General features: G+C 31.7%; 1 protein-coding gene across 1 annotated transcript; it reads left to right on the forward strand.

Moving 5' to 3' along the window:
- Nucleotides 1-2,809: 2,809 nt before the first annotated feature.
- Nucleotides 2,810-31,302, forward strand: LOC124357068 (neuropeptide F receptor-like). The gene is made up of 6 exons (XM_046808474.1): nucleotides 2,810-3,101; nucleotides 11,873-12,081; nucleotides 15,783-16,032; nucleotides 22,188-22,354; nucleotides 25,297-25,549; nucleotides 30,130-31,302. Exons 2-6 carry the CDS (start codon nucleotides 11,941-11,943, stop codon nucleotides 30,480-30,482), a joined length of 1,164 nt encoding a protein of 387 aa, XP_046664430.1. The 5' UTR covers nucleotides 2,810-3,101; nucleotides 11,873-11,940; the 3' UTR covers nucleotides 30,483-31,302.
- Nucleotides 31,303-72,089: the final 40,787 nt, after the last annotated feature.

A 72,089-nucleotide genomic window follows, 5' to 3' on the forward strand; every position in this document is an offset into this window, starting at 1 on the left:
TCAATTTTTTATTGCGGAGACAAAATACATTTGTATAGCAAACGTCAAATAGGTTTAAAATTTGGACATACATACCACATCGAGCTCTCATTCAGACATACATTTGATCACTCATTCCACGTTCATCCATCGCCAATAATTCCCACTTCGTTCTAGAGTCAGTCTTGTTATTGTGTGGTCTCCCAGTCATACTCCAGAAACTCTTTTATATTGTAAAATGCATTTGACGCTAAACAGCGTTTTAAACGAGTTTTTAACGCCTTGAGCGTCGAGGCTTTTCTTAATTCATTAGGCAATCTGTTAATAAAATGAACCCTGCCTGTGAAGGCAAGCGTTCATAAACCACCGTCCTGTGTCTCCCAGTTCGGTAGTTGTCTCTGCCTCTAGTCCCGTACGAGTGAATGTCTCGGCCCGTAATCAAGGCACATTTAGACATACAATACAACGTTGTTTGTAAAATGTAGAGGCTAGGCAGAGTTAACAGTTGCAACCTTTTGAAAGTTGACCTGCAACGACTCTCTAAACTTTAATTTTGCAATGGTGCGGATCGCTCGCTTCTGTAATTTAAAACACTCTTGAAAATTGGTTCCTTGCACAGGCACCCCATAGTACCAATCCGTAAGTGAGGTGTGGATAAATCAAGCCATAATACGCCGTTATCAGAACTTGACTTGGGCAGTATTTGGGCTAGAGAGACCTCAGAACATAAATGCCTGAGGCTAATTTTGAGCAAACGTGATCGATGTGAACATTTCCATGTCAAACCTTGATCAAGGTAAATTCCAAGGAATTTTGAGGAATAGACTTCTTCTAGTATTGTATCCGCTAACATAACGCTAGGTCCATACTCAAAGTCTACTGGGTTTAAAGTGAAATTTAAAACGTTAGATTTAGATGAATTTGTATTTAGATTGAGGCTATGAAAAATGTTGGACACAATTGTTCATTCCAACAAATGCGTTTTGTTCCAAATCTGATTTCGAAGATTCGTTAAAACAAAGAGTCGTATCATCAGCATACTGCACGATTTTCCCGTGTGGTAGTGATGATTTTATGTCATTAACATAAAGCAGGAAGAGAATTGGACTGAGAATGGATCCTTGAGGAACTCCATAACTCATATTTACAGAATTTGAAATATGATTAGAAATTTGGACAACTTGAGTTCTATGGCTTAGGAATGAACTAAGCCATGTGAGAGGCACGCCTCGAATGCCATGCGATTCCAGTCTGTCAAGCAGTGTAATATGGTCAACACAATCGAAAGCTTTAGATAAATCGAGAAAACACACTTAGAGTGTGATTTTCGACTTTCCAATCCCTCTACAATCATATCGACAAGAACCACCAATTGCATCTATTGTCGATTTGCCCTTTCTGAAGCATAAAATTGGTCATTTGAGAGCTGATTGTGTTTATTCAGAAACTGAAGCATTCGCACTAAAAAACAACTTTTCAAATAGTTTGCTTAAAATAGGCAAAATAGAGACAGGCCGACCGATAGTTATTCATGAGTGTAGGGTCGTCTTTTTTAAAGATAGGGGTTACTTTTGACATCTTCAGGAAGTGAGGGAAAAACTCCCAAATGAAATGAGGAATTTATCAAGGCGGTCAGAGGCCTCACAATATGCTTCGAGCATTTTTTTATGAGCCACATTGAGTTTGAATTAGGATCATTCGATTTTTTATATCGATCCTGAATAATACTGAACGAGTTCTTTCTCGTCGACCGGTGCCAAGCACATAGAGGCTGATGGAATTTGTCTTCTCGTGGAGTTTGCTACAGGAGCCGATGGCCGAGGGCCTTGGTCACAAGCCACAGTTGCAAAAAAACTTGTTAAACTCGTTAGCCACCTCAGTTTCATCATCCAAAAGCCGATCCCCAATTTTGATCTGTGCTATTTTTGAGATATAAAAATTTCCATGAGAAACCATGTAAAGGTATATGTAATTTAGCAAAGTTTATGTATTTTATTAACAAAACTGAAACATAGTAGTTGGTTGATGCGATCATTGCTGATACATGTGTAGGACGATATTGAAGCATATAATATTAATTTTTTAGCATATAATAAGCTCTTATCAGATTATAGCTATAAAAAACGCAGCACTTTGTAATTTTTAAAAGTCTTTCTTAAAAATTTACAAACTGTATTAGGCAATATAATATATTTCTCTAATAAACCTACAGGATTGAGTTTTAAATCTTCCCAATAAAGAAATGTTGAAAATTATCACACACTTGTTTATAATAACCAAAACATATAGTCACAGGGTCGCTTTTGCACTAATCTTAAAATGCCCTTCATGAACCCAAAATGTAATACATTTTTCCGAGGTAAGCGATTTCGATGGCTCCCTCTCCCTCTAAATAAAACCAACAATTACTATTTATTTGTTAATGCCAATATCTATAAAATTTGAATGAATATAAGGCTTACATTTAATGCAAGTCAAAATCGGATAGATGCTTAATGCAAGATACATTTATTATCGGACAGTGTTAACAGTAATGATTTTATCTTCTTGTACACCCAAAACGTGCAGATGTTCGCTTTTAAAAAAACGCATAAGAAGTAGAAGATTATTTGTAAATAATTATAACTACGAAGGTTAATTAAACATAGAGACATAATACACTTCTGTGTTGTATGTTTGAACAACACTTTTGAAATGGTAAATATCAAAAGCCCACATCTAACTGTGAGGGAGGTAGAGCGCATGGGTCAACCGGTACAGCGTGTGGGATGCGCAACAGCGCCGACTCGATTCTCAGCTACGCTCCTCAGTGCGTCGCGACGCCCGGGCACGTTCACACCTTGTACTCCGTGAGTGTGTCGTCAGACGTCAGAACAAAAGATACGTGATAGTTCAATACTTTTAATTCTGATTAATCTGATTCTCGTGATTAAACTTCAGAAACGTTTTGTAGAAAATACAAAGTTTGTTTTGCAAAAATGTAAAAGCTTTATACTACGGCCTTTCTGGTTTAAAGGATTGTATTATAATTGATAAAAAGACAAAAATTAATTTATAGATACAAAAAATATTTGTTAAGGATATTAAGTTAGTGCACTACTAGAATTATTTATATAAATCATGTAAGTACTTAATTAAGTTATTTTGACAAATGTGTCCTCGTTTCAGCTTACATATCTAACCTTATTCATTCATCGATTTAAAATATATCTTCATTTCATAAACTTTTTATATTTGTGTCGTAAACGTTTGCAATAGCTAATTGAAAATAATTTCGAACCATTTATATTAAATATTATATCTGATAATGTGTCTGTAGTTTGTATCTAATTATCATATTATACAGATTATACAGTTTTTAATACGTTAACGATAATTACCGTTACGATGACACTCTTACCTAAATAATATTTTACGAGTATCGTAGTACTAACTATTTTAATAACTAAATCAGCATTTTAATTTTTTTATTGTGATTCAGTTTTACAGAAATATTAAACATATTCCTGGTTGACTGTTATTGTGCACAAACATCCACTTTCAATCGTATATTTTAAATTTATTTACTCCCTATTTATCAACAAAAAAAAACTATTATGGACCAGACGTTACCTATTGCGCTATTTTAAAGTCATAACAACACTTAAACGTTATTTATTACATTAGTTTTCGTGAGTTCATGTAAAATGTTCGAAACGGTTTCCATTTTGCAAGTGATACTATAGTATATTTGATCTTTAAATTCAATAAATTTGTATCTTGAAAAGGCACATGACCATAAAAATTATAAATTTTAATGCTTAATCTTTCATAATTTTTCATTGAAATATATAATCCAAAACAAAACAAGAAAGAAATATGTATGTTATTGAACAGATTTGCTCATTTCAATATTATTCACTTATTTCTCTAATAATGTACAGCGGTTTAAACATACCCTCCCAAATATATTTATATAGTTAATTAACGGTTTTATACTTATGTTTATGATCATCTTTCACATCTAGATATTAATATTTTCAGTATAATTATTAGTTAATCTTAATATCTTTAGCACTAATAATAGCAAAAGAACTTTAAATTAGCTTCGTTTTATATATATTTATATATATATATATATATATATATATATATATATATATATATATATATAATGACTTTATTTGGAGGTCTTAATAATAACTGAACAATAAACGTTACTATTGAAATCTGTGATAATGGTTTTAGGCTTTTATTTATTTTTTTCACAATATATTAAACGAACGTAATTGTTCCTACAGTTTACCAAAAGCAAAGAAAAAAGAGAGTGATGTATTTAATTCATGGAGTAAAATTGTACCTGTGCTCCTTATATTAAGAAAATTTAGCAAGAAACTAAATAAAAAAAGTGCAATGTACAGATAAAATATTTTATCAAGTATTATAAAATATTTGAAAATGTATTATTCTCCATTAAATCTGGGGTTTCTTAAAAATTGTCTTATTGACTGAAATCTTATTTTATACAAAAATATCCTATACACCAAAAGAAATGGAATTATAGGTATTTATAAACATTTAAAAATCCAGCAGCATCTATTTTTAAGGGAAATATAAGTAACACAGAGAATTTTGGAGTCATTTCGCGTTTGATTATAATTTGTATATAGTTTTTATCATATCAAAGATCTATTTAACAAACCTCTATTTAGGAAAACATCAGGAAACGAGTGCATTATTGTACCGTACGGTGTATGATACTTCTATCTAAACTATAAACAGAGTAGACTACAAATAGACTACAAACGTACTATACGTATTAAACAGCGTTAAATGACAGCGCGTGCATGACAAAGTTAAACATCCGGTCAAGTCACATTCGAAAAACGTGTAAGCGTATGTCCTTTTCCGCTTGCACACGGTAGTTAAATTTCAGATGTGTTTATTAAATACTTTACCTATTAATGATATAATTTATTGTATTCTTAAACGGTGTTTTAATTTTATCGTGATGAAGGCTTTAATATTAGGTGAAAACTGATTTTTAATATTGGCTGGATATAACTATGTAAAAATTGGGGTTCTAAAACTAACAGTCCCTGATATCAGGAACTATTTCATTGAAATAACTGTAGCTCTCTTAGAGATAGCTACGAAATATCTAACTTTAGATACATGCAGAACTCATAAATGTTTAATTAAATATGGGTATTAGAAAAATAGGACACTATTTTAAAGCACCATGAAGAACATTTGTAATAACCAAAGATCCTTTAGTGATAATGTTCATACTTCCAGGTCCCAATTCATGTAGATGCATAAAGATCTAGTGAAGTCTTTCAAAGTAGAATAATCGGTACACTTAAAGAGTATATCCACTATCAATGCAGTCTTTTAAGGTTGTAATCAACTACATTACCTTCGTGTTATCAATTACACATTTAATCTATCCAAGTATACAATACTATTCAGATAAAGTGAATAAGTGATTTATTGTATTCCTGTAGTAATGGGCTAAACCTCTAAATACATTTCTTTATTATTAGCTTTATTTCTTAATGTATACTTTTATTTTTGCTAAACAATGGTCTGTTCCAGTAGAAATGTATTTATCAACATTCTGATAGTACGAAACAACTTTCTAAACATATTGTCTGTTATATGTTTTACCGATATAAAATATTTTAATTAGCTAAACATTATTTAAATTATATGTATAATTTATAACGGATTTACTTATGCCTTTATACTTATGTATCCAATTATTATTATTCACAAAGTTAAACGAATCACCTTTTCCAGGCTAAGTTGAATGAGTTCGTAATTAAAGATTGCCAAAGTAATATTTTGAGGCTCTCACTGTGATAACGCTCCAGTAGTTGAGCTGGTTACAATGTAAAGATTGTTTTACTTATATTTGAGGTGCATGAGTTAATAAATCCCAATGTACCACCAATAAATTTTCATTTGTATAAAACATACCAATGATCTGTTTGGGCTTATATTTTTTCTAACAATCCATTTAGTAATATATCCAATTTAATCCTGCAGTGGGTATAGTATCTTTTTTCAAAGAATTAAATTATTTCTAAGGATTCATACAAAGTACATTTATGGTTAACCCAGTTAGATTGTAATTCTATTATAACTCTACTGCACTCTTTTTTAGGTACGAAGAAAAGGTCAAAAGAAAGACGTAAGACATATTATTAAGGCAGTCTAAATTTTTGTAAGAGATGTTGTCATTAAGTTGAAAATACATCTCTTTTAGTAATCCTTACACTGCCGTTTTTCTCTCAAAGCCAACGCGACACAATGTGAAGTCACGTGACCTTTTCATTATTCATATCACCGTTACGAAGTTCACACATAAAACACTCTGCAGTTATTCCTCTTATGGGACATTTCGAAAGCTACATCTGTACAGTAATACACGAATATTTCGTAATATCTGTGTCGTTAATACATTAAATGTTTACCTGTTAGTTTAATCCTATTTAAGTCATAGATAAGACTAAACAATATAAATATGTGTTATGAATTAATATTATGCCAAAGCACAATAAAAATTGTAAATGTAAAAATACATAGAGTACTATATTTTAATAAAGTAACGTTTTGTGTTTAAACTTGAATTACAGTAAGGAAATAAAAGTTGTTATTGTTAGCAATTGATTTTCTAAATTTGTTTCATTATTGTACACTGGTATAATCTATAAACATAAATGCTGCAGAAAATGTCTTAACTATATATCTAATATGGAGGCTGTGGCTTTACGTTATGTAGAACAGCATGCGGCTGAGGAACAGATGTTAACACTAATGGTAACGCAGTAAACATGACATGATCTCCAAATCATGACCACCTGTTTGTCACTGTCCCTTAGTGAACGCAGATCTTGCATTGAATGCTTATTTTTTTGGTTTGTTGCTCTAAACATCCTTCAACTGAAGCGTAATTAAAATTTGTCAAAAATTACCTTCCGCCGTTGTGACTAATGGAACTATTAGAAGTTTATTACATTTTATGTAGTTTTACTGTGAATCCGGAAACAATATTCGTGTATGAACACGAAATCTGTGTCTCAAAGAACAAAGCCTTTGTTAACAGTAGGTACAATAACTTGGCTGCTTGCTAGCAGCATAACCAGAATATTTGGGACAAACTTAAGATATTTTGCAGCTGCATGAGCTGCACCATAGTTTATGGGAGTATCGGGGTGAATATCAAGATCTCAATAATGGGTTAGTCCAACTGTTTCTTAATTACACAAGGTAGGAGTAGACCGCACCCTGAGTCGCGTAACAAGCTCAACTGAGATTGAATACACTATTTCAAGTCACAAATAAAGATCAAATCTTTCTCGAGATATCTTGCCACATAATTTACTAAAACATGTGTATATTAACTTCATAAGTTTCAACTACGTTCAGCAGCAGTCCTTGGTTAGATTTGCAACATCATTGAACTCATTAAAAAAATTAGTTTGAAACAAAATGTCGAATATGATGGTGAAATCTGTATAAAGATCTCTTGCCACACGATACAATGAAATTTTTAAAATTAAATTGGGTCCAAAATAACTGTTTAAATAATAAATCTACACACCATGTCACCATACAGTTACATTGTATGCATTGGGACAAGTTAATCTACATGCGTACATATGTCACACGCTTGAACCTCTTATGTACTGAGTTTTTTTTCAAATTCATTTGTTCTGTTATTTTCTCATAAGATTAATGTAAAAATACTTATTTACTTGATACTAGTGTAGGGGTTGGCCCAGTAGTGGGCTTCTGCAGGTCAATCTGCCCCAGGGAAGGGTCAGGATTGGTTTAATTTGGTTAGGAGCTTGATCAATAAGTAAACAAATCGTCCAAACTGAGATAAAACAGTTTTGGAGTTGTGATTTTTCTTATGACCAATACAAGTTACAGCCACTGCACTGTAAAAGAGGTATTAAAGACAGCTCTTTCGAATGGCCCATGAAAGAGCAAGGATATTGTACTTTCTTAAACCATTCTAAACCCCTAAGCTTGTTAGCGCCTATATCTGCCTCTAGTTAATTGAACACTTGAAGATATTGTCAAACTGTAATAGTTAGCCTTTCTATGGTGAAATACTTTCTATAATTACACTTTAACTATAATTTTCGACAAAGAAAACTAAAATCGTTATAATGCAAATATAAGATTGTATTACCATGCTTTTAGTATATACATACATATATATATATTATATATATATACACACATATATATATATATATATATATATATTTATATATTTAAAACTATATTGATAAAAGACAATAAAATTTTGTCTTCAGAATCAAGAAAAATTGGTACGAAACATATTTTAAGAATACAAAAAACGCAATTGCTCCTCCTTAAAAACAAAAAATATATATATATATATATATATAATAATAATAAATTAATGTACTAAAGAGTATTTAGTTTATATCTGTCCCAGATTAGTTTAATATAGCGTTCCTTATATTTACCAAGTATATCCTTTTTAATTGCAACGTGACAACAAATTAAACTCGTTAAAGAAGGCTTTACAAACGAACTCTTTGCATAGATTTGACATCAGAGACACCTAGACTAAAAATTAGCTCTACATCTTCCCCAACAGCTATCCAGTATAATTTGGATGAAGAGGTGCTCTAAATGTATTACCAGGTGCACAACTGAGTGATCTACGATGTTTTAGACACGATCCAAAATCACGGAGGAACAACCGAGTTTCTGTACATTACGTAGCTGCGGTGAAGAATGTTCATTCAATGTGAATGATACGTTTAACAATAAGTTAGATACTGCAAGGCGCGAATGGAGGAAGGAAGGAAATTGAGCTATTATTATTATTATTTGCCTTGTATCAACCCATCGCTCCATAGCTATCTTTATATGGTAAACATCATATTTAATCAAAAATATTTAATGTTTTTGGAATGATTATATATAACAAGTGTTATCAGTTGACCAGGTAATTTACATTGAATATCAAAGTTTGGAAGAATATATTTTAAAATAAAAGGTTAATAGAATTTATGGTTTTATTGATAAATGTATAAAAAAGATTTATAGAACAATGCCTAATTGGTTCTTTTTAACAATGAATATAAAACTAGTGTGTTTGTGGCTTACTACAGCTTGAATACTATAGTATATCTTTTATTTAATTTAGTACCAAACGCGAGTACTTGGAAAGGGCGGGCTGGGTGTGATTTAAATCTCGACTTTTAACACATTCTAGACATTCAGGGCTAAACTATTCCGGACTTTAGCTGTATTACTAAGAAGAGAAAAATTACCGTAGTACAGTGGTCGTTTTTCCTATAATCTTGAACTGTACCAATGTTCAATTTGTGAATGATAGTTTCAAGATAATTTAGACGTGATATATATTGAAATAGATAATTATTTAAAATATAATGAAACGATAGTTGCTTGTAAATAAATTCCACTATAGTTCAAATATCTAGTGCATTACATACTGTGCGTAATGTATCGAGGCATTTCACAAATATTTATATGTTAAGATACATGGTATCTGTATATCGTTTTATGATCATTACCGTGAAAATAAAATTGTGTTTTATGATCTCTCGGTAGCAGTCTTACACACTTGAGCTTAAGTCATCTAAAACGGTATGTAATATTTGTAAGATCAAGAACTCGTTATCCTAGTTTTTTAATTAATGAACCTTCAAAACAATTTAAGCATCAAAACAAAACTAAAAGAAGACGTTTTTTTTTATTCCCGAATCAATCGGAAACTTAATTAGAGTTTGCAGTCCTTTAGCTGGCTGGATTCACTGATCTGATAATGGCTAGCGCCAGACTCTTAGACGTGCCACTGCGATATCGTTACAATTGCGATATATTATCAAACAATTATTACATGTTAATATGAAATGAAAGGCAGGAAGGTTAGGCATCGATTTTATAGATATTATTAAAGCCACTGACTTTATAGTCATATAATAAAAAAACTACCTTTGGAAAATTACTCGAGAGGCTGGGAAAATGTATTTTCTGTCTGGCTGGCCAGTCGATATTACGAGGCCTGTGGTTTTGAACTTTTGAAACAAGCTTTATTTCTGTATAGGCAACACAAAGTTTGATGATAGTGCATGTCAATCCATGATATGAGGCTTTACGTTGGTTTTTTGGATACCATGATGATAACAAGAAATCTACCAATGAAAACCGATCATGATTTCGTAATTCATAGTGGACTAACAGAAAACTCACATATTGTGATCATAGTTCTACAAGTAAATAATATGTCTGGAAAACCTCAGTAGTAGAAAAGTTACTGGAAGCGGAAATAGTACAATGTTATAAACAGATAAGTCTTTGTCTCGTATAAGTGATAGATTGCTTTTGTTATTGGCAGAGCATTATCTGAGCCTATCGCTCGAGGGGCTATGTAATGTAAATGTGTGATTTAGACATTGAACTTTATATGTTAGACGTACACTTGTACGTTGAATAATACTTCGCAATTATGCTAATAATTAAATAACTTCTAGGTGTTTTTTTTTTAACAGGAGAAGCCGATCTCCTTTTCTGTAAGTCGTGAGTGCAGGAAGTTAAACATACTTCGTTGAAACCTGGAATTAAAATATGGTATATTACATTATGACAAAATATTGTGAAAATGGTTTTCAATCGTTTGCAATTTAAATTGTGTTTTCAAAGCCAGGAGAAAATAAATTCAACTGGATTAAAACTGGCACAAACTTCACAAACTTTACGGTGTTAGATATTTCTTCATAAACAACTGCACCTTCCTTATTTCCACTTATCCAGTTCAGAGCTCCATATATTTTTGACCTTTAAAAGTTTTGATTTATTTCTTAAAATCAGAAAATTAAATTATTATAATCGAATAGTGAATAGATTACCTTACTAAAAATAAATAGTTTGAATACCAAATTTTAAAGTAAGTTAGATTAATTTTGGTAGAAAAATGTGTACAGCAATTAACCATAGTGTGTAAATTTTTAATTGAAAATATATTATACTTGGGAGAGTACAGTTTGAAATTCTTTATAGTTTAATAAAGTGTACAACTTTATGTGCTGAATCTGTGTCAACCTCATACCTGTGATATTGTAAAGTACTAACTTATATTTTCTCCATAAATCTTAGTGACTGTAAGGAAGAAGAAATTTAAATTAATATCTATATCAGGTTCAATTAGTCGCACCAATTATCCTCGCAGATATTTTGCGCCTGCACTTTAACATAATTAAAAAAAGTGCAAAATCATAATCATTTATTAATTTACACTTTCATTTTGTCAGCATTTAGAGATCAAACTAAGCCCACATTTAGTAATTTTTATTAGATTTTGAAGTAAATTTAACATTTTTGTAATGCACAGCTTATGGTTAAAATGTATACAAATCTCTCAAACGTTTCTTTGAAAATACAGTTCTTCATCTGAATTCTGGATGCAGGCCATGACATTCTTCTACATACAAATTATTATTGTAAACACATTCACATAAAAGTTAATTAGTGAGCAAATAACTGTTAATGTCTAAATATTGTGTATTTAACTATAAATAATATATTTTTTATCTAATGTGCTCTATCTCTTCCATATTGTAACTTGAAAAAGCAACTTATAGACAATACCTTCAAATCCTAAAAAGTAATCATTTTATTTTTTTAGTATATTTATTAGTATTATTTCTTTAGTATAAATAATAATTACATTAAAGTTTCTATGTTATTGGATTTTGATTGACATTATTGATGGGGATGTTTTCCACTATCCTTTAATTCAGTAATATATAAAAGAGGATGTAAATATAAGTGATATTATATAAAGTGCGCAAACTTAATAGAATATTTATAATAAATTGTAAATTTATTTTTGTTTCAGGTTAGTGACAGATAGTATTGATATACATGGCATGGAAGTATGATTAAGCATGGTGATCCTTGGTACATATGACCCCCAGTGTTGTCTGTATTGAATTGTGTTCAGAATTTCGCTTCTCAATGGAGACCAATGGGACTTTCAACTTCAGCCTAGACGAGGCATACAAAATTCTGGTGGAGCACAGTAGAAGGAACACAAATGTAGACAAGGTAACACCAACTATAAATGTGGACCTCAGTATATTATTGTTGGTTAACCTGTATCAATGTAAAGCTTTTCTTCCTTTTCTAATGAACTAAATTTGGTATGGATATTTCAAAAGACTGCTTTAAATTTGTAAAACCCCCAAGGATTGTTAGTATTTTAACGTTATTTGTTATTTTAACGTTATAATGAATTATTGACATTTGGTTTACAAGATTACTCTATTGTTTATAAAAGTTACTTTAATTTGTTTTATAATTAATTAAAATTTTACTGTGTTAACTAATATGCAAAGTAGCAAGTGATTCGGTCAGTTAAATATGCAATATATTAAGGTCGTTCTATTGCTTTCAAAATAAGTGAGAGAAAAAATTATACTGCCAGTTTAATTGTTAGAGTAGTATTGATGGGTTAGGTTTTCTAACTGTTGTTAAAGTGTATTCTATATACGCATTGTGTATTGTCTTACATTACCTAAAATATCGTAACACTGCTCATAAAAACAATTGAAACTTGTGCCTAATCCACCACTGCTTCTTTTCGAATTGATCCTCAACCTTACCCAAAGTCAGCAAATATATCATTTCTTTATTTAAATCCCTACATATACTTTCCATTCATGCAATTTTTGTATGGTAGGTGCAATGTTTGCCATATTACGCGAAAGTGAGATTTGAAGTGACATATTTAAAGTAAGGGTAAATATATAAAAAAGTATAAATAAAGTTTTAAGTGACTTAAAGTTTATTTTAACATCAAATTCGTTGTACCAATACTATAGTCGCAAACAATTCTAAACAGTTAAGTTTGGAGATTAGTAAAATATTTTATAATAACACATTACATTGTATGTAATTATCTTCAGGAAATGTATTATTAAATAATGAGAAAACAAATATCTTAACCAAGACGAGGTTCACTTAGATAAATATCTATATTTTAATTATTTAAATTACATAAAATAATTTATATATTTAATTTAATTAATTCAATAATTAATTAAATTAAATATTTGATAACGTGCTCGTTAGATGAACAAATGATACCTGTTTTATATATTAATTTATATAGCTTAGTAATGAGCAAAATAATTTAATTATATTTTGTATAAATTCTGTCCATTAACTACTTTGAGTCTAAATGAAGTAAATATAATTAATAAAATATGTCATCTATAATTATTTTTCTATTTTTGCACATATGTCAAAAGTAATGACCATTTTCAAATTATTAAAACAAATATATTAAAAGTCTTTATTTTTATGTTAGTGCATATTGTTGTAGACACGAAAACATACGTTCAGTAGATTTATCCGCTTTGGTGAAACAATAGGTTTTGAAACTAGTAGTGAGGTATTCTGTTCATGGAAGACAATTGAAAATGAGGAACACGTTTCAAACTTGGTGGCCAAACAATCTAAACATGTATAACAGCGATAGTACCGTAGCTTTCCTAAACAGACAATATTGTCTTGTATACTGGACTTACTAGTACCCTTTATAAACACAGATTTGTAATGATGCTTCGGCGTTGTGAAATGTGTGACACATTATATGTGTGTAATATAGTTTTGTATGCATAGACATAATAAAGGGTGGTGCATATGTCAGCTTTCCCATGGACTGGAATATTTTGTTTTGATAGGTTGGTAACAATGTTAAGTTGGTAGCTACACGGAGTAGCTCACTGTTGTCTGTTCCAGTGGCTAGTGTAAAGTGACGCTCTTTGCATCTGTTATTTGTTTATGTGTGTTTTAAAATGTTTACAACACAACAACGAGTTTACATCCTTCAGTTGTGGTGGAAACGTAATAAAAATACTGCTATTATAATTGAAGAACTTAGTGGTAAATATCCAGGTGTCGCGAAACTACTCGACAGTATATGCGGAAGTTAAATCAGAAATTTGAAAACACAGGAAGCGTGTTAAATGCCCCGAAGTGTGGTCGTCCACGATACATTTGATACGAAGAAAACCTGCAGACAGTTGCTTAATATTTTGTAGCCAATCCCGGTAAATCGACTCGTAAGGCATCTGCTGAACTAGAAATATCAAGAAGAAGCGTGCAAAGAATGTTAAAGCAATTAAAATGTAAGCCATACCGTTCATCTTTACTCCAAGCGCTTCATTCCGAAGGTGATTGGACTTATGTGAGAAAATAATTATCCGTTCAGAGGCTGATCAAAATTTCTTGCGAACAATTCTTTGGTATGATGAGGCATGTTTAAAACTAAATGGACGTGTTAATCGGTATAACTGCATGTTCTGCTCTGATGTAACTCCGTATAACGTAATCCAAGCAAAGCTCGATGTGCCTGGTGTTATGGTAAGGGGGGGGGGGTTATTTGGAGTATTGCACAGATTTGTCCTTATTTCCTTCAAGGAAATATTAACTCAGAAAGTTACTAAGGTTGCTGTAAGAAGTAGTAGTTTTCGAGCTCAGAAACAATCCTATTTTCCATATTCACTCAATCATCTGGCAACAAGATGGTGCACCAGCATATTTCGGTATCCAAGTTAGAAATCTTTTAAATAACATATTTAATGAATAGATTGGTCGCCACGATACAATATATTGGCCTCCGCGCTTTCCAGACCTGGCCCCATGTGAATTTTACTGTGAAATATTATAAAGGAGACTGTGTATGCTTCAAAACCGCAAAAACGTGACGAACTCAGAAACCTAATTAGAAATGCATTTGAGCTTGTTATAACAACAAAACTATATTGCTAAAAATTTGTAATTCTGTTCTCAGTTGTTGTATTAAGTGTATACAAAATCAAGGTGGACATTTTGAACAACTGCTATAACATTGTATGGTAATATGTAAGTAATTTCAAATAATGGATGTGTTTTCTTGCTTAAAAGTGTTTTATTTAATTAACCTATAACGCCTGAAACGTCTCTTCTGGGAAAACTGATATATGCGCCACCATGTATGTGCCTTTATGGTTAGGTAGCACATTTAAAAGTTTGAATTTCCTGAAAATATATAATTTTGTAATAATCAAAGTTTGAAAATAAACCACGACTTTTACCAAAATAACTTTATCAAGTTTCAGAGAAATGTATGATAGATACTTAGACATGAGTTTTACGAGAATATTCAATATTAATCATACTGAAAATTACAGTATTAACTTATGTGGAAACATAATTTTTATTTATTTGTCAGAATAGTGAGACACTTTTCTTTAATAATAAAAATATTTAGTTTTACTCCTTTCACATTATTACTTATATATGTCTTGACCTTATGTAACTGAACATGTGCTGATAGCTTTATACTCTCTCCTCATATTCGATACTTGGTGGTGAGCTTCGTGGGTGCCCGGAGACCTTAGATGCACAGAGCTCATAATCTCTTCTTCGTGAACCTCACCCTCCAGGCAAGACAGACATCGACAGACAAGGCTATGTCTAAGGCCTTGCCTGTCATCTTTCAGCCTATGCTTCAACTAAAGATAATTAGCTTTATAACTGTATATAACTTTATAGCTGATAGCCGTCAACTCTCCAGTCATAAAGCTGGGCCTGTTCGCCGACTTGGTGGTGTACTTCTTGGTTGCCCGGAGACCTTTAAATGCAAATAGTCCCGCAATCTGTCCATTGCGAACCTCAAACTCTCAGGCATACCCTTGTGTGTCATTTCATTCTATTCAAGATCATACACCTTGTAACACTTGTTACTGTGCTATATCTAGATAACCGAGAATGTGCTGATAGCCGTCTACTCTCTCCTTATAATGCTGGGCTTGTTCGCTAACCTGGTGGTGAGCTTCGTGGTCGCCCGGAGACCTCAAATGCACACAGCCCGTAATCTGTTCATTGTGAACCTCACCCTCTCAGACATGACCTTGTGTGTGATCTGCATGCCTTTTACACTACTCAAGATCATCCGACGCGAGTGGTCCATGGGTGAACTCTTGTGCAAGCTAGTCCCTGTCTTACAAGGTAATAAACAAGTATTATAAGGAAGAACAATACTATTAGTTAGAAACAAAATTATTCTTCAAATAAGCCAATATTTGCCTTTGCTTTGTAAACAAAAATAATGTATAGGATAAAAATATTTAGTTTTGTAACTAACTTATTTATTTTCCAAGCTGAAATTTTTGACAATTAAAGATATTCAGGAACAACGACATTTTGTTTCAAAATAGTGTAAAACCGGTTAATAAATACTAATATTTATTTTTACAACTTTTTACCTTATATTTATGTTTAAATCCACTAACATTATAAATGCGAAAGTTTGAATGTTTGGATATTTGGATGTTTGTCCTCGAATCACGCTGAAACTGCTATACGGATTGTGCTGAAATTTGGAACAGGTAAATCTTTTGGTCTGAACTAACATTTAGAGTGCTTTTTACCACCCATAACACATTCATTTCACCAAATAAGGTCGAATTGAAATTAAAAAATTAGTTTGTTTAAATTCGAATGTTATGATAAGAACGAAACGTATTTTGACAGCTGCTGACAGCTATAGTTTGAAAAACTTTCTGATACATCTGTTTACATTTGAATTTTATCAATAACAGTAAACAGTGCTTGATCGGTAGTGTAATGCAGATAGTAAATAAAACATTAATATATAAATTTTACTCCAGATTGCACCAGTGACGAATTAAAATCATTTAATGCATTAAATATTGTAATAAAACCAACCTTAATGAACAAAGTTATGAATGTTTTCACATAAGTTACTTTAAACTGGCGGGCTTCCTTGACATTATAATATTACGTTTTAACTATGGCTAATGGAAAAACAGAGAAATGAATACTAACATGCTTCAACGATTCATTCTTTCCCTGGCTACAGTTCAAAAAACAAGTGTAACGCAAAATTAAATAACGATTATTTTGGAAAGTTGCAAAATCTTAATAAGAATTTCCCTCTTATGCCGAAAGTACATAGTAAGTAGGTAGGACACTGTCCCCTAGGTCGTAATAGGCTTTTCAGTCCTACTTATGTGTGTATTTTCTTCATCAGGACAAGGTAAACTCAACTATGTCAAAACGATTTTGACCAAAGTAGATTTCCGAGAACTAGATAATCGAACGTATATAAAATTTGATCGAGGCAATATGGCAAGCTAAACTGTGACATAGTAGGTAAGTGAATTTAAATGGTCTTAAGTAGGCACTATTTAACCGAAGTAGGCATCTCGGCCCTACGTAAGTATATATATATATATATATATATATATATATATATATATATATATATATATATCTTCTTCGTCAGAACAACAAGGCAAACTCTACTATAGTACTGGAAATATCTTAGACCTGAAATATATGACAAGGACTGGAAATATACGCTTTTTGACCGAAGTAAGTTTCCGAGACCTGTGTGATCTGAAATTTGTGTTTTCTTCATCGGGATGACAAGGCAGATTCAGCTGTGACCTTATGTATATAATTAATTAGAACCAGAAATGCTCCTACACGTGCCAAATATGATATAATAATTAAGTTAAACTCTGATACTTTTTACCACGAACTTAAATAATGTCTACCTGATGTATGCCTACTTACGTTTTAAAATTTTTATAGGACTCCCATCATAATTGCTTTTACTAAGTAATATAAGGACTTTTGTTCTAAGATTGCGTGCGAAGCCATGGGTAACAGCTAGTTACAAATATTTAAAAACCTTATTAATTTTTGGTCAATAAATAAAAATATTTGTTTTTGGACTTTCAAGTATTTTGCAAGTTTGAGTAACTTTTACTAAAAAAAAATAAATTACATTCAATATAACACATATTTGATTAGAGAACAACTCAGTAATAAACTGAAGAACATTTTTTTACTTAATTTAAAACTTAACTATACAAAGTATTGGAAAACCCTGCAAATGTAGAAAATGGTATTTACATTTTAGTGTCTTCAAAATGTTATGTTTAACAAGATCGTTAATAAGAATAAGAATAAAAATAATTTATTCACACAATAGAACTCAAAGGTTTTCTGTGCAAGTCAAAACATCAGTATGAAATAATATTAATTATTAGTTCATAGTATGTGTATCATAATCCAATTTTACATGGTTTCAAAATCATAACTATATACCAGGTTGTTTCACCATTTAAGGGATTATCAAAGATGAGAATAATTTTGTTGAGTTCCTTGACGACAAACTGAGGAATATAGAGATTAAACTGTTATAGGTATATAATATATTCATTGTACGTAACGAACGGGTAGTTTGCCTTCTGTATTGTACTACAGTAGCGTTCTATGAAAGCTAAAGTACTATCTGTTTGCCTTCTATTTACCTGAAAGTTAGCAAGTCTATCACTCGATAGCCTGAAAAAATTTAAATTTCATATTTTCTGAATTCTTTTTGTTATAATTAAAACAAAATATGGATTTGAAAGTTTGCATGGAGCATTATTTTTCTATAGGCGACATCAAGCTCAATGAAGTTGTATGTACCTCCATGGGATTTGTTTGTGAGTTAGTTAATATTTTAACGTTAGACTTATTGATAACCGTGATGATTCTGGAGAAAAACTACAGAAAAAATAATTTTGAAACGGAGTACAGTCAAATAACATTTCACATGTAATATAGTAACGCATATAGACATTCAGATTTCCATGTAGTCTCAGCGAAGACACAACACAAGGTGTGGCTTACTACAACCTTCATAGCTCTGTGTTTGTGTCCAGGAACCATCATACTACTGTCCATAGGTACAATTTCAATAATTTTCTAGAACCGATACTTTAGTACAGTAAAAGCCCGCTAATTCGGCACTTTCGGGGATCGAAGTGTTCCGGATTATTGAAAATTCCGGGATTACCGAGCGTCATATGAAAAATGCTGGAAAATTCGGTTTTTAACCGCTAAAATCGTATCACACTAAAGTAAAAGGAGTGAAATCAAGTGATATTAACTCAGAAAAGCTGAAAACCCAGCCAAAATACTTTATATCTTTAAAAATAGTGGCTGGGTTTTTCAGTCCCAAAGAGATAATGTACAGTAGCTTGATTTTACTTTTTCTACATTAGCGATGATAGCGGGCTAAAAATCGTGTCGTCTAAGTTTCAGAGTGTGGCTTTAAAAAAAATAACTCTTTACGTGTAAACAATTTAAAGAATTACTAAGGAGATAAAATAAAATTAAACAAATATTAGTTTGAACACAAAATGAACATTTAATGCCTAGAAAAACATTTCTAAACTTAGGTTAACTTAGATGTAGGCTAACTAGTGCGTACATTATGTAATAAATATTATGGTAAACGTAATTTTTTTTTGTACAGTATTTTATTTGAAAAAAGACCCAATGTCTGTTTTGTTTTATTTTATCATGTTTCTTCTTTAAAAAGTCATTTCTCAGAACATATAAATTTACAAGCTCTGAAGCATTGTAAGGAGCTGCTGCGTTCGGTAAATCGTATAAACGTGTCGATAGTGGCACTTGCTTCACTCCACGTAGGCACGGGTGTTGGATCATCATCTGCTCCCTCTTCATCATCTGATTCGGACTCCACAGGATGAGGCTCTGGACTGAGGTCCAAGTACACTTTTGATGAGCAGTTCATCCGTAATTTCTTCTTCAAACTGGCTCGTCGCAATCAATGTGTATCCACTCCAAGATTTCTTCTTGTGGCACTTTCCTTATTTCGTCTTGGGAAACTGTGGGCCACTAAGTCCAGTATTGCTTCATTGTCGACTGAAACAGCAATGTCCTCTTCTTGGTAGGCAAGCTGGCCATAGTTTTCGCCAAGATTTCTGTAGAGTGGTGGGCTTGACCTTTTTCCATGCCAAGGCGATTCCGAAAAAATTGCATCTTTTATGTTGAATTTTTTCTGAAAATCAACCACCATACACTCTGAGTTTATCAGGCCTTGAAGAAAGGGACGCTCTGTAAAAACATTTAAAGTTCTGAATCACTCCTTGATCCCATTGGCTGAATCAAGGACGTGACATTTGCCGGGAGGTATGCAGTAAAAATATTTCCCGATATCAACTCAGACGCTGCAGGGTGAGCTCTGCAATTGTCTAGGATGAGCACAACCTTGCTGTCTTCAGGTAAGCCACGGTTTTTCAGATTGCCTTTAACAGATGGGACGAAGTGGTGGAAAACCAATTTCTAAATAAATCGGAGTTCATCCACGCATTGGATTGAGCATCGTATATTACGGGTAGGTGGGTAATGCCTTTTAGAGGTCTTGGCTTTTTTTGCTTTTCCGATGACGAAAGGCGTCAACATGTGGTCCCCTGAGGCTGTCCCCTGTTTTTTTTTAAAGCCTTTGGCACATTTCTCATCCCCTGCTGCCAAAGTCGAATTAGGCAAACAACGCCAAAGTAGGCCAGTTTCATCAGCGTTGTAAATCCGGCATGCTGACAAATCGTAGTCTTCAACTAGATTTTCAAATTCAGCTTTATATTCTTCAGCCGCATTTTGGTCGGCTGATTTGAGCTCCCCAGCTACATCAAGCTTCCGTATTTCCGTGTCGATTTTTAAATCGGTGCAGCCAACCATCAGAAAAGGCACATTCTTTCTCATCTATTTTTAATTCCTCACGGAACTGTTTAGCTTTTTCCATGATCATGGGCCCAGTCACAGGCTTCCCTTCAGACCGCTTAGCGCTAAACCATTTGAATAAAATTTCGTCAAGGTCGTCAAGTTTAGGTTTTTTTAAAGTTTGTCGAGACTGCATGTCTTTGACATTTGTAGTTTGAGACTTAAATTTAAGTAACTTTTCTTTATTCTTCTTGATGTCATACATTGTTGATGAACCAATGTTGAATTCTTACATTAGCTTCATTATACTCTCACCTTTTTCTACACGTCTTATAATTTCTAGCTTTTGTTGAATGGTAAGTGTGACATGCTTACGTTTTATTCCAACTTTGCTGGTGGATGAGCCGGGCTTGGAAAAACATAGGGCACAACTTTGAGAAAGTTTAAAACACAATATAAACGAGCACAACACTCACGACTGCACTCGAGTACGAACTGACACGCTAGACGCTAGACAAACACGTAACGGCGGACACTCAGAAAAGTGGCCCTGAACCCCCTCACACACAGCTGCTGCGTCACATACGATCCCTTCTGACTGAGCACAAACCTTTTCCGAGCGCTCTTGCGAACTGTACGTTTCAGAGTGCGGTTAAAATATCTCATTTACGCGATTTTTTTTTTTTTTAAGACGGAGGGTGCCGGATGAATGAAAGTGCCGAACCATTGGATACTCGGATTAGCGGGCTTTTACTGTATATTACTAACTTAGCGGACCCGGCGCGCTTCGCTTGCGCATTTCAATAAGTTACCCACGGCTTCGCACGCAAATCTTAAGAACCGAAGTCCTTATATTACTTAGTAATTTTTTTTTTTTACTATAATAAATTTTAGATTAAATTAGTTATATCTCCGATGCCACGATTGAGCTTGCTTTGTTGTCTCGATCGAGAGAATATGTACACACGGAGTTTTGAGAACCATACTTCTGTCAAAAAAAACAACTAAGGTTGATTTTATAACATTCTTTATATTTGTAGCCAACGTAAGATAGTAATTATGATATCTGCATTGCTCTTCTGATCAAGCATGAGCATGGTTTATATTAAATAAATATTGCAGTTAAAGGTGAATTTTTACGTCAAATTTGAATTGTATTATCTGGATAGTAAAGTCTATGTTTAACAGTGATTGCAGAAAACAGTTTAAACAAAATTTGTCGTTTTCTCTTAAGCTTACTCTATGCTTTAAAACGATAAGTGTAATATATGTTTACAAAGAACAGCTGATTAAAAATTTGAAAAGACTCTCTTTCACTTAATAACATTATGTTTGCTGCAATGCATTTCTTACGGGTATTTCTGTTAACCAGTGGGGCGGAATCCTGAATCGGGAAAGGGATAAAAAGTATCCTATAACCTTCTACAGATCAAGACGAACAAATTAAAAAAAAAAAATTAGGCGAATCCGTCTAGCCGTTTGTGAGTGATGCTGTTACACACGAACAGTTTCATTTTTATATATTAGATTCATGAAAAAAACACCCGTAGTAGAGTGGTTTACTCCTTACATGTTTGGCTGTTATCTCTAGTATAATATAGGTCAATGTTTGTGTTCAGGAACCAACATCCTGGTGTCCGTGGGCACAATTACAATAATAGCCCTGGATAGATACTTCACTATTGTTCATGCACATGATGGAACCAGTCGAACTAGAGTGGTATGCTCCATCGTGTGTGTCTGGCTGCTATCTCTGATAGCGACTCTACCAATATTTTTCTACCAGGTATGGTATTATTTTGTAGCTCTATGTCGGTTAAACTTTAAAATAATAAATTTTCAATTTGAAACATATTTTTTTGAAAATATCTAGATATTTCAGCATAGATTTCAAACCTTCATGAATAGTAACAAAATCAAAGAGCTTGATAGATTTAAATTGATCCAATGAACGAGAGAAAGCGTTATCTAACTATCTGTATAGCCAAGCAAGTAATATTGTCATAACAAATTGTGTTTATATGATAATCTGTTGTAGTTTAACTTTTTTCTATAATTTAAGTTCTTAGTGATAGAAATATTTTCAATTGAGTCTTACCTCAACTCTCTAAAGATCACATCCAATGGCGTAGTATAGTGGACGTAGCAGTTATCGCAACATAACCAAAGCAAGCAATGATGAGATTAGCTATTTCTTGGATGGGTAACCGTTGTGAAATCCTGGTCTTACAAGCATACTGAGATAGATGGTTCATAAGGTACTTTTGAGCCTCTTGTTCTTAGGATAAGTGATAGAGATATATTATTATACCAAATATTATCTGTAAAATGAAATACCCAATTTTATAAAAAAAACAAACAAATAATTACAATTATTGTTTTAAATTAGGTACTACTATTATTTTACAGAATTGAAAACATCTGTGAATACATTTAAAATTAATGGAGCAGTGTGGTGCGTACTGGCATCTTTGTTATTGACTTATATTCAATTCAGCTGATTATCATAGAATCAATAACAATATGGCATCTTTTTCTAAGAATATGTTTGTAAACCAGTTAAATGAGATATGTGTTAGTCTATATATCACGATATGAAATCATCATTTTATTTCCACAATTTAATATTTATTGTCTTTATTATGTCAGTCACTCTAAAAAGTGTCTTCCCCTTTGTGTACCCGTTGGCAGTTTGTCGGAGCTGTTTGAAGGATTTCTTGATTGTAACCCTATAGGGTGCGGTAGACTGATGAACCCTTGAACTATGTGTCATAACCCGATGATAGTGGATGTTTCATGGAGTGATATACGTGATATCAACGGTCAACAGACTGACATCGGTAGACCCCTGGAAGCCCTGACCGAGCTAGCTGTTCGAGTTTTTAGTATGAGCAACGTTGGTGACTTGGCATAATTTTTACTAAAATCACTTATCATACTTACTATCACACCAAGATATGTATCATAGGTGACTGTGCAGTCCAATTTCATTTATTGGATATCTGTAACTTTTCATAGTTCACTGTAATATAAATTAAATTAGTTTCGTGATTTTATTTTTATTGCTTCTCTTTAGTTTGAATATGTTACGGCAATAACACTTAGTTGCTTAATATCACATTATAGGTTTATATACTATACATATCGTAGACAGAGGCATAACTAATTCTTTTTAACTTTAGAACTCAGATAAAAAAATAATTCCAGCTGCACTGTTCTGGTTGCCTTTACCTATGTAGTTCAACACATTTAGACCTCTGTATTAAATTAGTCTGTATTATTTAACACTAATATGTATTGCTTATTATTTTAGAAAAATTTAGTTAAATATGTTACTAATATACGTTTTATTATATAAAAATTACACAATAATTAAGGTATTAGAAGACATCAGTTGGTTTGGATGACGGTACACACTGGTGTAATACCCCAATGGTTAGTTAATGACCCCACCCTGGTGCATACCCATTGTACAGAACTAGTAGTGCTAATATATAATGGTTCTGTTTGGTTTGATTACGGTAGTATTAAAAGCTGTAGTTATACTGATGGTACACACTATCCCAGGACTTAATGAACCCACTCTGGTGCATACTGAGCGTAGAGAGTTAGTAATGCTAATGGATAGCAGTTATGTTTGTTTTCATTTCTGCAGTAGTAAAAGCTGTAATTATGATGATGGATATGTTTTTCAGTTGAATTGGTGAATGAGTGCCACTGGATTAAAGTACTGTACGGTAAAGCATGTAAAATAAATTTTAAATAAAATGACCCTCTGTTAATAACCAATTGGGTAAATTTAACGTAATTTGTACAAATGAAATTTTTGCTGTACATGAACTAAAGAAATAAACTTAACTATATCGCTAAGTAGTTTAAATTTTATGTGCGTTGTTTTGAGGATGGAACTATGTTAATTGTGCACAAGAGATATTTCCACGGTCGTTTTGTAAGAATTAGTTTGTAAAACGTTATAATTGTTAAAAATGTATCACGATTCATAAACAAATTGTGATATACCTTTCTTACAGAAATAGTAATTTTTTATAAAGTCATTCGAATATAAATTTATATAAATTACTTTGCAACTATGACAATTGATTTTCCACATTAAAATGTAACGCTTTATAAATAAAACAAACTAAATTGTTTGAGAACATAATAAGTTTTTTCGTTTGGAGTACTGTTAGGCAAATGGGAAAAAATCAAAGTAAAGATATCAATTTCTAATCATTTTTACTTTGAAAATTTTGCATAATGAAAATATCACTCAAAATATCGAAATAAAAATAATAAACGGATAAAAAAATCTTCAAAAAAAGTCACAGATATTGGAAAAATATCATTTGGGAAAATATTCAGGAATTGTATATAGAATTTTCTTTTAATTTACATTGTTTTCTAATATGGAGTGTGTATTCCTAATTTGTAGTGTTTATTAAATTTTGATGCTACTTTTTATTGTTGCTGTTATAATGGGTTCATCAACGGAGTGCTAAACACAAATGCCAGATTATCCTTATACATGAACATTGTAGAGTTTTTCAAGTTTCATGAAGTTGTACCCTACAAGATTTATATATATACATATACATATATATATATATATATATATATATATATATATATAGAACTGGTATTCTTAGCAGTTTAAGGCGATGTACTCTATGGCCATATTGCTGGTCCAGGTAGTGATCTGTAAGTCTTTTGATATCTTAATCATTGCAGGTGGTAGAGCCTTTCAAGTTTCAAGAAGTCGTGTTCTACGAGATTTGTATAGAGAGCTGGCCTTCTCAGCAGCTGAAGGTTATGTACTCTGCCGCCATCTTGCTGGTTCAAGCTGTGATCCCCGTGATGGTTGTGGGAGGCGTGCACGCTAGTATCTCCTCACACCTGCACGCGCACGCCAAAACACAACGGGACTCTCGGAGAGCACAGCGAGAGTTAGCCAGGAACAAGCGCACCACTCTGCTACTATCTGGTATGTACATAGATGCAACTCTATAGGTCTATTCTTCCACTTCCCACTCAACAATATAGAGGAAAAACTAAATATACTTTGTTACTAAGGGATCCTTCGTTATTGTTTTATTCGTAATACGTATTCATTACTTCAGGTTTCCTTTCAAATCAGTTTCACTTCTTACAATGTAACAATTAATGTGACGTTTTATGTATATAATTTTGTGATCTAAGTTGATGAAGGATTACTATGCTACGTATAGTTGACTTTAATTGGTGCAGAATAAAGGAAGAATTATACCTAAAGAAATTGCTTCTACAAACAAATTAGGTGTAAGAGATATTCAATTCTATTTCATAATAGACAGTCTAATGATTGTAATCAAATTTGTGAGTGGTAGGACTGTATTTATAAAACTTAATTCTAAATTCAATAAATTAATCGTCAATAAATTGAAGGAATATGACATTTATCTAATTATTCACATAATTATGGATAAGTGAGAAGTCTATGATCGCTGAATTAATAATACATATGCATATTTATATCTTAAATATCATATAAATATATAATATTTATTTATATATATATATATATATTATTTTTGTTAATGAGTATATCAAATCAACTAACATTATTATCTCTCTGGATAAAATAAAACTGAAGTGTGATTATATAATTATTAATTCTTGTGTAATAATTTTTAAACTATGAGAAACTTTGATCATTCATTCGTAAGTTAGAACTTATAATGAAAAAAATATTATGCACCATAGAATTCCACGCTAATGTTAATTGCACAATTAAGTTTTAAACATTATTTAGACCATTAGTTTAAGTATATGTTATAATACTGTATCATAAGAAATTTATATCTAGATTAAAAATCAAAAAGATCCTAATGATTCAATAAAACCAGCAATTCATTGTCTTGCAGGAATGAGTGAATCCTTTGAAATGGAGTAGAGCGAGTTATTCTAATTAATATAATCTTACATCGTTTTGCCTGTTAGCTGGTATTAATGAACTAGCGTCCATTGTGACAAAGGATCGGACAATAGGATTACTTACAATCAAGAGCGTTTCCATAAATCTTCAATAACTGAATTTCATCCTTACATTAAAATGCACTATGTAAGGAATTTGGTTTGAGTTTACGCAGAAATTATAAATGTTATAAAACTGCCTTATATAGATCTGAAATGTAAGGATCACATTATGGCAAGTTAAAGTTTAAATAATTTAAAATATACAACGACAGATACCAGTACTGATAACTTTCGTTGGAAATAAAATACCACATTTATCTTAAAACAATATATGAAACTGGTTTATACTTAAAGGCTCTTTAAGATGTGTTCAAATAAGAATCAGCATTGCAATAAACTTTTATGTTTAAAGTATTTAAGGAGACGACATTGCTGGCAAGTGAACCGATAGACACAACGCTCTCACGGGTTTTGGAATATAAACTGCTGGAGTTATAAGGTTTCTTATAACATTTGTATTTTGTTGATATCATCTTTGTTTAAAAGTTGGCTAAATTTGCTTCAGTCAAAAGGGTTTTCACGGCCTTAAATGTCAGTAAAGACGATCCATTATCCATTAATGGAAATTCGATTTTATTACTCGAGTAGTTATATTCGCTTCCCATAAACAATGTCATATGTCATGTCCTATGTGTTTAGTGTTGCTTAGTAAAACCTGTTAACTTATTTAAGATATTCTAACATGCCATCTATTACTATTGTCATAAAGACAGCTAAACAAAAGAGGGTATTTTCTAGAATATTTAGTAACTACATTTAGTAACTACTTAGAGACTATAAACGTATTGAAATATCAGTGATACTAATAAATGCTAACTGGTTCTCAAAAATTGTAACTCTTATTTTGTTTGAGGTTATAATACTCTTAATATGATTATATCTAAAGTACTTAATTAATACCAGACACCTATGCTATCACCTTCCTTGAATTAAGTGTTATAATGAACGAAGTCTACCATTCATATTCTAAAAAAGAAGTCTAAGTAAATATAATTAAATATAATCTCTGTTTATCCTTTCATACGTGTCAATACATTACCTACAATAATTAAGATCCAGTCACATTTGGCCATGTAGTGAGTGCTATTATGAATTAACAAATTAAAAAAGGACATTACATGTCAATAAGATCAGTGGGCTTTGAAAGGGCCGGACCTTTATCGTGATTGGTTGAAGCTCAACCAATTGATTAACTTGAGCAATCAGCAACCAATATGGTCTCCCCAGGAGCGTTCAATTCAGGCTGATTTGTCCTTGCCAGTTGAACCTTTACTGTATTGGTTTTCGCTTAAATTTCGGTACATCACTGGAGATCCAGGAGTGACACACCACTAACAGCAAATGTCACGATAATGGGTCTTTTTTATAGGTCTAGTTGGCTATGGAGGATGAAAATTGGGAGTGGACTTCCTTAATATTTTCAAAGACTAAACAGGTGGGGGTATGGTTTCTCTTGTCCGCTTTCACTTCAATAGGATGGTTTAAACCTAACTTCCCCTTCATCCACGGAATCAAAACTGAGACAGACCTTTATCCCATGGCATCTTAGCAATATTCGGTCTCTGCCCCTATTGTCGAGGATTTCCTAATTCAAATAGGGAGTTTCCTCATCTTCTTGTCCTAGATGAAGTAATTTATTGGTAAGATTTCGGTAAACACTTCACTTCACTGGGCATAAGCAAAATGAGCCTCATGTTCTAGAAAAATAGGACTACCGGGTGTAGACCAGGCCATGAAATGGGATTAAATTAAGCTCGAACACACAATATGGCTTTTTATTACAGGCTGCCAGTTTTAAATATTATGATGGTGTCTTCTTCGTGTAAGTTCTTGGTGCTTTTAATATTTCACTTACTAAAATTTGATTATTGAGTGCAATGATTAGAAGTACTTTTGTATTATCGAGTTATACTGCATAATTGGTTTTTAACTATTTTATGATTAAATTTATTTATTTATTTATTTCATTTACGGCAATACACCATTTTACAAAATATCAATAATTAGCTCAGAAGAGGACTAGTAACTTAGAAGCAGCGTGCAACAATAATATATACGATAATAAATTAATAACAGTACATAACAATATAAATAACTAGGACAATAACAATGGACATAAACTATATAATACATTGTAACAATAACATAAATAATAAAATATAGATAACAGATAGATAACAGTAATGATAGCAAATATATAACATCGCAGCACTATGTGGACCTTTAAAGGCACCACCAAAACATAAGTTGCTATCACAGCCAATATTCGTGCATAAAGCACGATGTGGCCCTTTAAAGGCACCACCCAGGCACTCATCATCTAGAATACACTGTCGATTTTCAGGCTCCAGTTGGTGAAGTTATAGCTGCCAGTACGTTTCTCCTGAAGTGACGAAAAGACGGGTCAAAGAAGTCCACGTCAGAACACATACTGTTGCCCGTTCTCATCAGCCTCGGGATCGTACCGTGGTAAAGGTAGTTGGTATGATGGTGACGTCTGGTGAACAGTTGGGAGCTCCGTGCTTGACTACGAGGTATATGAAGGTCTATTGCCTGAAGAATGGCTGGACATTCGATCATCCCATTCAAGATCTTAAAAGGAAAACCATGTCCGTTAAGGTTCTGCGAACAGACAGCGGTGGAAGGTGAAGAAAATTAGACATTGTCTCCAAATCGACATCGAGATACTGGTAACCAAGCTTCACACCAACAGTTCTGAACACACGCTTTTGAACAGATTCAAGCATTGAGATGTGTCCAACCAGGTAGGGGGACCAGACCACAGAAGAAAATTCGAGGACCGGACGGACCAGAACAGCATACAGGGTCCCGACCACAGTAGCAGAGAAACCACGACGACAGGTGCGGCATATAAGCCCTAGGATTGAGACTGCTTTACTGAAGATGCTGCGAATGTGCTCACCAAAGTCCAGCGTTGATGTAAGGAGAACTCCAAGGTCACGGGTTCTCGTAACTCTCTGCAGGGCGACACCATAGAGCGTATAATTGAACTGCAGGATCTCATGAGCTCTGGTGTACGACATAGTGTTGCATTTATCAGTACTAGGACATAAATTCGTCCTAACACGGTGTTTTATGTGTATACTATGTTAACGAACCCTTATAGACTAAACGAAAACTACGTTGAATTTCTTAAATTTAAGTGTTCTACATTGGAATTATATTTAATTTCCACGAACAGATAAGTCCACAATCCTTATCCATTGAGGTTATGATATATTTTCTGACTAATATATATATATATATATATATATATATAAATTCAGGAAAAAGGGCATGAATAATACTTTTAGATTTATTGTTATGAGTTCAGATACGAACAATACGGATTTTGATGGTTTAGTATGTGCCTTTTGATTTTAGTATAGCTAACACGAGGTACTAATAGCTCGTACTATTGCGCTTATAATTTTAAATAGGTAGTAGAACATTTTCTCAGATACTGAATAATAAAACAGGTTAAAAAGTATAACTTTGTGATCACATAAAACAAAATGAATAATGTAACCCTAATTTATTACATTGCAGTAGTGGCTATACTGTTCGCAATCAGCTGGCTTCCTCTGGGTATTTTCTCGCTCGTCTCCGAGGTAGTGGCTCCACCTGACAGCTCCCAGTCACTGTACTTGACCTTGGCAGTGTGTCACGTGATCGCCATGTCCTCCGCGGTCTCCAACCCCGTCATGTACGGCTGGATGAACTCCAACATTCGCCAGGAACTGATGCAGCTACTACCCTTCAAGCGGCGGCGCCCTGTGGTGGAAGAGGCTACGACTCGCACCGCCCTCCACACAAACTGCCGCAAGGAGAGCGTTACTCTTCTGGTCCACAACGGAGATAAACAGCCTCCTCCCTCCAACACTGTTCTTACTGAGGTTTAGGCTACTATATAATACCCAACATTACTGTTACACAACATGATTCCCATTCATCATATTCATCAAGATCAAATGAGAGATATAGTCTGCTTATTGACAACAGTGACGTACATCCATTACTACTATATTGTCCTCATTCAACTATGGCTTACCAAGAAATCAACTGTTGCATGACATTGCTCACTCACGCTCATCCCTCCCCCCCCAAATTTTGTCTGGCAGAAAGTAAATCTGGTTTTTCTGAACAGGGAAATACAGCACGGCATCATCAGTATTAGTTTAATTGAGATTTGAACTTTAAAATTTTTAATATGTTTTTGTCAGAACTTATCATGTGATATGGCTCAAAAAGTACCTCCACCAGAAATATCAAAAAGAGACAATCAATCTACCCATTTCTTGAGTGTCTAACATTATTCTTCTACCAGAATTGTTATACTTTATCTTATATCCTTGTATAACATAAACTTCACAGTTATGCATTATTTTTTAAATGCAAATGTTCTAATTTAGAAGCAAAATTTCATAATTGGGTGCGTGAGTGCATAATAGGTTTAGAAACACTCAAATACAGGTTTACCTTTCCACTGTTTAAATTCTATAACATTTTCAACAAATATATCACTCCGTAATATAAAAGGGAGATTCATTAAATATTTAATAAAAGAAGAAGTTTTTTCATGTGAGTATATTTTAATCATCGTCTGTCAGTAATTTTAACTTTTTATTCTATGGGATTTTCTTTTTTATCTATTAATTTTTAATGTTATTATTAATAACTTATATCTTTAAAATTTTGTTATTGATTTGATATTGCATAATTACTGTGTAACTTTTACATAAAATAAACATAACAATTTTAAAAACACAATTTTACAAGTTGATGAAACTGAAAGGAGTGTTAAAAGATATAACATGACCTTAACTAATAATTAAAGGAAGGACCGATATACGAGTAGGATGGAGTTGTGATGGTGTTTCCATGGAGTGGTTTACTTCCCTATACCATCACCAAGCTTTCAATGTTATTGTCAATATAGATTTCTGGCACTATTTCTAGAGACCATATAATGTTTTGTCTTTGAAAAACTGTGGTTTATAATAAAACATTTTTAATGTGATAATGTAAACGTTTTACTTGGACTACCATACCTTTAAAAATTATTATAAATGATACAATGGATACTTAAGGAACTCCAGGAGACTTTGGACGACTCTAGATAACACGCTACAATAACAATGACTGGTTTTAGAGACGATTTTGAGTTCTGTATTGAAGTGAATGTTATCAATGTAACTCTGTTGTTCCTTTCGGTTACTACGCACCTTATAGTGATGCCATTGTAGGCATTTATTATCCTTCACTATCACAACTTTACATGTATATGGGAGATCTCTACCATGTATAATAGAAAATATTTCTTTAACAATAACTGGTAAAACTTGTAGTTAGTTTGTTTTTCTACGTTAAGTAATCCTAAACATATGTGCAAAAGATGGAAGGTTATTTGCCTCCAACTGTGGTTAAAGCACATCAATTATACTACCATAACTCTAATAAATAAAGCCTTTTTTGTAAAGTGAAATTTAAAAAGAGCTTTTTATCCAAAAGAATAGAACACTTCATGTAACAAAATCATAATAAACGAGGATAAGTAAATGAAGCCGCTGATGTAAAAAAATGACAATGGAACGCATTGCACTTAAACAAAAATGTAAGTACAAGAGCAGATAGAATGGTAACTTATTCAAGTTGTCTACATCTGAAGATAAGTATATTATAATCGTAAAGACGTGGCCACTTTCTTGTAACATAGCGACGGCAAATGTCCGAAATCCTGTTATCCTTTCCAATATATTTTGGATTTTGTTCAATATTTGGGCACACTATGCAGTGAAGTGAAAAAGCAGTGTTGGCCTACATGACTATCAGGACACACAATAAACGAAATCAAAGTTTAATTAAAGTAGCCATCGTCATGTGTTACAAAAAAGAAAATGTTTCGTACTGTTTTATAGTTTACTTTGACGTTTTGCTGCCATTGTTATGTGTTTAACAATTTACATGCCCATAATTTTTTGGATTTTACACTTAAAGAAAATAAGAGAGTTGACAAGTTCTTGAATCTTGTTCTTCATATAAAATAACATTTTTCAAGAACAATGTAATTTATAAATTTATATTTTTATTCAATAAAAATGTGTGATTTGATACAATGAAAGTTTAGATTTTGTTGAAATAATATTTGTCCAATTTACAGGACAACAGTTGATTTTATCGTATCACATACTTAGGACGTATAGTCTAACTAATATTTTTATGAATATATAGAATATATAAATAATGAATTTATAGTGAATAGGTCTGTAGAATGTTAATATTTCAACAAAGATATTAGTTGAGCACTTTATTACTTGTCCTGTGTATATGAAAATTCCGTTGTAAGTCAAATAATACGCTTAAGCTAAAATGCAAACGAATTTTGCTCAAATATTTATTTCTATACAAACAGTATTGTGTTCAATGGTAGTTCATGTGACACAATGGGATTCGGATAAGTGGCAACCAAAGTTTCTGAACAGATTTTAAAATAATTCTAAATCGGTTGTGTCAAAATCGTTTTATACCAATATTTTTTTTAGAACGTGAGAAGTATGTCCTTAATGTTAGAAAAAGTGCGTTTACGGAAAACAGTAAAAAGTAAAAATAAAACTACAATAGTTATTAAAGATATTTTATATGACGTTTATTCTCTTTAGGACTGTTCTTTGGAGTAATAGCACATTTAAATTTGTACCGAGCCATCGAAATGCACATATGAATATAGGTTACACTTTAGAAATAAGTACATATGCATTTTACTGGTATTGACTATTATATCTATGTCTGAATAGAAAACAGACACCGCAGACACAAACAGAATTCACAATAAATTGGATAAACGTCACATATTTTACGTGAGTGTAAGCACTGATCTGCTCGATGTGTAAATATTGGCGAGCGCCTTGACGTGAGTAATTGTCCCGGCTGAGAGAGATAAACAATAGTAAACAGCAAAGTCTGACTCGCTGTGTACTATTGATGTCCTGCTACACACAGTTTGTTTGCAAATACCAAGTTTGTAACATACTTGAAGGTTAGTAAGGATAATTATTTATAAATTACCTATCAGTATGCATAAAAATATGATCTGTATGTTTGTATTATTACGATTTCTGTAATTATTATAGAAAATGATATGTACTTTATGCAGGTAACGAACTAAATATTGTAGATAAGGTTAATTTGTACTAATGTCGCATTAGATTATTAAAAAAATATCATTCCCGAAATTGCTGTAAGGTAAACTAAATGTTAACACAAAGCTAGTACATCAACAAAATTTCTTAAATAGTGTTTTACAAATTTTTCACCAGGACATCATAATCACCAGGATGTTCACCAATGTTGGCAGATTAATGTTTTGCTGAACGTTAGCAAAGCGTATCACTCGACTGGTTGAACAATTTTCATTTCTGTCCCTCTGCATGTTGGTCTGACTGTCTATCTTTTTTCCTTCTGCATGACGTCTTGCAACAACTGGCCTATAGACTTCCCGTTATAAGTTTTTCCCGTAAAACTCCATTACACAATACATAATTATATATGGTGCATGTCATTCCATCGGATTTGACTGAGCATTATTGAACTCTTATATTGGTCTTATAGCAGAATAAATGAATCTGTAAACAAAATGACTATATTGATTTGACATGTTACATAGTAAATCATGTAGTCTAACTATTCTAACAAATACAAAATTATTACATGGTAACTTGCTGTGTAGCCCTTTATTATTAAAACACATCTATGAAGCCCAAATTAATAAAAAAAGAATACATCATTTAGCAGAATATCTACATAGACAAGAATAAATTCTATGAAGGTGCATGTTCATCCATGTAATTGGACAATAAGTGCCAAAATAATTACTGTAGCAGTAGCGTTCTCTTTCTAGTTATATCTTTAAGAACATGAATAGTTCAGAGAAAGATTAAACCAACCCCAAATCTCATCTTAGATTGTTGTGAAGGGAAAGTGACAGGTTTAATTTGTCTTGAGACTTAAGCTACGAGTAATTACTGCTTCAACAAAAGATTGCCCTAGTTATATGTCTTAAGCTCAGCAAAGAGACAAGATTCAATTTATACTACCAGTGCACTTAACTTGCTTTTAGGTCACAGATATAAGTGGGACATATAACGACGATAAATCAAAATTTATATACTTTTTACTTACCCTAAGATAAATAGTAAAATATGTACGATTTAGTTTAAATTTGTTTATTTAATTAGTCAATCTTCTTTTTTCTTTGTTAAAACTTTTCAAGCCAAACCTTACCTGGATACGATTCATCTCAATCAATGATTTTTATTAATACTAAGTAAATTGCTATTGAAAACTTTCTCTTTACATTTTATAGCATTTCTTAATGGCACATAATTTTGAAATTTGTGACAATAATTTCTTCTTTTATATTGTTTTTCAGTTTAAGTAATTCAAAAATTTGAAATATTTAAAATGGGAAGCAATATTTCACATTCTATTGGAAAGTTTGTAATAGGTACTTCACATAACAAGTTTATTTTCTATTAAGTGTTATTCTCTTATTAATTAATGCTGATCATCCTATCTGTAAAGGTGACCGTCAAATGTACCTATAAATTCGATTAATGCAATTGACTGGGAATTTCATTGAATAATGTTTTTAGGTTTTAATTATTATAAAACTTATTTAAACAAATTTATGGGTAGCCATAAACTAAATGTCTCTTTAAAATATCGTTATTTTAACTAAATATTTTTTAATAAACCCATTTTAGATTATATTTGCTAATGCATCTGCTAAATGGGAATAAGGTCTTGCAGTTTAATAACAACTTGGAGAATTAAAATATTAAATTACAGTATTTAAATTCGCAGAGAAATATAATTTCAATCTATCTGTGCTATATCAATAACAATAACACACCAGATTAGTTGAGAAGTTACAACTCAGTTAATAGTACATTTTATTGTTTGTCTCAAAAGTGAACTATAACGGGGGCGAGATTGCAATTCCTGGAGAGGAGAAGCCGAGAATGAAAATGCTAACGAGCTCCGCAATAGCTCTTCGAGACAAATATTGGACGATACTTTTCATCATGACGCAAAAATGCACATGAATCTTTTAAAATATCATCTGAAATTTCACAATATAGTAATTATTTCTTCATATTGAAACATAACACTATTTTATAATCCATTTTGGTGTTTAAATCATCTATTTCAGCCATCAGTGTTCCTGTTGACCAATCAGGAATTACAATTGCTTATACAGAGGAAGTGGTGTTTACCTTGGAAAGTAATGTTTGGTAGAAGTTGTAAAAATCAGTTATGTTAGCTATGAGGAAATAATGACTTTCTAAGGTGTTAGCTGTAATGGAAAGTACTCCATTACAATGCAGAGCGATAAAAAAATAAATATTTGGTATCAGATTCGTAAGATTAAAAGGAATCATAAGTGCTAAATTGTGGTAAGTAAGTAAACTAGGCTAGCTGGGGTTGGCCTGCAAATCCAGGAGTATTCTTTGTTAGAAATAAATAAATACATAAAAATGGTGTTTCACCCGTCAACTTATTCATTAAGTATTTTTAAATATTTGTTTTATACGCAGGAAAGGATAACGAATATTTCGGTAATGATAACTGTCAATGAGATTTTAGTTAATAAAAATGAACTTTTCCAACGCATAGTTACCAAATTATACAGCGTGTATCAAAATTAATGACCTGATTTTAAAACTCAATATCTATTGCTAAAAATGTACTACAAAAATAATATTTATTGAAAAATACTCACAAAATCTTGAACTTTTAGGTTCATTTTCCAACAGGATGGAGCTCCGCCTCACTGGCACAACAATGTTCAGCAACTTCTCAACAACACTCTGCCCCACCGCTGGATAGGGCGCACGGGACCTCGAGACAATGCCCTTCATTCTTGGCCTCCAAGATCACCAGACTTGACCCCATGCGACTTTTTCTTGTGGGGATATGTGAAGGAAAAAGTGTTTGTTCCCCCTCTAACTCATGACATCGAAGAACTAAAGAACAGAATAACTGTCGCAATAAGGTCTGTGCACGCAGATACGTTGTGTAAGGTTTATGAGGAATTTAGCTATCGTCTGGATATTGTTCGTGCTGCTGCTGGTGGACATATAGAACATTTGTAATAACATACCAAAAACGATTTTGCGAGTATTTTGCAATAAATATTATTTTTGTAGTACATTTTTAGCAATAGATATTGAGTTTTAAAATCAGGTCATTCATTTTGATACACACTGTATTGTTTGATAAGACAAAATCCCACACGTTGAAAACATTGTAATAGAATAAAATAAGTTGATACAGGATCGGATCTCAAGCTATAGTGAGGTTAGTAACTATTAAACAGAAATAATTATATACTTGTCTTCTATCACCCCTCATACCTGTGCAGGTTGTGGACGTTGTGAAAAATTTACGTCCCGATTCCCATTCCTTAAGAGACAAATAACGATGTGCCCGAAAAAAGCAGCTGTACTTTGGTAATACTATTATTACATTGGTAGGAATATTATTGTGTATCGTACGACGAGGGTTACTGAAGGCATCTTTTACAATTAATTATAATTTTAATATCAATAAACATTCTTACGTAGTTTCTATTTAAACTATGAAGTCTTTATTTTGTAACACATTACAATCACTCGAGTTATGAAATCCTGTTTTAAAGCAAATGTAACAGAATCATAGTATAGTATCAAATCTAAATATAGTAGGAAGTCAAGATTAAAGAGGTCAATGGAATTGTGTGCTCAGTGACCTGGATGACTATACATCTTGCTGTCATCATATATTATTCGGCGGTGACTATACCTGACTCTTCACTCTTGTACTTCGAAGAACGGGAGAGGCACATATTTCATTACCACTCTTTTACATAACACTGAAACCTTCATATTCTTTCAACTGTGGCTAAACTATAAGAGAGAAACGTACTTGTTTGTATATGTTTATTGTTCTACAATCCATATTGAAATATGTATTGAAGACCTGTCTAATTTACTACATTATTTTAAAATCATACCTGTATTTAATCCACGTTGAAACGAGAACAAACATGAGAGTTTATCCATCATTAAAGTTATTATAATTTATTTATTTATAATATATATATATATTATATATATATATATATATATATATATATATATAAAATTTACAGAGAGTTCCTTTGGTAAGTACGTAGCTGTTTATAATTAAAATATCATTAATTAATCCAGAATATACCATCCAGCATCCAACCATTTAATACTCTTGTTTTTAATAGTTTTTTTGTAAGTACTTTATGATTAAGATTTATGATTTTACGATGAAGTGCAAAACAGTCAAAGAACATGTTTCTGAATACATTATAGATACATCGAAAGAACTAAAAAGCATTCAGATGCGTGTAACTATTTCTGTTTAGTGAGATATTCCTATATTTGCGAATAAAAGTAAGCTTGTAAAATGCATAAGGTTTTGCATTTTTCTTATAGGTGTAGAATTGAACCTGCCACTACAGCCGGCTCCTAAAGTTTTTTTGAGGATGAGAGCATTACAATGGTCATTATGGAAAATGGGCAATTGTTTTATCCACCTATAGAGATCAGACTAGCATATATCGAAATGTAACGTTGCTAGTTTTTGTATCACTACAACTCATGAAAGTAATAATTAAAAATAATGTTAATATATATTCAGTCTTAATAATTTGAAGGTATTTCTATTTGTAATTATCTGCACTTCCATTGTATCGGTGTTACCTTCTTTAAATGTTGTATGGCCACTACCTTAAAACCTTGAGAAGCAAACAACGCTTGTTGTTTATGAAGGTAGATTTCTAAGAAACTTTGTTATTTAAATATATAATAATATAAATCTACCTGAAATACAATAGTTTCTTTCACATAACCACCATATTTAGAACGTAAGAGATCTGAAAGGATTCGCAACAGTAAAGGTCGCTTAGAATTGTTTAGAATTGCATAACATCGTCATTTAGGGTCTCTTCTGCGAAATAATAGTGGTAAAAATTGTAAACCAATGCAAACGACCGCTGTCTTAAAACTTATAATTGCATAACACTAGCTAACGACCTTACCTATAAAATGTGAAATTACTATCTTTGTACCAAATTTGAATCAGTAATAACTACGTTAGTTATCGTATAATATTATTTCCGCTATATTACTGCATGGTTATAGAAATGTTATTCAATCACAATCTTAAAGTTTTGCGAGGTATAAAATAGCATCTAATATTTTTGGATTTTTAAACCCTTTTTTAAGATGGCCAACAACCGAGATATAACTGTATAAGTTTCTAAATAAAAAAATGGCCACCTTATTAAAATCTTAAGAGATATTGCATAAATGTTTTTATAAATATTGATTTATAATGATATTTTTCAAAATGTATGTAGTATATTTTAATAAATATTGAGATCGAAATTATAAAGAAAAACAAGCGGTGGACAATTTAACATTGTTTATTACTTCATACTGGCTAACAAACTTTTTACATATACAGGGTGATTCATGAAGTTCTCCCCCCACTTCTACAGCACATTGTACTAGTAAAAATAATGAAAAAATGTTATATAAACATAGGTCCGAAAACGCTTCGTTAGCGAGTTACAGCAGCTAGCGAAAGATTTCGCCTGAATTCCTGGGTAAAGAGTAAAATAAAGCCATACTGAACTTTTGGAAAGGTTAATTAAGTAATAAATATCGTGGATTCTTATGTATTTTACCTGATAAAGCTAATAAAATAGGTTTCAGAACTGTACCCTGTGGTAGTTTTTGAGGGGATTCAGGGTTAAATGCAAAAAATTGGGGCATGAAACAATGTTATTTTTAAGTTTGATGTACAATAACTTTGTTAAATTGGTAATAAATACATAAAATCAACAAACATTAATTGTAGAGAATTTTAAATTCTGAGAAAATTTTATATAATCAAAGTCTAAAATAAAACAGAAAAAGTAAGTACCAAAAAATCGATTTTATTCAGTATAATACATTACTAGTTTTAAGCAAAATTAATCAGGTTGGGCCAACCGTACGCACCTTTTTATAATAGATGTTCTAAAATGAGGCCATCATTATCAATACATTTTGCAGCACGTTTGTGTATTGCTTTTGTTGCGTTTCTTAATTTTTCAGGACTTCCCTGTACTGCACAGCCGAATCCATAATACGGGGCAATTTTAATTCATCACGAGAATTCACTTTTGTCTTGTATACAATGTTCTAATCCATCCCCAGATGCAATAATCCAATAGAGATAGATCTGGTGATCTTGGTGGCCAAGGGTGAGGCCCTCCACGACCAATCCAGTGTCCAGGAAAATTGATGATTTAAGTAAGCAGAAACGGCATGTGAAAAGTGGGGAGGTGCTCCGTCATGCTGGAAGTACAAATTTTGTCTGAGATGTAAAGGAACATTCTCTAACAGCTGCGGCAACTCTTCTTGAAGGAATTGCAAATAGAACTCAGCGTCCAGGTAATATGGAAAGGTCCAATCAGCCGATTTGTGCAAAAGGCCACACCAGACCATTGACGCTAAATCGGTGTTGAAAGTTCTGTTCCACTACCTCATGTGGATTTTCTTCTGCCCATGAGTGTTCATTGTGCAAGGTATTGACACCATCCCGAGTGAATTGTGCCTCATCCGTAAACAAAGTACGCTTTGTAGAGTTGATTATTAAATATTCAAAAAGTTGCAAAACTCCAAGCGAAGCGGACCATCCCCTAGGTGTAGATGTTGAACCTTTTGTTTATGAAACGGATAAAATTTGTTTCGATTAATTGACCTCCACACCGTTGACTACGAAACTCCTATCCGCCTAGAAATACGTCGTGTACTTACACCTGGACTGCGATGAACAGCATTAATAACAATATCATCATCAAGTTGGACAGCTCGTTCATAATTGGTTCTAGTACTTGGTAGTGATCCTGTTTCCCGAAAGAGTACGAAAGTTCCTGAAATTGTTTTGGTATCTGGAATCCTCCTATTTAGGGTAACGTATAGTTCATATTCTTCTATAGCAGCTCTAGCATTACCATTACAGTAACCCAAAATAAAAACCATATCAGCGTATTCCTCTGATGTAAATAAGTAAGGCATTTTTTCGCTGAATAAAACAATCGAATTATAACTCACAGAAAAATTGCATTTAATAACACGATTCACAGAACCCGATCTCCTGCTGTAGCTTGCAAAACACCACTAATACACAGTTATTCGTGCGTTACCAACTTAGAAATTAATAAAACAAGAAACTGCATTTCGATGATTAGTAAGCAATAATGGGAAAATGTTTGCTTCATTTATTTTCGAACATTTGATGTAAAATTTTTATAAAAAAAAAAAATACAACGTAATAAAACATGATATTTTTTATTTACAAACAAATTTATTTAACAGTTAATCTTGTTTTTCTCAATTTATCTCATCATTAAGGAACAAAAATTTTGTTTTTGTTTTATTTTAACTAAATACCGTACGGTATTTCTTTACAGCTAGTAATGTATTATACTGAATAAAATCGATTTTTTGGTACTTATTTCTGTTTTATTTTAGACTTTGATTATATCAATTTTCTCAGAATTAAATTCTCTACAATTAATGTTTCTTGATTTTATGTATTTATTACCAATTTAACAAAGTTATTGTACATCAAACTTAAAAAAAACATTGTTTCGTGCCCCAATTTTTTGCATTTAACCCTGAATCCCTCACAAACTAACTACAGGTACAGTTCTGAAACCTATTTTTATTAGCTTTATCAGGTAAAAATACATAAGAATCCACGATATTTCTTTACTTAATTAACATTTCCAAAAGTTCAGTATGGCTTTATTTTACTCTTTACCCAGGAATTCAGGCGAAATCTTTCGCTAGCTGTAACTCGCTAACGAAAGCGTTTTCTGACCTATGTTTATATAACATTTTTTCATTATTTTTACTAGTAAAATGTGCTGTAGAAGTGGGGGGAGAACTTCATGAATCACCCTGTATACGTAAATATTAGAGCTTACAAACAACTTAACCAGGCCTGGTAAGAGCGAGAGGGTGGGACCGAGAATTTACATTAATGACTTCAACTATTCCTCACAAAGCTGACAGAGGACATGTTTTCCAGATGAACATCATCTAGCTGCATCAGTCAGAAACTAAGATATTTATTGTTCTAGTTTAAAGAAATATAAAATATGTGTAACTTGAGTTTAGTTTTACTATCAGGGTCTCTCGTACATATTTCATTGTTCTATGAAGGATCGTATCCCACTTTGGGGATCATGAAGTTCGAGGTTTTAGTGTAGAAAAGTAATTCATTGCTTTTTCTCACTGAAATAAATTTTCAAATGTAATAAATTATAAGATATAAGTAATGTACCTTAAAAATCAATCGCAGATGTGCCAGGAGAATTTGTCAAGGTAAGTCACATGTATGTTGTTAAAAAAGTGTATTAAAATGTTGATGTAGATGAACTATTAAAACAATAAAACCAAACTTATTAATTCATTTATATTTTAAATTTCGTTGTGATGTTTTATAATTATTTGACTCTAATAATGATATATGATATCTATAAGGAAAGGGATCGAGATAGTTAGATAGCTTGTTAGAGTAGTTGTTACATTAACAGAAATAAATTGTTAATTCTTTATTGGTGGGCTCAACTAAAATATCAACATTGTGTTTTAATGGAGCATTGTAATTAATTACGCTGTGAACAAACCGTATACAGGCAAAACAAGCTGTAACCAGTGGCTTCCCTTGTATTACGCTACAGTATGACTCGTTAGATTATTGATGTTAAGCTATTTTGGCTTCTTTCGTTAGTATAGATATTTTGGAAAAATACCAAACAGAGATATTGTTAGAACATGATATCATATCTGTGACCGTTGGCATTTTTATCAGAACCGTCAACCTTGTACTGTACGGACTCTTCTGATTTGATTTTATGAGGTTGTCACCCAGGCAAGTTGTTAATGGGGGTACCTAAACAAGATAAAAACGTTATCGGGAGCCTTCATTTTCTCTGAAAAAACATATTGCAATGCTGTTTTTATTTAATTTCTAATGATGATATGTGTATAATATAGTTTAGAGTAGATATATTTTATGATAATATAAAATACTAACCATAATCTAGTAGCGTTATCTGTTTGACTTCGTTATGAGGAAGTATTAAGGCAACAAATTTGGTTATAGGCGAGATAGCTTCCTAGTAGTTCTAATGAACCATTAAATGAAGCTCTGTAACTGTCATTATATTCTAATTTGCCTCCTGCAGATATTTATACCTTTGCTCTGACGCACCTTTGATCATTATGACTTACTGAAAGAGATATTATAATTAAAAATCTTTAAATAATCGAATGATTTTACGTTTCTTCTGCACTATAAATATATTTCCTTTCGTTATTTTGATATTAATCACTTTTTAAGGTATCTTTGACACATATTATATGCAGTTATATTAAAAATGATGGTTTTAGACAATTCATAACATTTTTAGCAATAATATTACTGTTAATTCATTGTACAGACTAAACATTTTTTAAATAGTGTACAAAATAAAATAATTATGTATTACTGAAGTCTACTGACTGAGCCGGGGCTCAGTTTGGACATTTTTGTCTTTTACCTTTCCCACCTCGGCCACTTTTGTCAGTCGGTGGGGGAGTGACCGTATTGATTATTTTATGCCTGGATGGACTGATTGGTCGAGGTCAGGTGGTTGACCTTGACTGATTACTGACCAGCTGTTTACCGGCAGCGGCTACTGATCGGAGCGGTCGGACACGTTCGGTAGAGGCGACGTGATTCTCTGGCTGTTGACTGCTCGTCCTGATGCCCATGGCTGGCTAATTCTCCTACTTTCGGCAGGGTCCCCGTGAGTGCCGTCAACGGGACTGGTGCGGCGAGTCTGCCCAAACAGCACTAAAACCAAAATTGAATGCCCGCGCCCTGCCAGCGCTACTGTACCGGCATCCAACTGGAGTGTCTGTGCTCCTAATCGTCTTGAACAAGGTTGGATCCAAAATGTTTTTTCCTTCTTCTTGTACTGAACTTGAGAGGATTGGGTTGTATGGAGCGCTTCCAGATATTATATCTGGAGGACGGCCAGTATATTAGCTAGTATTTATTTAGTTTAGGGACATGATCTGTAGGGGAGGATTTCACCTTTAATTCGGATTCGTGGATGCAACTAAGACCCCCCCGCCTCCTTCGAAAATCGGCTTTAAATATTTTTTTTTAATTTTCGGCCACAAACTTGAAACAAAATTACTTTTTAAAAATAGTGGGCCTAGAAATTCTACAACCTTTTCTCTCCCCTCAGTTCATAACAAATTACCAGTTACAAATTTTATATTTACTACTGCCGTACCTGAAATTATGTTATTTATGTACCAAATTTCTATTTATTATGTTATTGTTTCTATTTATTATATTATTGTCAATATTGGAATTTTATCTATTGTTGTTATTTAGTTGTAAGGTACTCGGTGCACCGTGGTGCTGCAGTTTAAATATTTATTTTACTTTGTAGGCAAGGGGATTCATTTTGTTGTATTTTGTGTAAAAATGTTTGCCCCCTAATCAATTATATCATGTACTCGAAATTTTGTCTCTTCCCACTAGTGGCATGTGATTGTTTTTTTATGCTTTGCTCCGAGTTTGGGAAGGGCGCGCTTCCGAGACCTCCTGTTGCGATTGAGGAGACTTCCGGTGAAGTTTATTTTCGCTAACTCGGGACATGACGATGATACAAATGTTTATTTTCCCTTTAGCACTTTATTCTTAAGTAAATATTACAAATTATGTATTTTGTTTAGTATCTAAATTTATGTACATACGTTGTATCCTACGGAAAGTATTACATGAATGCCTACAATGAACATTACAGAAGAAAATGTCTCTTTGTGTTCATTAGTTTATTGAAGCAGTGATATCTAAGTTAGTTCCATATTTAATAGATGACTATATTTTTATACGTCATATATATCCAAGACGAAGATTTCAATGTTTAAACTATTCTTTTCTAGTTCAATAATTAAATATAAAACAACTTTAATGCATGTAAAATTTGATTTTAAATGTAGAAAATATATTAAAGAAGTCAACTTGATTCGTAGAGTTTCAGGTCTCAGTGATTTTTTACAGTCTGATTGTTGGTTGTCCTGTGTGATCAACTCAAGTTAGGCATCATTGTATAAAATACAGGAACTTATTTCCTTATTTTTTCTGCTTGTCACAACTACGTATCACAATTTTCTAATTCGGTCAGTATTTCCAAATATATAAGTCCAATTTTAAATATTTAGTAAAAACTCCTATTTTCTCGGATTTGGACAATTTTTAAGGCTTTTTTTATAAGAGATGCAATTCTAAGACTTGTTTTATTCGAGATGTTGTTTTCCATACTAAAATGTTTGGCAAATAGGAGCCTTGAAGGGTACAGAAACTCATTTTCCATTATTTATTAAGGAGTCGTGTTGTACAATTTGCAAACAAAATGATTAAATTCAGAGAGTAACATTTTCTCTATACAATTTTTGAAAGCTGTAGGTCACTTATACATTTATTATAAAAAAGTAATGAAAATAACTCTAAAAATCAATTATGTATGATTACTTCATTATGACTTCACTTTGCCTTTGCTACTTACAGTACACTACTGATTAAGCACTGTACTGGCTATTTATTATTTTATACAATTTATATTTTACAGTTTTTGCCCCTTTGTCTAACTTTAGCTGGGAATCATTAAAACAGCTGTTCAGTGTCAATGGAAATCGGATTTTGAAGCAGAATTTATTAAAATATTTTCCTATAATGCCTTAATGTATTCAACGTAACATTTTCAATCTTTATTTTCACGTTCCTCGTATTTCAATTAATATTTTACAAAAAAAAAAACTCTAAAAAAGCTCGAGATTACCACTTATCAACCAATTTGTGTATAGATATTTATTTATAAGATGAGTATGCTTATGATTTTAAAATAGTATGCAATCTATCAGAGTTCATTACTTAGGTAGAGCTGTTGCAGAGAAGAATTAGAAAGTTTTGACATCCTGTAAAACATACTATTCTCTGTTCTGAAACAAAAGTTAGTTATTGACAGCTGCGCAAGTAGGTTAAGGAGATTAATTACTATCAAACTTGTTGTTGGTGATTAGCTGAGTGGGAAATTGGAGTTAGAGTGGTAATGAAGAGAAAGGTCATTACGTAATACACGTGGAATTGTATGAATTAATTACGATAAACATGTAAATCTTGCTTGGATCAATCTACCTGATATATCTTATTCATAGAATTGTAAATAAAATTGACTACTGACAATTATTTAGCCAGAGGATAAAATAAGTCAGCTCGATGTTACTCATCAGTTATTACGATACAATCAAAGCATTATATATGTATATATTATTCACAATATTCAAAAACGTATTTTAATAAGTATGGTATTATGTGCAACCTTCACCATACTTATTAAAATAAGTTTTTGGATATTGTAAATGATAAACATTTCCCACCCTTATCTTACGAGGGTAAGTTATACGATGCGTAATAACTTCAAATTTTCTAATTAAAACTTGTGACGTATTATTTTAATGGCCTATTTAATAAAAACACAATAAAAAATGAATACAAAATCTCTACGACGTTTCTATCAAAAGTTATGGGCAAATATCCCCTTACATCTCAGGGTGTAAATTAAGTCCTAATTTGTCGTCATTTAAAATATTTGTATGAGACTATACATGATTTAAATATCTATTCTAATGCTCTCAAAATCTTGTTTTTGTATTATTCCTTCTACTCCAGTTCTTTTTTAATTTTATTAAACCAAAATGAATACTTTGTGGAAAAATATGGTTCAAATGATTTTTTTTACCTCTATGCAACTTTAACTCGTACCCATCGACTATCGAAGCAACTATTCACCTGCACAATAGTGTTTATTCTGCATATTTAGAAAAAATATTAGTAGCATGGCACTGCCATTCATTCTTAACATCAAACGCAAATATATTCTTTATTATAGCGTACTAGTAGTTTCATAATGGTTTCGTAAACAATTTCATAGTCTATGCCCGAGTACTATAATTTCTGGCTCAAGTGAATTTATATTTCCGACGCCAATGTTGAGTTAGAAAATATATAACAAACTGTAGGTAATGGAAAGTCTTATTTACTCAGACCTTTGTTTTTTGTTACAGTTTATTTAGCCTTGTTTCTCCGATCAAGAAAACATAAATACAAAGTATCAAGAAGCCTATTTATGGCAAAATAATACTGAGGCGGTTCATAACAGTCATTAAATTTATAGTAATAGTTAAACTGAAACTGTCTCTTTGACGCATGCATTATAGTACTGCCCAAGCACTGCATTATTAATGATTTGCGAAAATGTACAGTAAAAAATATTTGTACTATAACTTTTAATTTTATCTGCATATTTTATACTCTATCCTCAACAGCGATTGCAGAAAAGCTTGAAATAACAAAAAGAACTATTAATATTATATCTATGCTTTCAAAACTATAAACGTAAACAAATTGAAAATAGTTTTTAAATTAATTAAGCACATGTACGTGCTGTAATAAAGCTGTGCTTACACAGAATAATTGATTACATGTAACACACTTTTTCGTTTAATTTTTCATGACTACCTTGGAAACTAGTGGGACATGTCCAGACTGATTTTAGAAATACAACTGGCATATATATTAAGCAAGAGCACTAAGAATGTCCATTTCAAATTTCAGTATAATCAGTCCAGTAGTTTTTAACCAATTTAGTAATACACCCACAAAATATCACAGAAACAGAGAATATTATATTTTTGTTTAATATTACAAATATATGCTTGTATGAGTTTAATGGAGAGCATTAAAAAGGAAGCATACATTAAAAACGTACATTACTTGTTCAGGACGTGCATTAAAAAAGAATCTTTTATGTGTACGTCATAAAAGCGGTTGAAGTACAAATGGTCAGAGGAAACACACAGTTGTCCACTCCCAGACATGAAATGTGCTGTCGGCACTATTGTTCGTCTAACTATGTGCTCTTCAGCACTATGAGCTACAATCGCTAAATTTTATGAAATACCACTTTTGTTTTGAATTCCTGGACCAGCAGAACATTTAGTTTAAATGGATAGTGGTAAAGTGGACGAGAGAGACAAATTACGCCACTATTATTCTATATTTATTGAAATTCTGTTATATTGTTGTCGAGCATTAGCAAAACCTTATCACTCGTGGGGCTGGAAAAGTTTCATATATGTATACCTGTATGTCCGTCTGTACGCACGGTTTCTCAAAACTAACTGACCTATAGTTTTGGGGTTTAGCATGATGCTTCATTTATATACAGGCAACACTAAGTTTAGTGATGTTAAGTTTCCATGGGATTTGGTTCAATGTTAGGAAATATTTTTACATTATTACTATGGATAACCAAGATGGCAACGAGAAAATAGCGAAATAAATATATTTGTAAATAACCTGAGTAAATGAAAAAAGATTTTAATTAGAGATATGTTAACCCATGTAGGTTTAACATAAAGTAAAAGCAAAACTGAAAAAAATATTTAGTGGAACGATAGTGTTAAAAGTCGTTAAGAAAATTATACTTCAGTCCACTCTTGGTTTGTAGTTTCCTACCTACCTCACTGGAAAAATGCATTGTTTAAACGCTGCTACGAAACCTAACGCAAGAGATAAAGATGTGAATGTACCAAAAGGTAATATATCTGAAAACATTTTATCTGTAGACATTTTAATATGCATGAAACTTAATTTCAATATAGACAAGAGTGAGATCTATGATAGTGCATATCCAATCATCGAATTAGGATGACCGTCATGGATGCCTATCTCACTCAGTCGACTAACAAAATATCTTTTTTGTCTTCCGTAGGGGAGTAAACATATCTTTTTTGTATTATATGTATCTGTACTATCTGTTCGAATTACATAAACTATATACTAACCAATTATGCCACTGTATTACTATTTCAGTGTTTGAAAATCTGTACAAATTAAAAAGAAAATTAAAGACAAGCTGGGCTAAACGTTGGTTTCTTAATTTTTATTCATTCATAGAAATAAGTACCATCCCTCCAAAGCCTGTTCTAGAAATATTATTGATAGATTGTTGTTACTTTAAATAGTGATTGAAGATGTAGTACAAGCAGATTTCATAATATGCTATGCGAAATAAATTTTTCAGGACTATGTTTCATAATAACTTGCATTAGTCATAAAAACACTATATTATAAAATATAAAACTGAACAGAATCTTCTTTTGCTAATTATAGGCATTTAGTTAGGGACTTACCAATCGGATTTTATTCTTAGTTCCAATTATTAAGAACATTTTAAACCGTGTCGAGTAATAGCTAAGTAACTAACACAACTTATAAAAGAAACAATACTCGTACATATGTTTAACATATAAGGACTAAGTAAAAAAGCTCTCTTGAGAAAAGTTCAAGTTCTAAAAAAATCTATTTGACAAAATAATATTATAAATTTGTAGTTGAAAAACTATATTTTCAAGAAATGGCACATAAACAAGTGTACATTGCAATGTGTTAATCCTTGGGGAAAGTAAACGGATTTTCATCACACACGTTTTCGGAATCCTGGTAAGCAAGGATCTCACTCTCTTTTATTCATTTTGTTTTGCCTTCGTCAACAGGACCGAATTATGAGGCCGGTTCCAATTAGGATGGTATACTTTTAAATAGTTCTGAAAAATCTCTGGAAATTTATTCATGACAATATATTGAGGTTTATGCCAGAGTAACCTCAGGCTCTGCATACTCTAGCAAAGTTCAGGCATGTGGGAGTTTTAAAAATAAATTAATACGGCATATAAACAACTACTCTGGATGTATTTTTACTGGTTTTAAAGCAAATGCGATAAATTCAGAGAGAATGTGTGAAAGTTATGATTGAATATGTGTGAAAGTTTGAATGAGGGGTTTCCTATTTAATTTAATAAAAGTGGTGACACTTGAGGTAAAATGCAATTTTGCGAATATAATGTGATAAAGAGATCATTTCTTTTAAATTATATAAATACCTGTATTATCCACTTATCTGTATGACCAAAGAGTTCCTCAAAATATTTAATACATCTTCAGAGCCTTGACTGGATTTCTTCCCTTAGGGTGTGAATTTCTTTCGCTTTCTTGGTATACATACTCTCCACATATACAGATATGTCGCAATAATTATTTTTAGAACAGTAGAGGTGCAATCGCTGGTTTTCGTGATCCGTGGACAAATCGAGTTTTCGTACTTGCCGTTTACAATAGTAGGGCTTGGAAATCCTTGTTTTCGTTTCACATTTTTCAAATTCCATATTGAGTTATTTCAATATTAAATTATGAGTTTTGAACTAATTGTAGACAAACTAACTGCTGTTGTCTAAAGGCCAATGTAGAGGCTCAACCACTGAGTATATCTCGTCTCAGAATGTTGTAGATGTGGACGTGGCTAAGCTAGGCGGTAAGGGACATTGAGTAGGGTGATGTCCGTGTAGTTTCTTATTGCGGTAATAAATAAAACATTTTATATTAATAGTGTAAATTAAACACAACAAGTATTATGTTATGATTATTCATATAATTTTAAATTCATATAATATTATGAGGAAGTATTACGTAGGGTCGATTAGTTCCGGAACCGAAATCCAATTTGCGTTGTCTATGGTACGTGCTTATACAGGGTGACAATTAAGTTTGAACCACAATAGAAAGAAATACCAAAGTTCACACGTGCTTACTGGTGATAGTAACGCACACATCTGCCCAATTACCGACCGGATAATCCCTTTGGGGGACGGTCCACAAGGAGTCAGACAAAATTCTTAAATAGCAGCATAGGTCAAGTTTGGTATCAAATTAAAGGTATTACTTAGCAGAGTACAATGCCGCAAACCGGACTTCAAAAGGTTGATTCATTCAGTAGTTATAGCTATTTGAATTTTAAAACAATTGAACAATGTAAATTATTAAGTATTACAAGTAAACACCAATTTTTAAGTACCTGTGATCTAAGTAAGTGTTCAAAATGTTCCCCTCCCATCGTCTGGCAATATCCTAGGCGGTTGTAAAAGCCATCCACTGCATTTTGAAGGTAGTCACGAGGAATATCTTGAGGTTCTAATTGTCACCCTGTATATTCAACTATATTAAAATCGATTGTTCGCTCTTGGCAAGGGGGTGAGGTTCAACTACCGCTTAACAGACAGCCATAATACTTAATCCAACGAGCTTCAACAATTACTGTAGTGTCTGGTCGGATCCAGAAAAGTAAGTGTTTTACCCTCTTGTTCTATCAACAGCAATAGAAACCGAGGAACCAAGGAGTGAGTAGCCTAATTTGTTTGTTCGTTTTGAATACCTATATCGTGAACTTACTTAACATTACGCCATTGATGCAAATACTAGATACCAATTTATTCCAAAAGCACTAACATAAATAAACTTTATAACTTTTACCTATAAACACGATACGATAGGGACCTTAGTTCTCAATAAGATTTGATATTAATCTAATTGAAAGAGTGCCGTTTAGATCCAGCCATCAATGGAATTTTAAAGTAACTTTCAAATTTATTTACCTCAAGTAAGATAAAAAAATTAGAATAAAACTTTTAAATGCATACTTCAACTTAGAAAATGCTCTTTTGCTTTATTATGCATAAATAGGTTCCAGTGAAATTCTTAAAGATATACCATATTTTTGTAAGGGTTTTATTCAGTTTTAAAATGAGTGAAGATTACGCACTATTATTCTTCATATTTTATATAATAGGTTCTCCAAATAAAGTGTTGTTTCTATCAGTCTTCAGAGATAGGTTTCATGTAATTATTTATCATTGTTATCTACTATAATGGTTAAAAGTAGTTTTTTTTTCTCTTTCGTTTGTTGATATTCTAGGTTTTGTTTTTTTTTCTTCATAGTTGATCATTGTTAGCTCTTTCATATTTTATTGCCTTGTTGTCTGTTAGTCATCATGTTATTTTTCATAGTTTATTATTGTTACCTCTTATTGTTTGCTAATTCATTTGGTCTTTTGCATCTTACATGTATTAATTCATCTTAGTCAGGTTGTTTTGTATCTATTATCATACTACTCTGTTAATATTACTGTATTGTGTTGCAGCTTATCTATATTAGCCTTTGTAACCTTTTACTATATTTTGTCAAAATGGGGGGTGCCCGTAAATAAATAAATAAATGTAATTATTTTTGAGGTGTTTGCAAAGAATTTCTTTTTTTGTGTAAAATATAAATTATTTGAACTTTAAGTCGGCCATGATTATTAATTATCTGGAAGTAACTGTTACCCATAGATTCGCACACATTTTGTAAATGTAAGTTCTTATACTACTTGGTACTACTTAGTGCAAGGACGTATGATGTCATACGATGGCGTATATGTATGAATTATTATAGTTTTGTTTCTTAAGAATATAATGGTTTAACCTTACTCTTATATATTTATATTATATTTTTTGTTCTTTTATGAGCATAAGTGGTTCAAATTATTTATATTTCCAACTTTACAGCTTACTACGCCTTTGTACTCCAACTAAGAATTACAACTAAACAGGTCTCTGAAACCTACTTCTCTTATAATCCAGTCTCTTAGCTTACCTGTCTGACTCTTATAATCCAATTTCGGTCTAAATTATTTCCAGTGCTATAGTTGATTTTCTTTTTTATCCCGATGAAAATATATATATATATGCATAAATAGAAATGAAAAGCCTATTATAGTCTATGGTAAATCCTACCTACTACATATATACTTTCAGTATAAAGGGAAAATCCTTATTAAGTTCATGCAAAATTGTAAAGTTACTGTAATAATATTTTACTTAATAGAAGTCTAGTTGTTTTTTGAATTCTAATCTGGGAAATAGTGGGTTGTTAAGGCATGTTAGTGTTAATTTCTCCATGTTTCCATAACCCACTTTTAAAATGACATATCATGGCGCAATCTGCAGTACAATTGAGGTATTAACTTTTATGTCCTACCTACGTTTCACTTCTGATCAACAACAGGATACTTAGTATTTTATGAAATTAAATGTAAACTGATGACGTAGAGCTTTAGTTAAAAGTATTAACTGCTGTTTAGTGTCACTGAAATTTGGATTATGAAACAAAAGGACCTTTTTTAAATTACTAAAATATTTCAAGTTAACTTTTATCATATTTCTCTTCATACAAACCTTAATCGGATTTTGATTAATAATTAGCCGAATTAGTCTAATTATTATTAAGCAAAATTTTGTGATTCATTTGTGTAGATTTATTTATTTATTAAGTAAGGTTTTCTCTATAGGGAACAAGCTGAATTTCTTTTCACTGATTTACCTGAATTTTTAAGGCATTCGAAATGTGTATAACGTTTTACTCTGTGCCAACTGCTGCGTTGTGTAGTTCCAACAATACATGGCTTATAATTAGATATACAAAATGTAATAAATTAATCTTAATAGGCATGACAATATTCTACTAAGAATCTGAGTGAATGGCATTGATGACTTTCAGCCAACTACCACATTAACTGTACTAACGTAGCAGCTTCACAACCTTTGCAAAGCTACCCTCAGACAACGTTGCTGAACCTGCAATAACGTTGGCAAGAGTCGCTGTCAAAGGGAGAAGCAAACAGGTGGGCAGCGTGTCAACAGCAAACAGTGTTAGGCTACCTGGCTAATGTAATTACATGCAGTACATGACACCATGTTCTAATACGTTATTTGTAACTAACCAATCTACTATGAATTTGTTGCGATCAACGTATCATTTATCGCAAATCTGTCGTACACGTAAATTAATGCACTTGAACGGTTTAAAAGTGATTTACGAGCATTATTAATTTCTTAATAAACAATTAAATAATTATTGTAAAGTAGGATCGTTAAGTGGCGTACCTAATATATTTTTATTAGGTACGCCACTAATATATTTTATGGTACAGGACCCATAAAATATTCAGAGGAATAATTCGAATAAAACAATTACGGAAAAATGATTAGTTATTTGAGAAACCAAATTATTATATGACATGTTGAAATTTGGATCCGAGTACTTGAAGAGGATATACACCGAGGATAAAAATTTATGATGTATACAAATCTTTCGAAAGTGTATTGATAAGTGAATTTTACCGGCAGTTAAGTGTAGAACAATCATATGTGTTTTACAAGCTTCAAGCTTCACTTAATGGCGAGAATATTATTTTATTTGGAGTACACAACAATTACACCTCGTAGCCATACACGTTTGATATGGAAAATTGAATGAAGGAAACCTAAATAATTGGGTAGTATCATTTATTTGGTCTTCGATGCTAAAGATGCAGCACTTTATTTTCAACCCGAAAGATGGATTTTTATCGCATGTATATTTTTTTTAAAATCGGTCACTTAAACAGTTTTTTTGCCAAGGAGCTTAGAAGTTGCACTCTTATTCGTAAAAAAGACCTTTATGCTGCTTCTGGAGTAACACAATATTATGTACGGATAATGTTGATGGTAGGGCCCGCCTTCTGTCGTGATCCATGAGGAATGATTTTGAGCATGATCTCAGTCATGTTTCCTTTGAAGAAGGAAAGGCAAGCTCTCTCTGTAGCGGGCAGGGGTGGCACGACCTTAAGTCTAGCAACAGACACACCTAGGGAGCACCACGAACTCCAACAGCACTACCCCTAAGACCAGACCTTTCGATTTATTTTTGCATAATATATTGTTAGCATATACAATATTTCTTGGAAGTTAAACTATTATGGTAATTTGAAATTTATTAATAGAACCCTCAAACATTTGGGAGCGAAAGTGTGCAAATTCCTTTAATCACAACCATATAGATTTAGACAATTTGACCTTATATTTATAAGTTCATATATATATATATATATATATATATATATATATATATATATATATATAATTTCAATAAACATTGAAGCACAAAAAGTACTTGCTCCGCCGGGAGTCGAACCCGGATCTCTCACTTGCAGAATGAATGTGCTACCATTACCCCACAGAGCGCTTACTTTTTCCGATTCAATTATTTGGTATTTGGCCGTATCTGTCTGTCACATATGCGTTTAAATAAGCAAACTAACAAATGATCGGAAGACCAAATACCTGTCAAACGACTTTGTATATATGTAATAAAACTTTGTAAGTATATGATTAATATTTGTATATAAAAAAACCATATTTTTAATATCATTCACTGTCTATACCCAAATACTTGTATTCTTTAGGTTCTAACTGTACTTACCTATGCCACCATATTTTGACGACACGGCTAGTCCCAGCAATAACTGACACACGGCTTAATTTCAATCCAGCCAGTCACGCAAGCTTCAGTTACTGAAACAAGATGCCTGCAGGGTACTCGAGATGTTGAGTAATTCATTTACACATCTCACTTATTGGTATTGCGTGCGTTGAACTGGATCATTATTAACTAATTGTGGTTGCTACATCATTTCTCTCTCTCCTCGTCTTTCTCCGTTTCTTCCGTTTCCGTTGATTTAATTTAAGAGATACATACTTAGGCTATTATATTCAATTTAACGTTTAGCGAGTATATTTACGAGTGCCCATCATTGTATAAATCAAAACTGTGCTGTACCTACAGTGTCCAGCTTTTTATGTGTATTGGTGGCCGTATATTTTAACGTCATAATAAATAATGTGTTGAGATAAAGATAAAGAAAAATAATAATAGTTTGAATAAATTGTTTCCCCTTATCCTGTTTTAAAATTAAAATATTAATTCAGTTGACGAATCAATAGTTTGGGAGAGCCACTTGCCTTTATTATAGCCATCTTTTTTTTAAATATTAATCAGTTTGACACAAAAAACAAACACGGTTGTATAATTTCTAAAAGTGAATTCAAATACCTATTCAAATAATCATTAGTATATTTGGTACCCATTATATTGAATTCCTTATCTGAATCCATAAAGATTTGTTCAGACAGTTTCCTTTTAAATCCAAGATAGGATCTTCTGTAACAAACTGTGAATTTTACAGGTCATCACAGATTTTCAATTGCTACTCTGTGTAGTAACGGACCTTACTCAACATGCCTGTGGGACAATGTAAATGTAACCGTTCTCTCTTAATAGCCTGACATTAGGAACCCTCTTCGTATATTTCAGTTTAGGTATGGAATAGTTGTGGCAGGGAAGCTTTGAGCTTTTAACTGCCATTAAGTTAGTTCCGTTTGCGAACTGCCACCGACAACTCCGAGCCCTACAGTCCTTATTTTCGCGTAGTTTTTATCCAGTTTCATTCTTATTTTAGTTTATGCAGTTCACAACTGTATATATTCCCTTTAATCACCCTCACGGTCAATAAAATATACATTTTAATTCAATATCGATACAACCTTTAAAATTACAAATTTCTAGTTCCACCACGCCAAAAAGCAACAGCAGAATTTTAAATACATTTAATAAAATGATAGTAAAATTATTTTCCATTATAAATATAAAGAACTAAACTAAATTTGATTTTTTTAATATTAAATAAAAAATTAGGCATAATAAGTATACCTAGTGATTGATTTTAATTTTAATCTGAATTTTCTCTTATCTGGTTAAATTTTAGTGCAAGTGACTAGTTTAATTTATGTTTTATGAGGAAGAGGATTTTACATTTTATAACCAAAACTATAACGATTTTGCTTAATATATGATCAAACACTCCAATAAATGAAAAATTTTCATTTTGTGAGGCCTTTTGTGCTCAAAGAACACATCGTCAGACACAAACAAACTTTTCATTTATTGGAGTGTTTGATCATATATTAAGTATTTAGATTCCAATAAGTAGAAGCTGGTAAAATGTATAACGATTTTACTGTTCTCCACGCCTCAGAATGTCTGCAATTTTCATCTCATGGTCATCCACGTGAGAAGGCGCTTTCTTTCTTCCCGGCAGTGAGGCCTTTATTCCTCCCCATGCTGCGAGTCTCTCTTGACATCCTGAATCTGTTCAACACGTCACATTCCTACAGCTTCAGCTCCATAGCGAAACAATCAGAAAAATGTGAAATCAGTTATTTTCATCATTTTCAATATTAGCAACTGTTTAATGCAAAATGATGTGCACTACTTCATCTGCAGAAACAAGTTCTTAATTGGAATAGGTGGCACTATCGGCAACTCTCTCTGTAATAAAGTTATCATGAACCTTACCTAGTGTGACATCAAAACTGAAGATTGTTTCTGCTCTTCTAAATGGAAGTATTCTTAATGGTATATTGAGAAATAGTATTTTTATAAGTTAAGGCTATGTTCAAAACATTTTAATATGTTAATGAACGATAAAGTAACCTACTCTATAATACTATATTTAAATTATAACTAGCAACACCGGGCCGCCACGCCGCCATTTAATATCTTGTCTGTGGCCTGTATACCTGGTACTTTCCGCGCAGATCTGTAACCTTCGGAAATGGAAAGTACAAATGCTATTCATCTTGTCTTACAATGACATCCAATAACTAGTTTTCCCTTACAAACATATTCCGTACTCTTATTATTCTCAACGTTTTGCTATATTTTGTTTTACATGTAATTTAAGTTTTTGTTTGCATCTTAGTCTACAAGTTGTTAAATACTGGATTTCGGGTTGAACACAGTATTTAAATGTATTTTGCATATTACTGCACAAGACAAAGCTGAGAAAACAAGAGGCGTATTAATAGATTAAATTCAAATAATTAATTGCTATTGATTTATTAAATTAACAGCTTATTGATATCATGATTTTTCTAGAAAATATTTTTAACTTAAAACAAAAGTTATTTAAAACTTATAATTTTTTAAAATTACTTATGATTTTTAGTTTATCTGGGTTTACGTGGGCAATATTAATACCATATAAATAATCTAAATATTCAATTCCATTTTTAATTTATTATAAATTTTAACTTTTATTCTGATCATAAAAAAATACTAATTAGCCTATACTACTATTAGCCTACTAATTACGAGTACGCTACACTGCTTTTCACGTAATGATAACGGAGGTTAAATACAAAATTGAAGTTTATAGGTAATTTAATTATTGACAGATAAAAAAATATAAAAAAAACAGTCATGCAGCAAAGAAATCTATACATCCCCTGACAAACTAAAGGGAAATTATATCAGCCTACAAAGTGATATACTGCAACGACGGTCAGCCTTGTCCATGGTTAACCACATACAATCAGTTCATTCTTTTCTAAGTAGAAATGAATTTTCATCCCATATTCTACAGATTAAAATAATTCATTTGATATCTGTCTACATAATATATTCAACGTTTTTTAACTGAACTGGGTATAATAACAGTGTTTGAATAATAAAATTCTTCAAAAGATATCACTCATTATCATTATAATTGACCTTCTACTGTACAAAACGCCATCCCTATTCTTTTTTATAGTATATTTGCACAGGTAAACGGCCCGTGAGAACAGGCAGATTAAAGGTCAAAAGAGAATCGGCTTCTCCTTAAAAATAAGTGTAATTTCTATAATTATATATATATTTTTTTTAACACCTACTAACTGAGACAATATAAATGAAGTTTCTTTTTTGTGAATTATATAGGCCTTTATCACTATCATATAGGCTTATATTAACAGGACATATAAATAACAAGAAAAATATATGTAACTTATTTATACCATACTAGCAATTATTGTAAGAAATTACTGATGTGATTTATTATTATTCATTCATAATCAACGAAGCTCCTAAAATAGTACAGGTATAGGATTTTTAGATTTGAAAGTTTTACAAAGAAATTTTGTAAATATTATTACTATTGTTATTCCTGCGTCTCGTGGCGCAATAATGTATAACTGATATTTTACAAAAAAGAAAAATCACAATGACTATCGAAGAAGACTATCTTTGAAGAGTCAAAATATATATTATTAAATTACAAAGCTGATCCAGCCTGTAAATCTGTACATTGTCAAATAGTTGATAATAATTCGTTTGTTTGCAATCGGCTCTTAGGATCTTTCACACGCACCACTACAAGGAAGTTGAAAAAAAGTACAAATTTATACACCTTGAGCTTTTCCTATCTGAATCCTCATATAATATAAAAAGTGACAAACACAATTTGATAACATTTTTTTAGACCATAAAATTTATTTTAAGAAACCTGTCCTAAATTTCCTGAAATCGGAGTTGCAGGTATTCGTAACTAGAGTCACGTATAGTAGATGTAAGCAATGGCAGATTTTTAACAGATACTCAGGAAGAGGAGCTGTAATAATTGGTGAAAGCCGGGTTTGCAACTTTTAAACTCGGATTTAGATGGTTTATAATTAGTATTTACCTGATTGCCTAATATATAATAGAATATTCCAAAATAATTAATACGTACTCAGAAATTTGCAGCTTGTATCATCAATATTATTATAATTCAAGTTTTACGTCTATGATTATGTATGCACATGACAGTAGTTATGGCACACCACCAGAAAGTTTGTACTGAAGTACAAATAATATGCCTTTAATTTTATACAATCACCTTATACAGATCATACAAATATAAAAATTCTAATTAATAAGTAGATGAAGAGAAGAATTTACTATCATATCGAGTCATTAGAAACTTAAAGTAAATAAACAATATTGTTTCAACCTTGGCAATGTTTTATATTTTTAAAGTAAAAAATGAATTAAAAATAATCACATTTTTATAACCAATATTCATTACCATACAGATACCAAACTAAAATACACACACTCTTTAAGTCTTTAATGCAAAAAATATATTATAAGGTTTTAGTGTTACATAACCACGCAGAAAAAAATGTTGAGAGTAATCTTTGACAACCAAATTTAAAAATCTTTTAGTAGTGAAACATGGTCTGAATAGAGTTTACTATGCATGTATGTGCTGTGAGAGATTTAAAACGTATTCCAATTATTTTGATTTAGATAATCTCTACTCTCCAGGATCACAGGTGCATTTCTCAGAAGAAAATATAGTTCAGTAATGTTGATTTACGCAATCTCATATTAATTAGAAAACTGTGAAATGAAAAAAGACTAACTCTCACAAATTGCTAGATAACTGTGTCACAACTAAATTATAGTTATTTGAGTTGAAATTGTGATTACCGAGCTAGTTGTTGTGGACAGCAAACTTTACTAATTATAAGTTAGAAACTAATTGCATAGTGGTCCTCGACTACTCATCAAATTAATGTATTCATGAATTAATGTAATAAACCCCAACAAATGGTTTATGTAAACATTGATACTAATGCTATAATTAATTATATCTTCCTGTAATATCTTACCACACACTTTATGCTGTGTTCGGTTTTAAATTTAAATTTGTAAGAAAAATAACTTGAAACATAGGTGTATTATACATATTGGTGTCTGGTTACAAAGTTTATAGTGTTATATATTGTGCGGTAAAAAAATACTTCTAAATGTTTTAACTACTTAATATTTTAATAATCTTATATATAATCCGTTTGTAAATTAGCGCATTTACTGCACATGAGCAGTACGCTAGCAGATTATTTGGATTGGTTTTTCAATCTCAAATATAAATGATTGTTATGATAAAACTTTAGTTTATAACCATAAAACTATAGTCAAAGAGTTATATTCGTCATCAGCACGAAGAAGTCTAATTTTGGTAAGAGTGTAAAATTTACACAAAATTGAAAATTAAAAAATATAATGAAAAGAATTGTTCACTGTATTTGAAGGTGAAATACTGAAATTATCTTCTATCAGCGTTGTACTGGGGTTTAATTGTATTGTTCACGTGCCGCAAGCATCATGGAATAAACGTATAAAATATCAAATAAATAATATACTTTTATATATTTTTTATACACGATATATAAAATTTGTATACAATATTTGTATTTCCTTATTTTAATACTGTAAAAAAGTAATTTGTGAGTAAAACAAATTTGAATACTCTTCATATTTACTTTTGCTTAGCTTACTAATAATAAAGAACTTCATTTGTTGGTAATAACATGTAATAAAATATCTTACAACCCAAACTACAAATAAAGTAAATCTAAAAAGTAAAGTAAAGATATCTTATTCTACCAGGCGAATTTAGGGATAAGAAGCCCTCTCTAACAATTAACCTAAAGACCAATCGTTATATCACTTAAGCAGTGATAGTCCAGATAATAACCCAACCTGTTGTTATGTCTATGTCAAAGAGCTGTTTAATGTCCTTGATATGTGATGGATAGCTGTTCTATTCATTACTAGGGGTTAAGAGGTGATCCCTAGATTTAAGGTTCATTTGGAAATCAATGGATTATCTTTAATGCCTCGAATGAAAGGCTAATCAGTTATACCTTCACCACGTCAGTTTGGCATATTTGATGTACCTTTTTCTCATTTAGTTCGCGATCCACCTAATAAACACATCAAATGTAGACTATTTAATATTTGTAATAGTATATTTTGCTTTTAACATATACAGTATATTATTTGGGCAAAGTTAATACTATAATAAAATTTTGTGTCAAAATAAGTGCCAAAAATAGTTTTACAGTGTTACTTTATAATTAAAAACATTACATGAAGAATTTTTAGAAACATGATATTAAATATTACATATTGGTTAATAAAGTGTTGAAATAAAATATTTTTTGTTTTTATTATCCAATGCTAACATGTATGCATTTTATAAATGTATTAGCTAAAACACAAAACTATCTCCAGAATATTTTATATGATATGGTACAAGCACGCCACACCGCGTGTCGCATAAAAGGCTAAGATGAGGATGCTTACACAATTTTAAATCTATAGATAATTTCTTTTTCGGGGTGTCCTGCGGACAGATATACAACACAGTCAAACAGAAATTAAATTTTAACATCATAGGTGGACAAAAGAGAAATTATGTGAGCCTACTAAGTGATAGGCCTCAATGACCAATTGAAAAACACCATGTCTTTTATATGTAAAAATGAAGTTTCATGTATAATTAAGAGTGAAGGATAAAATCCTTCTCAAGATATCTTGCCATATGATATGTTCACATTTTGTTCTTTAAGTGAGTTCACCACAATGTAAGAGTACGATTGTTACCGAATTTTAACGTTAATTTTTCACTCTATCATTTAAATTGTATAACCTACGTTATGATTCAAATCTGTATGCGTAAAATTATTGATTGAACTCTGTTATATTACAATTTTATTTTTCTAATATTATCTCTTTGCTCTTATTTAGACCTATAAAGTAAGATAAACATATTCACGTACGATAAGCCCAAATTGCATGGACTGGCATGGACCATCATAAAACTCAATGAAGTGAAAATAATTTCGAGATATGGTACCAGATAGACAGGAGTGATCAAAATAAAATACGTTCAATAATATATAATTTTTAAAATAAATCATTACTCAGAAACAAAGGCTCGTTCATTTATATTTTTGGTGGCTGATATAAAAAGTTCACAAAAATAATATATATTCTTTCAACTAAAAGCAGTGGGGCATGATTACGATTTTAAGGCTCCATAATTTGAGAGCAAACTACAAGTGACTCTGAAGAGGGAACCCCAATACATTTGAGGCTAAATAACGATGGGATCTTAACCTAACGTGCAGCTGAATTACATGAACACTTCTGTAGTCACAGGCACCATATTCTTCTCACAAACACATATTCTCACAAGTGTAATGGAGAAAGTAATAAAAGCTCATATCGTTCCAGTTCAGTTGCACGTATATTAGAGGTTAGGGACAACTCTGGAACATTCCGGGCTGTTTGTGTTCGCTGTTTGGCATCTTTCTTTTGTATTTAATGTCAAGTGAAATCTTCGCTGCACACTTCCTGTGAGTAGTGCAATATTTATGCTAATACAACATTTTGAGTTTTCCGTATAATCGCGGCCATACCTTACGAAGAAAACACAATGATTTACACGCATATTAGCTGGGTGCGTTTTTGTTTTATATAACAGTCAAAACTAAAATTAAGTACCCTGTAGTAATTCATGTCAATACAACTACCAGACAGTGTTGTTAAAGTCCATTTAACAATACAGCTACCAGTTTTGGTATCTCCATCTTGATTCAAACGTAGAGGTTTTAAATAATCCACTTAATTTGTCGCAAATATAATATTCTCATCCTTCGAACTTTATAAACTTAAACATTCTTTTAGAGTTTCCTTAAAATGATCAAATTAATTTGAAGGAAGATAATTTGTTAATTACCCAATACCATGGTAATCTACCTTGTAATCAATACTTCGTATACTAGTTAGAATATATTTTCTTATAGCTTTTAAATGGGAGTCCGTTTCAATTCTAAAGTCATGAAAATATTTTGTTTCCTACTACAGAGGTCGATAATTTGTAAATATTTATATATGTTGTAAGGAATTTCCTTTATTTCTAGTCATTTAATGTTTCCTATCAAGAAGCATCAAGTTTGACACACTTCGTTGTTCCTGCGGTTAGTAACTATACCTAGCGTAGTCCAATGGTTAGTTGTTAAATTACTTTAACAATATTTTTAGTACAAATACACATCCTGGCAGATACATTAAAACAAGGGACACGCAATTGCTTGCATCTAGTTTTTGACACTGTTTAGTTCGTGGAACAAGTTTGTCCTAAAGTTTGTAGCAAGAGATTATTGCCATTTATTGCTTTGATTTTGTCACCACCACTTTATTTGTTAAACTAATGTTTAGTGGCCGAGAGTCAATTTGCATTGTATAACTACACAGCCAGGTTTTCTTTAAACTTGAAATCGATCGTCAGCCATGCTAGTGTCAGTGGTTGACCCCAAAAACGGGAGAGGGCGTGGTTATTTTATGAGGTAATATGGAATTTTAGTTTTTTATATTTTTTGTAATAGGAAAATTACTTATTCCAGTTTGACACATGTGAAACAAATAGCATTGTACATAAATCATATGAAACCAGGGTCAGGTAACGGTATACAACAGTCAGTATTTTCATTATAATTCTCATATTGAGTTGCGATATGAATATTATGTATATGTTAAACTGTCAGTTTAAAATGAATGATAATATTATTTGAGAAAACTATCACTTCATATCTTTAACCTTTAATACAGTACCGTTTCAACTTCCACCAAACATAGCGTGGCCGACAACGATTTTTTCAGGAATTATTCCTTTATCTTTGTTAAGAAAAATTCAGGATGAGGTGCTTATGGAACGTAAATATTGACCCTTGACTCAGTTATGATGATGTACACGACGGATGAGTGTGCGCGTATCGGTTACATGTTGGGTGGTATTGTCGAAAATGCCAAACGCATTTAATGAGACGTTATTTTAAGTCCAATACCATTTACGCTATATTTAAAAATTATGTAGACTAAATTTATAATGATAACTCTATAATTAAAACTAATCTATTGAGTATTTTACTCCTGACATTATATTTGGCTGTCTTAATTAAGTTAAAACTCTGCATCAAGCATTGAAGTAAAAGTAAAGTAAAGATTTCTTTTTTTACCATGTGAATTTAAGTCTAAGAAGCCTTATCCAGCACTTAACCTGCGGACTTACGGCTCAAAGGTGACTTCCGAACCACCACCCACGGCCGGGCAGGCGAGCTGCTTGCAAGAGGTTGGCTCAGCGGTTACCTATACAAGCAGCAACCAGCAGCTCGACGTTGCTTGATCCGGTTATCTTACGATAACCGTTGTACCCGCTACACTGCACTATTGGAAAATACTTGCCATTGTCATTATTTCATATAGTTTTATTTAGTTGAAGTAAAAATTTTGTTACTAGTTAAAAAGTTAGAATAATAATAATAAATACATTAAACGTGTTTCAGAAGCTTGTCAAAATTAAGGTTTACCGAATATCTGAAATATTCTTAAAAATATCATGTTATTAATAAATAAGTGGACCGATGTAGTTAAACATATGTTTACCTTATGTTAGTGTTCATTGGCGGAAGAATAAGTACGGTGCATAGGTGAACGTAAACCTTAATGTAGGGTAAGTATGCCAGTGCTTTATTTTCTGTCTATAAGTAATATGAAAGCCCTGTATAATACTGTATTATATAACAATGATCTTGAGTGCAATTGATATGGAATTTCTCGAGTTCAATTGGCCGGTGGACATATGCATACTTATGAGGAGAAGTCTTAATAATACTTTGATTTACAACAGTTAGTGATTCTGTTAAATTTATAAGCCAGTAAAGAAAAACAAGGATACATATGTTTAGTTTTCCTAATCATTGAAGAAAGTTGTTTTTTTTTTTTTTTTAGAGTAGAGGCCAATCATGTATTTGCCGTTTAAATATTGCTGCTTTTAATTGTATAAATTTTTTCTATAACTTGTACTTTGTAAAAATATATTTGAACTCATTAAATTATGTACCTTTTAGCAGTGATCGGTGCACATAAGTAATAAGAAATTGTAAAAATCTAATAATACTCCTAACACATTTTGCTATCTAGAATCTCATCATTTATAAACTGAATCATGCTTTGCTATATTTCAAACAAAGGGGTACAAAAATAATGTCTGTAAAAACACAGCGGGGTGTTAAGTCGAAAGGTGTTGTAATTATATCACAAGCTACCAACGCCTTGTAACAAGATACCGTCTGATTGGCTCACAACAAATGTTATCTGTACAAACACAGCGGGGTGTTAAGCCAAAGGGTGTTGTAATTAGACCACAAACTACCATCAGGTTGTACCAAGATGGTTCTCCGAAACTACATGACATTTGATTGAATAGCTTAACTTTTCACTATAAATGATTGACTATGTAGTTAAGGTACGCAACGCATTGCCTTGTTGCCCCGATCAAGTAAATGTGTCAAAATGCGTTTAATTTCGTTTTAATTTACTTCCAGTCTATAATATTTCGGTGCCATAATTTAGTTTGCTTTGTTGCCCAGACCAAGAAGATACATTCATATGCAGGTTGAGAAGCCGCTTCTGTAAAATAAAAATTTTTGTAATTAAAAAAAAATGTTTTAAATGTATAGTGAAATTTATATAGTAAAATTTTCTTTGATATCTGAATTACAATACCGATCTAGCACTTCATACTTAATTTTATTTTAAATACATGAAGGTCATTGTCATATCACTGGACGACCATAATTATGATTTACGCTGTCACAAATTGGATTTTAGGCTCAGTAATAAGCGACAATTTTATCTAAGACTACCAACGTTTCAACTAAAATAGACACATGCTACCAATCTCAAAACTTTGACGAATAAACGTATGTATATGAGGTATATCTTATTCTAAATTTTAATTAAATATATATTTAAATCAAAATTCAATGACTTATATTATAAATAAATGTTTAAAAAAATGTTACATAACTTGTATTTTAGTATTGAAAATGATCATAGTTGAATGTACATTGAAAATGAATATTGCTGATAGTTATAACTTGTACCTTTTTGTAAAGAATGAAAGAGAATAACAATTTTTATCAAAATGTAATAGTCGTTTTCAGGGAACATTGGTTCCTTCAGTAGAAAGTTCTGGCTTAGAAAAATATTAAAATGTTAGTATTTAGAAATATTAGGAATTAATAACTTTATCGCAATGAAATCTGTATATAATCTTCCCAATTTTATCAAAACAAATTAATGTGTTATCTTTAAGCCGTTATTAATTAAGAGTATTTTTGTGAAGTTAAACTTTTTAGACTACGATGATGAAAACACAAACATTTGCACCGAAAACCAAAATATATTAATATATTACGATAATATACATTATTATACATTATATATTATGTATAATATGTCTCCTGTAGTATGTGGGAGGATTTGAAACTGTTTTGTAGAATTCATAAACACAGAATCAACTGTATAATATTAAAAATTGTATAAAATAAAACACGTAGCTGTTTTACTTTTTTCACAAGAACATGTTTGTTTTATTTCTCAGTATGATTTTACTAAAGCAACAGATTAAAACATTCTTCTGGGAATTGAACCCGGAAAATCTTTTGATCGAGGATTGAGTTTTGCATTTATTTGGCAAAATACCACCTTTTTCTAAGGGAATAATAAACAAATATACAACAACGGTTGCTCATTAATTTCAATAAAATACTTTAGAGGTGCTTGTATATTTTAAGTTTCTGCATCATTAAAATCCATTCTAAACTGTATTACAAAATGTTTATCCACAGTAAATAATTTATTTTTACAAATAGTAAACAACTAAAGTACTGGTAACACTTTTATTTGAGTCCCACCTGGTTTCATGGGCCAACTTTCTGTTTATAAAACATAATTAAATTATACGGCATTGCTTTATATAATCTCAAGAGTAGTTAAAACTCATTTCATAGGCATTTTTTCTTCCAATTACCTTTTTTTTGTTATTTACAAACTGTATGTCTAGAATAATGTAAAGCCTGATAAAAAAATAAATGGACTGTTTGGTATAAAGGTTAGGATATATTTTTGGTAAGTGAAATGATACTAAAAATAAATTCTATACATTTTTATACTTATCACCGTTTTACAATACCAGTGAATTATAAATAGATTTGAACGTTTAAAATTTATTCCAACAGACCAGATACGGTTGATCTGGACAAGCAGGAAGACCTGTCAATGAGGAGTATCGATCTGTAGGTTTCAAGCCCGTGACTAGACTGCTATTGTTTACTGCGACACACGATTAATAACGTTGACACAACAGAAGTCTCTTGGTACAGATACTAGATTTTTTTATTTTCTCATTTTTTACAGTAAATACTACAGTAACTGTATAATGTAGCGCAGCAGCTATCAGTAAAATACTAATTTATTAAATCAATTTGTTTGCAATTATCTTTTATTAAGACATGTAATACTCTCATTGCACTTTAAGTGACAGAATATTCAGAGTGGGTTAAGGTTAGGGTAAAGGTCGTCTCCTGTCGAGATCAAAAGAAAAGAGATAGTGGGCTATATGTCACTCAAGCCACCTTGGAAGAAGATTTCCGTTCCAGCGTTTTAAGTCAAAGAATGCTCAAGGCTAGAAACAGCTCTTCACACAAAGGGAGCTCCACCCACTCAAAAAGCCACCTCCTTCTGTATACTAGACCTATCAATCCACCCTTTAACGCAAATATCTTGTTGTTTACGGTTAGTGGTGTGCCTCTTCTGGACATCCCTAGGGTTCCTAGATCTAAATGACACATCGGTCTTTGTTGCAGGCAGTTTAGGTTCACCTGGAAGGTATAACCATCTAGAAGTGAACCCGTCTTAAGTTTTAAAAAGTTACATCAGTAAAGACGTATTACTGATAGGTGAATTATGTGGTATAAATTCTAAGGTTCATTAAGTATTGATGATTTCAAAATGAACAATCATTTTTTTCTAGTTTGGTTTACTTTCAGTCATGAAAAATTATACCTAATTTAGGATCAATAACGTGAAGAAGTGCTATTTATAGGCCAATGTTAAGCTATAATGATCCTTAAAAAAGGTAAAAAACAGAGTGATAGGGGAAAAGTAGTAGAATTTTAATAGCCTATCTAATTTTAAATACAAATTATCTTCCATTGAATAGACAAGACAATGTTTTTCGCTCCAATCTCGTAGAGAAGGAAAATTAAAACAGCTATGTAATTTGGGGTAAAACTGTGAGGAATATTGCAAAACATCCTATATAACCTATATTGTAGAACATACAACTTCAAAACAGAATGGTATCAGAGTTTTTAGTTAAAGCTCTTTTTGGGCCACAATCGGGCTTTAAACAAAAGATTACATCGAGACTCTTTTACTCGATTTAGCTTTAAAGCTTAATAAAGTTTATACCTTTCATCACGGGCACTTGATCCTCTCTTTTTTGGCCGAATAGATAGAAGTAAGATAGTTAAATGAAATCAACCATTAAGACCACTGAGGAAAAATGTATAGTTTACTCTACTCTGACAATCAGCATGGAACAGTTTCATTAAAAACTGTTTTAATTTTAAGCCTATGAACGCATGGTTCCAAACATTTTTCTTTTTCTTTCTGGTTAACACAGTCTTCAAATAGTCCTGTTAATTACATTTTGTCATCATCCATATAATAATGAGAGATACAGATCAGTCACTTGCTTCAATGCTTTTATCCAACGGTTTAGCCCTCTCTGAGCGAATTAAATTTAAATCATTGTGTGATCATGGGAACAGCCTATAAATTCACCATGTTAATTGTTGATTACAAACGATTAATATTTAAAATTGTAATTGCTGAATCTTATTTTAACGTTTGTATATACCCATTCAGGTATAATTAGGATTATTTGCAAATTTAATTTACGGATTTTATTGGCAAAGTATGTTAAAAATTCGTTTCAAAATTATTCGTTGCTTGTCAAGTGGTAGGTGTTAGTACTTTCAACCATTTTATAAAAACGAAGAAAAGAATGAATATACACATTTTAGTTAATATAACGCATGTTATTAGTTCCCGCTACACTCCATCATATATTTGGACACAAACTATAAATGAAATAGCCTTCTCCTAATTCTAAAACTCCAAAACACCACTTCAAATTTAATCCATAGTTTATTACTTTGTACTCTGTTTCTTACTAGGTATTCCAACGTTTATGCTTTTATAAAAAGTAGTAAATTTTTCCTCTATGACCATTAGTTTATTTCTAAACATTACGTAACACGGTGGTGTACTTGTATGGTTTGGAGACTCGCAATATTACAAGTTCCTTAAATTTAATTAAGCAAAAATATTTGTTACTCTGTAAGAGAAATGTGAATACAACTTACCCATTAGGTTTTAGCGTAAAAATGTATAAACAATGTTATAACATATTGAAACTTTAAATTCATGTGAGAATTATTGTACTTCATATATATCTTATATTCTGTTGATTTGCTTATTGAAATTATAAAACTTAAATATATATATATATATATATATATATATATATATATATATATATATATATATATATATATAATTATATTTATGAATCATAAAACTAAAGAATCAGGTTAATTCTTTGTTTAATTATTATATTTCTTTCCTCGGCAATCCGCATCCAACTCAATATTGAAGTCTTTGTATCGAAACAACTAATATTCTACCATTTGTCACTGCATTCTTAACAAGTAAATGTCAGACAGCTAAGTGTGCTTCTCTATTTTGTCCCGTCTAACGAAGGTTATCAGTAAGTATATGTATTCAACTGAAATATACACAGAGAACGCTTGAAAACAATTGTGCATAGTTAGAATTATTAACCTAGAACAGAACAATTTCAGGAAGGAACTCACAGAGATTTAATTACTGAGAGAATGCCCTTTGTCAAGAAATATTTAAAGATTCCTAATGAACTTGAACACTAATTTTTTTCGTAACGTATTAATTCTGTAAGTTTTATTGTTTTAGTACAAAATAAGGTTGAACATATGTAATGATAATAATATTTTTTCATATTTACGCATTAAATAAAATTCACATTGATTTATTCAATTTATAATTTCAATTATTATTATGTTAAATTATCATGTAGTTGAATGTTACTAAACAAAAATAATGATAAATGTATTTTATTAATACATTCGATAAAAATTATCACTTCCAGATCAGTCGTACAGTCATGTACATATTATATTTACAAACAACTTCATAATCTTCATAGACTTCATGAAACCTTACAAGGCAAACATTTGCATAAGCATACACATTTCTTTATTGAAACTAAGACTTGATTTAGTTAAATATAAATCCAAATTAATGTGTCAAAGTTGTAAACATATTCACTTAAAGTAAAAACAGTTTAAATATATACCTACTTTAAAAGATTGCAATCTTAAACATTTACGAGTTATCAAGACGTAATTAAGATTTAATTTCCCTTTAAATCGCTTGAAAAATCGCAGGAACATAATGATTAAAACTCGTAATTTAAAAATGTTTCCCATGTTTATTCACATTATAAAAAAATTGAGTTTTGTAAATTCTGGCTAACGAAGGGAGTTATTTGTGAAGATCAGATAACCGTTGGGCCTCAAAACTACTAAATGGTGTACTTAAGGATTCAACATAAGAGTCAGACTTGTATCTTTTCTGAACATTTAATGTCGATGCCTCAGTACCTTTTTTTGCCTCCTTAAAAGTTTGGCTTTAAATACATTATGTGTTTAGAAAGTACTAGAGGTAGAAATGATAAATTTAATAAAACAATCTTAACATTAAATCCTAAATAAATAAACAAATATATATGTTAAATTGTATAAATGCCAATAGCCTTATTTAATTTCAATAAAAATAGAATCACTCCCGGCGGAGCAAGTACTTTTTGTGATTCAATGTTTATTGAAATTAAATAAGGCTATTGCCATTTATACAATTTCATGTAAATGAAAGTCGTTTGACAGGTATTTGGTCTTCCGATCATATGTTAGTTTGCTTATTTAAACGCATATGTGACATATACGGCCAAATACAAAATAATTGAATCGGAAAAAGTTAGCGCTCTGTGGTGTAATGGTAGCACATTCGCCCGGCAAGTGAGAGATCCGGGTTCGACTCCCGGCGGAGCAAGTACTTTTTGTGATTCAATGTTTATTGAAATTATATATATATATATATATATATATATATATATATATATGTGTGTGTGTACTAACTATATATATATATATATATATATATATATATATATATATAATATATATAAAATATGTTTAGAAAAGTTAATATCATACGCTCCTAATCACGTCTACTCTTCTGATATTTAAAGAAAATTATATTTTTATCATGCAGATCATGACGTAAATTCTTTGACAACTTTTAGTTAGTGAAACCTAATTCTGATATTTAAATTATATAGAAATCTATTGTTGGTTCGTTTATTTATTGCGGGCAGATAATGAGTCTTCATCCATACTCCACTTAGAGCGGTGTCTGAAATCTGACACATGTCTTCTTGATTGTACGTTTTTCTGAAGAGATCCAACAAAATTCGGTGTCGAAAATGTTCAAAGCGAACCTTATGCATCGTTTCGACATCCGAGACACCTAGGGTAAAAAGAAGCTGAGTCTGGTTAAACAACAACTATCCAATGTAATATAGATGAAGAAGTATTCCAATTGTCTTATCAGGTGTACATTTGATTGCAGGAAGGGTTTATTCTACGCAAATAGCTTGGGAAGCTCCACTTAATATTGAGCTTATTGAAATTTTGAATAAACAAGCTACAAATAATTGCACTTAAATTCTTACCAACGGATTACTTGTTTGGATAATACTGTAATCGGTGTTATACGGAAAAAAATCTGAAGATCTAATAGAAATGTATCCGGACAGTTTGTAGAAGTGGGCATTCATTGCATATTTTGAAGTGGTAATATTAAAGTCTCTTTTAGTTTACTCTGCAGTAGATATGGTCTG

Source organism: Homalodisca vitripennis, chromosome 3, assembly GCF_021130785.1.
Source record: "Homalodisca vitripennis isolate AUS2020 chromosome 3, UT_GWSS_2.1, whole genome shotgun sequence".
In the NCBI taxonomy this organism is placed as follows: Eukaryota; Metazoa; Arthropoda; class Insecta; order Hemiptera; family Cicadellidae; genus Homalodisca; species Homalodisca vitripennis.

Coding starts and splice junctions, on each gene's coding strand:
- LOC124357068 (XM_046808474.1), top strand. CDS start 11,941: ATGACCCCCAGTGTTGTCTGTATTGAATTGTGTTCAGAATTTCGCTTC. Junction 16,033..22,187: donor GCTAGTCCCTGTCTTACAAG/GTAATAAACAAG, acceptor GTTTGTGTTCAG/GAACCAACATCCTGGTGTCC. Junction 22,355..25,296: donor TACCAATATTTTTCTACCAG/GTATGGTATTAT, acceptor TAATCATTGCAG/GTGGTAGAGCCTTTCAAGTT.